Below are 72,089 nucleotides of genomic sequence, written 5' to 3'. Positions count from 1 at the left end.
TATGTGAGGAACTACTCCGAGTCCCCCTTGCCGGAGTTCACCGACCGCGTCATTGAAGCGGTGCCGGACCTATGGTCGTATGGTCCGGTCGAGAAGGAGAGGAAGCAGATCGTTGGTCTGCTTCAGGACATCGACCACCTGAAGAAGAAAGGCCTGATCGGGGCTGGAGTTATCGGGGTGTACCACGCTCGGAGGGTGGCGCTGCTGATGCTCCGGGCTCATTCGCTTCACGACATGGTTCCCGGCATGCCGACCGAGGGCACCGTCCTTGCGATGGACGTACTTGCCGACACCGAGGTCGAGCAGCGTGTGAGGACTTCGTGCTAGATGACAAGTACACCATTTACCCTGTGCCCGGACGAGAATTTCGTTCAGCTGGTGAGGACTTCGCGCTCTCATTCTTCTTTCCTGCATTTTTTGGTTAGTCGTTCTGACGCAGAATTCTTGTATCTGCAGGGCAATATGACCCGAGTCATGGACTCACGCCCGCCGGTGCCAAACGACACAGAGCGGTGGCGGCAGAACTGCCTCCTCGCCGAGAAGCAGAAAAAACGGAAAGACAAAGAGACGGCGAGGAAGCAGAAGAGGGCGGCCAAGGAGCTCCAAAGGCGGCGGCGCGGCGCGGTCATGTCGGACGACGACGACAACGATGATGAGGATGAGGAGGAGGAGGAAGAGGAGGAGTATGTTCTAGCCCCCCGGCCGGGTGCGCTCGTCATCCGGGAGCAGCGCCCCCAACCGGCTGTGGGGGACAGGTCGAGCGGACCGCCTGCCCAGGACTCGACTCCGCAAGAATCTTGGGCCACGCCCCAGGGGTCGGTGCAGGGCGCACCTCAGGATTCGACGGAGTCGACCTTCAACCCTCTACCTGCATCGCGCGAGCAGAGGAGTAGCGGCAAGCAGCCGCTGCCGGATGCCCCGGGGCCGGCGTCGAGCTCGGAGGCAAAGCGCGCCCGTCGCCCTCGCGCTGGGGAAGGTAAGTGGAAATTCCTCGCGCACCTTATTCCTTTCCTAGCGTCGAGCCGTTTTTGATGAAGTTGTCGTTGTTTCATAGCGCCGCTCCTCGGGACTTCGTCCCGCTGTTGGCGCCGAAGAAGGCGCTCTAGGTGTCGACCACCTCCGTGGGGCGGGCCATGACTCCGCCAGCGGCGAGCGGCAGTGTCATCGGAGAGGCCGCGGGGCCTCCCGCAGAGACGGCCTTTGTGGCGGCGACCAGAGGGGGGTGCCACAGTCGGGCACGGGGTAGGAACCGACCCCTGTTCCACCTTCTGCCTCTGCAACCGACCCTGCGGGACAAGGTGCTGCCCCTGGGGTTCCTCTGCCCAGCGAGGTGATAGACATCGACGACGAGGCGGAGGAGGAGCCCGCGGGGGAAGCGTCGGCGTCCAGGGTGTCGGCCACGGAGGGGGCTCCGACGGTGATGGTGGAGATGGCGGCGGTGGAGATGGGGGCACTTTCCCTAGTGGCCGTGACGGAGATGGCGACAGCGGCAGAGATAGGAACGCCCGCCCCAGCAGCCGCGATGGAGACAGCGGCGACAACGGAGAGAGCGGGATGCGCGACGGCGGCGATGACGGCTGCGGTGACGACAACGGAGACAACGGCGAGTGTGCTGGGGTCATCGACGGAGCCGACGGCGTCAGAGGCAGTGGCGCCTGCCCTGGCGGCGACGTCGGGGACGACGGCGCCGGGGTCGGCCAGAACGGCCTCCGCCCTTGTCTCAGTTAATCCCGACCCCAATGCGTGGGGTGGGTCGACCCTGCACTGGAGATCCCGTGAGGACCCGCAGAGGCCCCTCTTCGCGCTGGATGATGCCGAGGAGTGGGGTAAGTGGCAGGCGGTGTAGGGCAGGCTTGCAAATATCCGTGCTGCCCTGTCTTCCGTGATGGGGGAGCTGGACGGCGTTGTCATCCCCGGTGGTCAGGTATGGTGCTCTCCTTGGTAGTTATTTTCCTCTTGTTTCTCCGTCCCTCCTTTCTCTTGACAGTTCTTGAACATAAATTTTTTTGCAGGCCCTCCAGGAATGCAGCCTGGGGAAGTCCGAGTTCCTCCGGCACGAACGGGGGCTCTGGGATCGTTTCTCCGTGGAGAGGCAGTGGACCGGGGAGCTAACCGGGCAGCTCGCCGCCGCCCAGCAGATCATCGCCGACCTGCGGATGCACGAGCAGGAGGTGCGGGAGGGCACGCGGCGGGCGGAGGATAAGTTCCAGGCCGTCATTGAGAAGGCTCGCCTCAATCTCGAGGAGTTCCAGGCCGTTGCCGAGAAGGCCTGCCATGATGCCGAGGAGCTCACACGGTTGAAGTAGGACCATGAGGCCCTTCAGAAAACTATCGATCGTATCCGGCACGAGCGGCACAAGGCTTGGCTGGAGCGCGACTTCGAGGCGAACCGGAAGGCTGAGGCCAAGAAGATGGTAGCCAACCTTGGGGAGGAGGTCAGTCAGCTCCATGTGCAGGTGCAGGGGCTTCAGACCGCCGTGTCCTAGGGGCACGACTGGGAGCATCAGCTGAAGGCTCAATCTGAGGGTAAGGCTCTTCTCGTTCCTTTGTTCTTGCGGTGGTTTCTAACTTGGCGGACCTTTCTGGACAGGCGTTGCAGACGACCCTGCCCGGCTGAGAGACGTCCTTGATGCGAAGCGCTCCGAGCACGGCAACCTACGGGACGCGGTCCGCGAAGTTTGCGACGGTCTTGGGGTGGTCCAGGGGGAGGGGATGAGCTCATTGGCGGCTCGTGTCTTTGGGGCGTACCGGTAGGCTCGTGAGATCGCTTGGGAGGCGCTCCACGTCGGTGTGAGGCGGGATTTCGGCGTCTTCGGCTGCCACTACTTCGTCATCAACTTCGCTGAGATGAGCAGGGGGTACACCTCCGGCTACTCCGAGGTCGAGCTAGATGAGATCAACGCGTCGGTGCTCAATCCAGCAGAGGCCTTGGCAAAGCTTCTGGAGGATGAGGCTGTCCCGCCAGAGGACCCAGGAACGAGTTAGCTGTATTGGGCTCGAACGCCCAAGAGTGTGTAAATATGTTAGTTAACTTTGAACTCGCTTTTGTGATGGCCGCAGAGGCCTTTTCTATAATTTGTCGAAAAAAGTTTTCGATCCTCTTTCTATTTTTTGGGTTTGGAAAGATTAGAGTGCGGGTTGGACGCGTCAGTTAGCACCGATGAGCGAAGGCACCATAGCCGCTGGGGCGTAGGTATTTCGCGGTCCGATCAGTCTTGCCTGAGCATCATTCGTGCATTCTTTCCTTTTCACGCCCAAACATTTAGGAAGAGGGTCGGTTCGGAAAAATGGTGTTTTGAGAAGACGCCAAGTGACTTGGGCCGGAGCCCCTGATAGCCCCCGAGGGATGTGTGACCCTGGGGCAGAGCCAGGGTTGGATATCCCTAAGCTCGGGACGAAACTCAAACGGAATCGACTCAAAACTATCCTTTTCCGTGAATTAAAAGGTGACAGAAGTATGTATGTACAAACTTGGAAACAACAACTAGGGGTAGAAACATCTTAGCTGCTCTATGTTCCAATCGTTGGTGAAGATCTACCCGTCAGGGGTCGCCAGCTTGTACATGCCTGGCCACAGTACTTGCGCGACAATGAAGGGACCTTCCCACGGAGGGGTCAGCTTGTGCCGGCCTCTATTGTCTTGGACGAGGCGAAGCACTAGGTCGCCGACATTGAAGGTTCAGCCTCGTACCCTGCGGTTGTGGTACCGTCGTAAGGCTTGCTGGTACTTGGCCTAGTGCAGCAGGGCCACATCGTGTGCTTCGTTGAGCTGGTCTTGCGCGTCCTCGAGTGATGCCTGGTTCCCCTGTTCGTCGTATGCCCTGACCCTTGGCGACCCGTACTCCAGGTCGATAGGGAGGATCGCCTCGGACCCATAGACCATGAAGAACGGGGTGAAGCCAGTTGCCCTACTGGGGGTCGTCCTCAGACTCCATAGGATTGTGGGGAGCTCCGCAACCCATCGGCCACTGAACTTTTTGAGGCGGTCGAAAATCCTCGGCTTGAGACCCTGGAGTATCATGCTGTTGGCCTGCTCAACCTGCCCGTTCGTGCGGGGATGCACCACGGCCGACCAGTCCACTCGGATGTGGTGGTCGTCGCAGAACTTGAGGAACTTCTTCCCGGTGAACTGCGTGCCATTGTCCGTGATGATGGAGTTGAGGACTCCGAAGTGATGGATGATGTCGGTGAAGAATTGTACTGCCTGCTCGGACTTGATCTGTGCGACCGGTTGTGCCTCGATCAACATGAAGAACTTGTCTACGATGACAAGCAAGTGGGTGAAGCCCCCGAGCGCCATCTTGAAGGGCCTGACGAGGTCCAGGCCCCAGACCGCGAAGGGCCACATGATGGGGATGGTCTGGAGCGCTTGGGTGGGCAGATGGGTTTGGCGCGCGAAGAACTGGCACCCTTCGCAAGTGCACACCACGCGAGTGGCGTCGATGACCGCCATCGGCCAGTAGAAGCCCTGTCGGAAGGCATTCCCGACGAGGGTTCTTGGTGCGGTGTGGTGGCCGCAGGCCCCGACGTGGATGTCCTGTATCAACGCCTTTCCCTGCTCGATTAGGATGCAGCGCCCACTTCGCGATCCATCTTATGGCGTCCTGATTCCGAATCACCTCACCGAGGGGGAACGATGAGATGATCGTCACCGGGTGGGAGGTGAAGTAGTGGCGCAACTTCCTCTTCGTGATGAGGACTACGTAGATGAGCTTCTGGATCTGAGAGTAGCAGGCCTTGGACTCGGACAAGACCTCACTGACAAAGTACACCGGGCGCTGCACCTTAAGGGCGTGTCCTTCCTCTTCTCGCTCCACCACTAGAGCCGCGCTAACCACCTGGGTGGTCGCTGCGATGTAGAGCAGGAGTGGCTCCCCGTCGAATGGCGGGAACAAGATCGGGGCCTTCGTCAGGAGGTTCTTGAGTCGGTCAAGCACCTCCTGGGCCTCAGCGGTCCACACAAAGCGGTCAGTTTTCTTCAAGAGTCGGTAGAGAGGGAGCCCCCGTTCGCCGAGGCGCGAGATGAAGCAGCTCAGGGCTGCAAGACATCCCATGATGCACTAAACTCCCTTTATGTTTTGGATCAGCCCCATATCGCTGATGGCCGCTATTTTCTCCGGATTGGCTTCGATGCCGCGCACGGAGATGATGAAGCCAAGCAGCATGCCCCTCGGAACCCCAAAAACACACTTTTCGAGGTTGAGTTTGATGCGCTTGTCTCTCAGCCTTTCGAAGGCTAGCTCAAGGTCGGGGATGAGTTGGTCGCCCTTCTTGGACTTGACTATGATGTCGTCTACGTAAGCCTCAACGGTTCGCCCGATGAGGTCCCCGAAACACTTAAGCATGCATCGCTGGAACATAGCCCCTGCATTTTTGAGGCCGAACGGCATCTTAACGTAGCAATAGGGGCCGAAAGGGGTGATGAAAGAGGTTGCGACCTGGTCGGACTCTTTCATCGCGATTTGATGGTAGCCGTAATACGCGTCAAGGAAGCTAAGTGTTTCGCACCCTGCGGTTGAGTCGACTATCTAATCTATACGTGGCAAAGGAAATGGGTCCTTTGGACACGCCTTGTTGAGACCTGTATAATCAACACACATCCTCCATTTCCCATTCTTCTTTCGTACAAGATCAGGATTAGCTAACCACTTGGGGTGGTACACTTCCTTGATGGATCCGGCCGCCAAAAGCTTCTGGAGCTCCTCGCCGATGGCCTTGCGCCTCTCCTCGTCGAAGCGACGCAAGCCTTGTTTTACCGGTTTGGAGCTAGCCTTGATGTTCAAGGAGTGCTCAGCGACTTCCCTCGGGATGCCTAGCATGTCCGAGGGTTTCCACGCGAAAATGTCGTTGTTCGTGCGGAGGAAGTCGACGAGCGCGCTTTCCTATTTGGGAGATAGTGTGGCGGATCCACTTCGGATTAGCTTGATTAGACAGGGTTAGGCCGCCTAACATGCGACACCCATGCTTAAGCCAAGTTAACACGAAGTGCCGTCGGATTTCATCCGATTTAACCACTTGAACAGGATCGAGTTTAGCAGACTCACGTGAAGGTGAGTGGTTCCAGAGAATACAACGAGTCCACTGAGTTATCCGATTTAACCTTTTAGTTCGGCCATAAAAGCAACATCAGAGTTTTTACAAGGTTCAAAGGAAAACAACAAAAGTAAAACCACTAGCGGAAGCAATCGTCAGGGTCGGACGTCCCTGGTGAGGCCAACCGGGACATCACTGGTTCCTTTCCTCGCCGTCTGAGAAAGGATCCCACTCGACCGTCCAGCCTGGCGGAAGCTGGGGCGGCCAAGCGCCAGCAAGAGAGGGGTCGGGAGCAGCAACTTCACCTGAAAAACAGGAGCCACAACAAGGCTGAGCTACTAAGCTCAACAAGACTTAACCGATAGGAGTAAAAACTACTCATCCTTCTAGACATGCATGGCCTTTTGGCTGAGGGGTTTGTTTGCCAAAAGCACTAAGTAACCCTATTTTCAAGTTTTAGCTCCGGTTCTAGGTTCATTTACCAGTCTAGGTCTTGCAACCTATTCTAAGCAATCATAGAACCAAACAAGATGTATGGATATATCCACAAACATGTCATCATCAGATTCCTCATTTACTCAGGGTGACATAGCGATCAAGCAATCTCAAAACTGTGAGAGGCAGACGAATCGATTCGAGTTCTTAACCATGAATGGTGAACCTAGCCTCACAACATCCGCGCACCCGGAGGTCGCTTCCTATGTCGGCCTTCCCCATCAATCCCCTAACCCGTGTCGGGCCCATTTCCTTTGGTGTAAGGTTCCACAGACCCAGCCTCTGTCGTCCTGTGACCACGCTTACCACCATGTGCGACAACCAGCAGGGGAAACTCCGTTCCAAGAACAATGGGGCGATCACTCACGTCTAGGTTCAATCCGGTACTAGGCTTCCTCATCCCATACTAAGTATGAGGCTAGTACTTTCAAACACTTGATCACGAACACCACCACTGTCGGGCCTTAACAAGATTTCATAGACAGACGGGGCAACCATCCATCCACCAAAGAGTTACCAACCCTGCCCCGCCCATTATCCTTATAGCTGTAACAGAAAGATAGACATCCAACTCCTAACACTCGCGAGTGACAGGAGATCACTCGACTTTTACCGTCTCCTAGTTAAGCAAGGCGACTACTCGGTCCAACAGCTAGTGCTCAGATCATGGGGATAACTAAGTCATGCATCTAGGGTTTCACACAACTCCTATACGTAAATGCACAAGCATGTTACAGAAGGCATGCGCAAGTCTGGTAAAACATGCAAGGTTTTCATGCAACCGGGGCTTGCCTTCAAGCAAGGAGGAAGAAAACTGCTCGACTTCGGGGGCGACTTCAGCTTCGGAGGGCAGGAGCTCGGCTACAGCTTGTTCTTCTGGCGCCGGGTGTAGCTCGTAGAAGCCGTCGGCGAGGTGCAGTTCTACACGAATGCAATGCAAGGGTTAGCTTAGACAGTTATCTCAACAGCAACACTGGCTCGCCTGAGCCCAGAAACTTGCGACAAAGAGCAGGGGGTGTAGGGAGGTTCAAGAGAGCTGGTGATGATCGAAAGGCAAGGGTCGGATAGGAACTTATGCTCTGATCCTTGAACTAGAGGATGTGGTATACTAGGGGTCCTTAGACGCAAGCGCTGAAGGGTTCCCAAGTTTTACACATACACCCTCGGGTTGAAGAAAAAGATCACAGCCAAGCCCTCGGGCGAGACGGATAAGGGTTGGCAGAACAGATAGGGTCGGGCGAGACGGAACCAGGGTCGGGCGGATAGGAGGGGTCGGGCGAAGCGGACTGGGGTCGGCAACTTACCTTCTTCCTGAAAGGAAAGCTTGGGATCGGGAAGAAGCAGACTTGGGCGTAGGGACTAAGGCTTGAACAACGGCTAAGACCGGGAAAACTACGGCGGCGGCGGCGCTTCTTGCTGATCACAAGAGAGCTTTTACGCAGCACGGAGGAGCAAGCTGCTGGGTGACTTGGAGAAAACTGAGAGAAATCTGAGAGCAGAGCTCCTCAGGACTTGGTGTGCGGCGCTAGGAGCTTGAGCAGGGAGCGAGAGAATGGCTGAAGGTAACAATGGCGGAGGGAGCTCCGGCGGCTGGTGCATTCCTTTTATAGCTGCGGGAACAGAGGAAAGGAAGCGGCGCGGGAGAGAGAGAAGGGAAGCGGCGCGAAGGCCGGGGAGAAATAATGGAGTGCTCTGCCGGGGCGGCGATTGAGCGAAGAGGGCGGTGGTGCAGGGCTCCGGGGGTGACGCCAGCGATCATTGCGTTCTGCCGTCAGGGCGGCGTAGGAGAGGGTAGACCGGTGGTTGAGATTTGGTGGAGGCGGGCCTCGCCGTGCGGAAGATTTGATAGAAGCGACCGGTTTAACAGCGCTAGAATCGAGGGCGCACAGGTGAGAAGACAGGCAGCTGCGGGCGCGCGGGCGAGCGTGGAGCAACAGATTGTTGAGCGGCTTCTGACAGGGCGGGGAAAGGAGCTGTCACTGCCGCGGTCGGGTTGGCGATGGAGGAATCGTCGTGTAGCGGAGACCAGGCGGTGCGACTCTGGTCGAAGTGACGGAAATGACGAGCGACATCGGGTTCTGGGGCCGGGATCTGGCGGCGTGATGATGGGCGCGGGAGGCGAGGCTCTGCAGAAAGGTTGCAGGGGGCTTCCGCTGCCATTGGGGAAGGGGGCGCGAGAACCCACTTGGTCGCTCGCCAAAGACAAAACTGAGCGGCGGGCGTCGGAGAAGACGAGCCACGCGGCAGGAAGACTCTGAAGCAGGCATGCAACTCGAGTGCGCCTGTCGCGGAGGATCTGGGAAAAAGATCTCGCGGGTCCACCGGGCGGATAGAACGGTGTTTGAGGAAGATTTAGAAGGATCCGACGGTGGGCTGTGTTGCCGGGGTCGGGAGCGGGGCGAAACGGGAAGGGGTCGGGTCTCCAGGGGTCGGAACCGGGCGGAAGGCTGAGCACTCAGGCACGGTAAACAAGACGGATGACTTGGATCCAAGGTTCCGGTTAAGATTAACTCAGGAGATTTAGGGGTCGGTTGTCACAACCTACCCCTCTTAAAAAGAATCTCGTCCCGAGATTCAGGCATCAAAAGCAGGATGACGTTTTTACCTCCTTGACGAGATAGAAAACCTGGAAAGCGCTTGTTCAGATATTCGTCCGTTTCCCATGTTGCTTCCTCTTCGGTGTGGTTTCTCCAGAGGATCTTGTACATCTTTACCACTTGGCGTCGGGTGTGCCTTTCCTTCTGGTCAAGAACTCGAGCTGGGTACTCGGCGTAGGTCAGGTCGAGTTCTACTTGAAGCTGTCCTTGCTCTAAGATTTCTGCTGGAACTCGGACACATTTCTTCAGTTGAGACATATGGAAAACATCGTGTATGGCCGATAGCTGTTCTGGGAGTTGGATCCGGTAAGCAACGGGTCCACATATCTCCACAATCTCATAAGGGCCAATATAGCGGGGAGCTAACTTGCCTTTTATTCCAAACCGTTGCACTCCTTTGGTCGAGGAGACTATAAGGTACACATGATCACCAAGGTCGAACTGCAGGGGTCTTCTCCGCCGGTTGGAGTAACTCTTCTGTCGAGATTGGGCAGCCCTGAGATTAGCTTGAATTACCGTTACTTGCTCTTCGGCTTCTGCCACTAAGTCAGGGCCATAGACCTGTCTTTCTCCTGGTTGGGACCAGTTCAAGAGGGTCCGGCATCTCCGGCCATACAGGGCTTCGAACGGTGCCATCTTCAAACTGGCCTGGTAGCTGTTATTGTAGGAGAATTCTGCTAAGGGCAGACACTTGTCCCAATTCTTGTCATAGTGGATAACACAAGCTCTTAACATGTCTTCAAGAATCTGGTTGACTCTCTCGGTTTGGCCATCGGTTTGAGGATGATAGGTTGAGCTTCGGATGAGCTTGGTGCCCATAGATGCTTGTAGTTGCTCCCAAAAACGTGCCACAAACTGAACTCCTCGATCAGAGACGATAGTCTTGGGTACACCATGTAGGGAAACTATACGGTCGAGGTACAACTCTGCATACTGCTTGACGGTGTAGGTGGTACGAACAGGAAGGAAGTGGGCGGTCTTGGTCAAACGGTCCACTATAACCCAGATGGAATCATATCGTTGCGTTGTAAGGGGTAATCCAACTATGAAATCCATGCTGATGTCTTCCCATTTCCAAGAGGGAATAGGTAGCGGTTGCAGGGTACCTGCTACCTTTAAATGACTGGCTTTGACATGTTGACAGGTGTCACATTCTGAAACATACCGAGCTATCTCTGGTTTCATTCCACTCCACCAAAAGGTTTGACGGAGATCATGATACATCTTATTGCTGCCAGGATGGATTGAAAACTTGGAGAGATGAGCTTCATCTAGGATTTGATTCCTAAGGTTGGGGTCAGCTGGTACTACTAGTCGGTTTCCATAACGCACACCTCCCGTTTTGTCCTGCCGAAATTGCTTATATCCCTCATCCTTTACTGAGATCTTACTGATGATCCGTTGTATTTCCTTATCTTTTACTTGTGCTGACCGAATTTGGTCTTCCAAAACTGAGTCAAGGATGATGTGACCAAGGGTTCCATGAGGAATAATCTCCAGACTGAGTTTTCCCATCTCGTGACACAGAGTCTTGGTAGAGGCTGTTGACAACAAGCAGTTGCAATGGTGTTTGCGACTGAGGGCATCGGCTACCACATTGGCTTTGCCGGGATGATAGTGTACTTCCAATTCATAATCCTTTATCAACTCCAGCCATCTTCTCTGGCGCATGTTGAGGTCGGCTTGAGTGAAGATGTACTTGAGGCTCTTGTGGTCGGTGTAGATGTTGTAGTGAGCTCCCATTAGGTAGTGCCTCCATATCTTCAAGGCATGTATCACTGCTGCCAACTCGAGGGTCATGGGTCGGGTAGCTTAGCTCATGAGGTCGTAACGCCCGTGAGGCATAGGCAATGACTCGGTTGTCTTGCATAAGAACACACCCAAGTCCAGTGCCAGAGGCGTCACAGTATACATCATACGGCCTAGAGGGTCGGGCTGAGCCAAAACTGGGGCTGTGGTCAGCAAGTGCTTCAGGGTCTTGAAGGCTTCTTCACACTTGCTGTCCCACACAAATTTGACCTCTTTCTTCAACAACTCGGTCATCGGCTTAGCTATCTTGGAGAAATCCGGTATGAAACACCGATAGTAGCCGGCCAGTCCAAGGAAACTTCTGATCTGGTGTACTGAGGCAGGAGGCTTCCATTCCATGACTTCCTGCACCTTACTGGGATCAACGGCGATACCATCCTTGGAGATAGTGTGTCCCAAAAACTTGACACTATCTAACCAAAACTCACACTTGGAGAACTTTTCATAGAGTTGGTGATCTCTTAGCCGTTGGAGAACTACACGAAGATGGTCGGCATGCTCTTCTTTGCTCTTCGAGTACACTAGGATATCATCAATGAACACCACTACAAACTTGTCCAGCTCGGGCATGAACACCGAGTTCATGAGGTACATGAAATAGGCGGGTGCATTGGTGAGTCCAAAGGAAATGACTAGGTACTCGTACACTCCATATCTGGTAGAGAAAGCTGTCTTGGGTATGTCGCAGGGTCGAATCTTTATTTGGTGATAACCAGAACGAAGATCAATCTTGGAGAACACCTTTGCTCCGGCTAACTGATCAAACAAGACATCAATGCGTGGCAGTGGGTACTTGTTCTTGACTGTCACAGCATTGAGGGGTCGGTAATCCACACACATACGTAGACTGCCATCCTTCTTCTTCACAAACAGGGCAGGGTAACCCCAAGATGAGGTGCTGGGTCGAATGAACCCTTTTTCCAACAGATCATGCAACTGGGTCTTCAACTCGGCTAACTCAGCGGGTGGCATCCGATAGGGTCTCTTAGATATTGGGGCTGTACCAGGAATCAACTCTATGGAAAACTCCACTTCTCTATCAGGTGGCATACCCGGCAGGTCTTCTGGAAACACGTCAGGGTACTTACAGATAACAGGGAGGTCTCCTAGACGGGCTCCTGATAGAGGGTAGGCACAAGGAAGTGTAGACTCAGGATGGGTCAAGGATATGGTAGAACTACCATGGAAGGGTGAGCTGATGTAGAGGGATCGGGCTGCTGTATCTAGAACCACATGATGTCGGGCCATCCAGTCCATACCAAGGATGACATCTATGCCTTCTAGGTCAAGGATGATAAGGTTTTCCTTGAAGAGGGTGGGGCCTAGCTGGAGGGGTACAAGAGTAACAATCTGATCCGACGTTATCCTTCCTCCAGGAGTGGCGATCACATAAGGTTCCTTAGTGTGACCGACATCTAGCCCACATCTTTCCCTAGCCTTACTCCCGATAAAGCTATGAGAGGCTCCCGAATCAAACAACACAACAACAGCTTGATTTAAAACAAGGAAAGTACCCGTCATTACTGGCGCACCTTCGGGGAGCTCGGTCAAGCTGGTGTAGTTGAGTCGGCCTTGTCGGACTTGCACCTTGGGCCTTCTGCCTCTAGCTGCCATGGGGTTTGGACCTTGCTGTTGATTCTTGCTCCTGGGGCAGTCCTTTGCAAAATGCCCTTCGTTGCCGCAAGTAAAACAACGGTTACTAGCTGCCGGGCGAGGTGGCGTTGGCAGGGTCGGCCGGGGCACTTGCGGTTGGAAGCCTGGAAAACGAGGCGCTGTTACTGGCGGGGGTCGGGCGATCCATTTCCCTAACTGCTGGGGTCGGCCAGGGAATTGTGGAGGAACCATCCGGAACCTTCGAGTCGGCGGACTCGGAAATGCCACAGAGGCTTTCCTCTTCTGGTCGGCGTTGAGGGCTTGCATGCAGTCCTCCTGAGAGATGGCCAGGTTGACCAACTCATAGTAGGTGTCCACCTTGATGGGGTTCAACCTTTCCCTGAGCTCCAAGCTCAGCCCTCGGCAGAATCGGTCCCGCTTCTTCTCGTCTGTGTCCGCATGATAGCCGGCATAACGGCATAGGTCGTTGAAAGCTTGAGCGTAATGCAGCACATCTCAGGTTCCTTGGGTAAGGGCCAGAAACTCGTTGAGCTTGCGCTCCAAGAGACCTTCTGGAATGTGATGCGCCTTGAACGCCGTCTTGAACTCATTCCAACTGACCACGTGGCCAGCCAGCAGCATGGCATGGTAGTGATCCCACCAAAGCCGCGCGGAGCCACGCAGCTGCTGAGCTGCAAACCGAGCCTTGTTGTTGTCGGGTCATGGAGCGGTGAGAAGCTCGAACTTGGATTCGATCGTACGAACCCAGGCGTCAGCATCGAGCGGTTCTTGTGTCTTTTGGAACAAAGGGGGTTGTGTCCCCAGAAAGTCCTCATACTGTGCGATATGCGGCTGCTGCTGAGCTCTTCTACCATGTGGCTGTTGCTGTTGCCCTTGCACCAGATGCCTTAGCAGCTCAGTTTGAGTTGCTAGGATTGCCTCCAGTGGAGATGAAGGCGGGGGCGGGGGAAGATCCTGTCACTGTTCGCTACCGCTGGGCACAGAACCAGACCTGGTGCGATGCGCCATCTGCAAGAGTTAACGCTCCATTAAATTCATAATCCTAGGAGTACTCCGGCAAATGGAACGTATAAATTAAATCCTTTAATGTGACTCTTGCCAATGGTGCAACACACGTCCTCATAGGGAAAACACACTTTTCCCATTCTCAGAGTAGATAACACTTATCTTGACCTGGTACTCAACTTTGGGCAAAACATGTCATATACAACTCGAGCCAAGGGGTCGGGCAACGGTCCATTCTTAAAAAGGGTCGGACGAGGCGGAAACTGCCTCAAAGGGTCGGCGCACTCGGTCTCACAAGCTAGGGTCGGCCAATTGAACAGGCTCTCAGAACACATCATACGGTCATGGCACAACTTACTTAGCCTAGCATCCATACCATGCACAGATGAAAAAAAAGCTAGGCACCAGAATTAACTTTATATACAACGGTGTTCCAAACACAGGGAGTACTCAACTCCAGGCTAACCTATTACAATTCTTCCAAAATTTAGGCTGCCGAGGAGTACAACAAAAGAAGGATCCCCTGAGAACCCGCAATCTACCAATGGACACTATGAGTAGGAGAAGGGGCGCCATCTTCCTCAATATCCATGCTGGACGCTCCTTCGTCTTCCTCAGGGTCCTCTTGAGCTTCGAGCTGCAGGTTGAGGGCATGCATATCATCGAGCTCAGCTTGATGCTCCTCCAGATGGGCATTGGCAACTGCCAATTCCATTTCCACCTCCATCTTCTCCTCCGATAGCTCTATCATGCCGTCCACGAGGTCGGCGACTTCTCCTTCAAGCTCGGAGATCCGGTCTTGCATGTTGTGGATCTGGATACCCCGTTGAATAAGCTGGTAGGTTTGGCCTAGCATATCTCTTCTCGCTGCCTGGAGGTACCCGTGAGCATCTGCTGCCGTCCGGGCGAAGAGGGTCATGGCTCTCCCCTGAAGCTCTATCAGCCAGTAAAGAGCTGCCATGCACCTGATATTGGTGGAGATGGTGACCATGGCGCATGTGGTGGCTAGCACCTCAATGTTCCCGACGCGGTCGAGCCATGCCGGGTCCAGCCGGTTCCTGACGGGGAAAAGGCCGATCGGGTCGAGCGTGATCTCCACGGGGTGCAGCTGACAGAACTGGGTGAGCAGCTGGAGGGCGGCAGACTCCCATGTATCTTCAGGAGCAAGGCCATAGGCTATTATGCCGAAAGAGGGCTAGTCGGGCCGCACAGGGGGAGGAGGTACCAACGCCTGTACTTGGCATGTCTGGATACCCTGATCCAGATATAACCGTCCGGCATACAAGGGTGGGGACTGGTACCCAAACCACTTCAACGTATCCCACAGAATCACAGGGAATCCCTCGAAATGTAGGCACGTCGACTGGAAAGCACCGTCCGCTCCAAAAAGAACATGCCCGGGAACAGCCATCTGGAACCAAGAAACCGAAACCACGTGAGATAGACTCCAAGGGTCAGGGGTCGGATAGAAAAGCAGTCGGTTTTTTGGACCGAGAGCAACTAAAAGAAACTAGGAATCCTTAGATCCAAAATAACTCTTCCGAACAAGATTGCTGTTGAGAAGGAAACCTTACAGCTTTTTAAGTATGACGCATGCACGGCCTACCTTACACTTAACCAGAAACAACTGCCCGAAACTTTGGGCCTTACGTGGTCAGTGCCGGTGACAAGGCAACAATTACGTCTCTCCCTATAATAACTAGTCGGTTCTACAACGTGTCTTAAACGAACGCGGTTAGCGTACCTGCAGAAAAACACCAACACACGAACCTTTCGTGCCAGCACCCACGAAAGCGTTCCCAAACATTACCGCTCACTATAGGAACGGCACCCATGCGTTTAAGGCTGCATGGACAGCACTCAACCGTGGAAATAGTGATGAGGACACCACGAGTACATCTACACCAGCAGCACCTCAGGCGCCTCCAGTTGCTCCTCCACCTCAGGCGCCTACAGTTGCTCATCCAGTTGGGCCAATCACTCGAGCCCGTGCGAGAGAATTAAACTTCATCATGCTGTTAAGGAACGAAGGCCCATCGGAATAAGAAGATGGCCCAACAGGGCAGCCCAGGTGGGGCGCCTAGGGTTGGGCGCCGTGACCCCTTCGGACTCCAGGGGCTGCGCCCCCTTTATTTAGTCCGAGTCCTTTTTGTTTACGACTTGAGTTTTGTTTTACATATAGCTTTAGCTACTCTTGAACACGCGCAAATACGCGCTGTCCTTGTGATTCAGAACTCCACCTTCGAGTGATATTTAGATTGCTCGCCTCTCTTTCTTGTTCGTTCTTCGATTGCGGACAGGAATCGATCTTCGTGATCAGGCTGATCTCGCACCAGCGAGGTTGGTAACCATCGGGAGTTGGTTCAGCGATTGCATTGGCGCTTCGGGTTCGCTCGTCGTAGTCGGATCGTGAGGGTCTACTTCCACCAAGTCGAATTTATCTCCACTCACCGAAAGATCGGGCACTCCGACTCTATCAAGTGGTATCAGCTTTCCAGGTTGATCGGTGAGTTTTACCGAGTGTTTTTCCCTTCCTACAGTCCACAAAAACCAAAACAAATTTTTTCAGGTTAGATCCTTTGTCCCAGCAACCGTTTAGCCTCGCACATTCTTTCAATAAGTGTCTTTGTTGAATTTGTGTGCCTACTCGTTCAATTGTTGCTGGTTACTTGTGTTTAATCTTTTGTTTCTCGTTTTTCATCTAACCCTAGTTTTCGCCGCCGCCGCCGTTCCGCTACTTGCCAACCCTACCAGCCGCGCCCACCGCACCTCCCCCCGCGACAACCGCGCCGCGCCATCCCACTACTCCGATCGCCCCTCCCCTGTCAAAAAAAAAAGATCGAAAGCAATCAAAAAAAAAAGGAAAGTGCAAAAAAAAAAAAGAAGGAAAGAAGCAAAAACAAAAAAAAGACGAAGAAGAATCCAACAGGGAGAAGGAAGGTGATTCGGATTTGTTTCGGTGGAACCTCCCTTTGCGCGCGCCGTGACTCCTCCTGGGTCACGACTCTCTGGTGTTAATTCCCCCCTCCCCCACGCATTCCGTGCCAGCCTTTCACATCCGTATCTCTCTTTCTTGGTCCTTTATTATTCTGAGGTCCGCCTTACTCTAGAGAGAGAGAGAGAGAGAATACCCCTGTACTTTCGGAAAAAGTGTGTGCCGCCATTTGATATTTGAGATCCTCTGTGTTCATATTATCAGTTTTGGGGCACCCTCTGTGAAAAAAAAAAACAGAAATAAAAAAAAAAAGAGGTGCGCCCTCTCCACCTTGCCTCTGTTCTTTCGATTTTTCCTTGTTACCAGCAACTCTTGTTACGTGTTTGGCACTATCTTTCAACTTTGCATTATTGTTTGATTGTGCTAATCCTTCATTTGAGTGCAGCCTTCCCAGAACTCCACATAGTTCTACGACGAGCATATTTTGTTTCTCCAGGCAATCGCTCCTCCAATCTTTCGTGAGTTCCACCGGTTGGTTGCAGTTCGCCCCTGTGTGCGTGGTAAGAACGGATAAGAATTTGATAACAGCACTAGTGTGAGCGCCTTGTGAGCTGTTACACCCCTATTTTGTCGTCGCTTGTGTTCTTGTCTTTGCGCTAACCATGGCAGATGATGTCGACGCGGGGGCTAACCAGCTGCAGGGCATACGGGCGCAAGTTGAAGGGCTTGTCACCGACATTCAGACGATTCATGAACGGCTGGACTCGACGATCTCCTCGACGACCGAGCGGTGTGATCAGCTCGACCTTGCACAGACGGCCGCTAAGGCCACACTCGACTCAGTTGTGGCAAGACTCGATGCATTGCACACTACAGTCGCAGAGTTGCAGCAGGGTTATGGTGGTGACTCGGACCAGGACGATGGCGACCGCCGAGGCCGTGCCCGCCGCGTGCCACGCCGTTCCGGTGGTAATGATTCCTTTTCCAAGATTAAATTTAAAATCCCACCTTTTAATGGCAAATATGATCCTGCTGCATATCTTGATTGGGAATTAGAAGTTGAACAGAAATTTTCATGCCATGATATTCTTGCTAATTCTCAAGTTAAAGCTGCTATTAGTGAATTTACTGATTTTGCTTTAATTTGGTGGCGTGAATATAAACACAAACATCCCAATACCATTCCAACCACTTGGGAGCAATTAAAAACTGCTATGCGCCACAGATTTGTGCCTTCTTATTATGCTCGCGATTTGCTTAATAAAATGCAACGTTTTCAGCAAGGTTCCAAATCTGTTGAGGAATATTTCCAGGAATTACAAATAGGCATGATTCGTTGTGGGTTATTGGAGGAAACTGATGCTGCTATGGCACGTTTTCGTGGTGGTTTGAACCGCGAAATTCAGGATATACTTGATTATAAGGACTACACAGATATGACAACATTATTTGAATATGCTTGCAAAGCTGAACGTGAAGTGCAGGGACGCCGCTCGAAGACATATTCTAACTCTTTTGCAGGAAGAAGCTCGACATCCAACTCCGCACCCGCTCTCCCTGCGCCACCCACGCCCACCACTACACCGCGCGAGCGAACGGCCAAACCTGCAAGCGCTGCCCCTTCCACAGGCGCCGCCCCTCCCACAGGCCGTACACGGGATATTCAGTGTCATCGTTGCAAAGGATTTGGCCATGTGATTCGGGACTGTCCGAACAAGCGCACTTTGCTTCTTCGTGATGATGGTGAGTACTCTTCCGCTAGTGATTCTGAAGATACTCGACATGCGATGCTTGCCACTGACCATGCAGCTATGGAGGTACATGTCAACCCGGGTGACGCCGATAGGTATGAAAGTCTTGTTGTGCAGCGTGTTCTTAGTACACAGGTCGCACCGTCCGAGAAGAATCAGCGACACACTCTTTTCCATACCAAGGGCGTTGTGCAGGAGCGGTCGATTCGCATCATCATCGACAGCGGCAGCTGCAACAATTTGGCGAGTACCACGCTGGTTGAAAAGTTGTCTTTACCCACTCGTAAGCATCCACATCCATATCACATTCAATGGCTTAATGATGGTGGGAAAATTAGAATTACTCGATCAGTCCGTGTTCCTTTCTCCATGGGTGCTTATTCTGATTTTGTCGATTGTGATGTTATTCCCATGGAAGCATGCTCTCTGTTACTTGGGCGACCTTGGCAATATGATACTGATAGCTTGCATCATGGTCGTTCAAATCACTATTCTTTCATGTTTAAGGGTCAGAAAATAATTATACATCCAATGACACCTGAACAAATTCTTAAAGATGATCTTGCTAGAGCTGCGAAAACTGCTAAACAACTTGAACCATCGACATCTCTTAATTCTGAAATCAAGTTGAATGCTCCTGTTTTGCTTGCCACACGTGCTGATTTTGATGAGTTACGCGATGCTCCTTTGCCATGCTATGTCCTTATATGCTCTAGTGTGCTCGTTTCACTTGATGATGCACCATCTTTGGATATTCCCCCTGCGGTTGCTAACATTTTGCAGGAGTACGCTGATGTCTTTCCAAAAGATTTGCCACCGGGACTTCCACCACTTCGTGGCATTGAGCACCAGATCGACCTCATTCCCGGCGCACAGCTTCCGAACCGCGCACCGTACCGTACAAATCCGGATGAGACGAAGGAAATCCAGCGCCAGGTACAGGCGTTGCTTGACAAGGGTTATATTCGTGAGTCTCTTAGCCCTTGCTCCGTTCCTGTGTTACTTGTTCCAAAGAAAGATGGCTCATGGCGTATGTGTGTAGACTGTCGTGCTATTAATAACATTACCATTCGCTACCGATACCCTATACCACGCCTTGATGATATGCTAGATGAGCTTAGTGGTGCCATTATTTTCACTAAGATTGATTTGCGTAGTGGCTACCATCAGATTCGCATGAAATTAGGTGATGAATGGAAAACGGCTTTTAAAACGAAATTTGGGTTATATGAATGGTTGGTTATGCCGTTTGGTTTGACAAATGCTCCCAGCACATTTATGCGTTTGATGAATGAAGTTCTGAGGCCCTTCATCGGATTGTTTGTAGTTGTCTATTTTGATGATATCCTCATTTACAGCAAGTCTATGGAAGAGCATTTAGAACATTTGCGTGCTGTTTTTGATGCATTGCGTGCGGCCCATTTATTTGCTAACCTCGAAAAATGCATGTTTTGCACACAACGTGTCTCGTTTCTTGGCTATGTTGTTACTCCACAGGGCATTGAGGTGGATAGCAGCAAGATTGATGCCATTCGGGAGTGGCCTACACCGACGACGGTCACACAAATTCGAAGCTTTCTTGGCCTTGCAGGTTTCTACCGCCGGTTTGTTCGTGATTTTAGCTCCATTGCAGCGCCTCTACATGAGCTTACAAAGAAGGATGTTCCCTTTGCTTGGAGTGATTCGCAAGAGGTTGCGTTCAGCACCTTGAAAGATAAGTTAACCAATGCTCCTCTCTTGCAGTTGCCTGATTTTACTAAAGTGTTTGAGCTTGAATGCGATGCTAGCGGTATTGGGCTAGGTGCTGTTTTGTTACAAGAAGGAAAACCGGTTGCTTACTTTAGTGAGAAATTAAGTGGTGCTAGCTTGAATTATTCTACTTATGATAAGGAGCTTTATGCTTTAGTGCGCACTTTGCATACTTGGCAGCACTACCTTTGGCATCGCGAGTTTATAATTCATTCTGATCATGAGGCTTTAAAACATATTCGTACCCAAACAAACCTGAACCGTCGTCATGCTAAATGGGTAGAATTCATTGAGTCTTTCCCTTACATTATTAAACACAAGAGCGGGAAGGAAAATGTCATTGCTGATGCTTTGTCTCGTCGCTATACCATGCTGTCACAGTTAGATTTTAAAATCTTTGGCTTGCAAACTGTGAAGGATCAATATGTGGATGATGCTGATTTTAAAGATGCTTTCGCCCACTGTATTCATGGCAAACCATGGGGCAAATTTCACATACAGGACGGGTTCCTGTTTCGCGCTCACAAGCTGTGTGTTCCAGCTAGCTCGGTTCGTCGTTTGTTGTTACAGGAAGCGCATGGAGGCGGTCTCATGGGGCACTTTGGCGTCTACAAGACGCATGAAGTGCTGGCTGCCCACTTCTTTTGGCCCCGGATGCGCGCTGATGTTGAGCGCCTTGTTGCCCGCTGCACTACTTGCCAGAAAGCTAAGTCACGATTAAACAACCATGGTTTGTACATGCCTTTGCCTGTTCCTACTTTCCCTTGGCTTGATATTTCTATGGACTTTGTTTTGGGATTGCCTAGAACTAAGAAGGGGAGGGACAGTATTTTTGTGGTTGTTGATCGTTTCTCCAAAATGGCTCATTTTATACCTTGTCATAAGACTGATGATGCTAGCAATGTTGCTGAATTGTTCTTTCGCGAGATTATTCGTTTGCATGGTATTCCAAATACAATAGTCTCTGATCGTGATGCTAAGTTTCTCAGTCATTTTTGGAGATCACTATGGAATAAAATGGGAACTAAATTGCTGTTTAGCACCACTTGTCACCCTCAGACTGATGGACAAACTGAGGTGGTTAATCGAACCTTGTCCACTATGCTTAGGGCTGTTTTAGATAAACACTTGAAACGTTGGGAAGATTGCTTGCCTCATGTTGAGTTTGCTTATAATCATGCAACGCATTCTTCTACAAAGATGTGTCCTTTTCAAGTTGTTTATGGTTATATTCCTCGGGCGCCTATTGATTTGTTTGCACTTGATGCCGAGGACACCCCACACATAGATGCCGCTGCACATGTTGATCAAATGATTAGCTTGCATGAGCAAACTCAACAAAACATTGCTGCTGCTAATGCTAAATATCAGGTTGCGGGTAGTAAAGGGAGAAAACATGTTACTTTTGCACCGGGTGATCTGGTTTGGTTGCATTTGAGGAAGGATCGTTTTCCTACATTACGTCGTTCTAAATTGATGCCACGTGCTGCTGGTCCTTTTAAAGTGCTAACCAAGATTAATGATAATGCTTATATCCTTGACCTGCCTGCGGAGTTTGGTGTTTCCACGAGTTTTAATGTTGCAGATTTGAAACCGTATGTGGGCGAAGATGAGGAGTTGCCGTCGAGGACGACTTCAGTTCAAGAAGGGGAGGATGATGAGGACACCACGAGTACATCTACACCAGCAGCACCTCAGGCGCCTCCAGTTGCTCCTCCACCTCAGGCGCCTACAGTTGCTCATCCAGTTGGGCCAATCACTCGAGCCCGTGCGAGAGAATTAAACTTCATCATGCTGTTAAGGAACGAAGGCCCATCGGAATAAGAAGATGGCCCAACAGGGCAGCCCAGGTGGGGCGCCTAGGGTTGGGCGCCGTGACCCCTTCGGACTCCAGGGGCTGCGCCCCCTTTATTTAGTCCGAGTCCTTTTTGTTTACGACTTGAGTTTTGTTTTACATATAGCTTTAGCTACTCTTGAACACGCGCAAATACGCGCTGTCCTTGTGATTCAGAACTCCACCTTCGAGTGATATTTAGATTGCTCGCCTCTCTTTCTTGTTCGTTCTTCGATTGCGGACAGGAATCGATCTTCGTGATCAGGCTGATCTCGCACCAGCGAGGTTGGTAACCATCGGGAGTTGGTTCAGCGATTGCATTGGCGCTTCGGGTTCGCTCGTCGTAGTCGGATCGTGAGGGTCTACTTCCACCAAGTCGAATTTATCTCCACTCACCGAAAGATTGGGCACTCCGACTCTATCAAATAGGTTCCCTTTGAATGGAACCATATAACCCTTCGCATACTCGTGATGCGGAATCGGCACACGTATGACAAACGTGGCGAACCAACCGTGCTGATAGATTCGTTGGAATCGAACCGTACCAACCTTCATATAGAGCACATACGGAATCTGCGCACGTGTGATAGACGTGGGCGAAAACAACCACGAAGATAGGGTCCTTTGAATAGAACTCCCTATCAACCTTCGCATGCTCGCGATGCGGAACTCGGCACACGTATGATAGACGTGGCGAAGTGCTGGAAGGGTTAGCAAAATAACCAAGTAATTATTAGTCACCTAAAACAACCCCAAAATCCCCTAGGGCCTCTCGCACTAAAGCCATTCCTTAACGATCGTACGAGATTTTTCAAAAGTTTCTTGCAACTTTTATCTTTTCAAAGAAGTGTTTAGGGCTTGTTGTGTTCTCTGCACTGCTAAACCTCGCTCTGATACCAGCTGTGGCGGATCCACTTCAGATTAGCTTGATTAGACAGGATTAAGCCGCCTAACATGCGACACCCATGCTTAAGCCAAGTTAACATGAAGTGCCGTCGGATTTCATTCGATTTAACCACTTGAACAGGATCGAGTTTAGAAGACTCACACGAAGGTGAGTGGTTCCAGAGAATACAACGAGTCCATTGAGTTATCCGATTTAACCTTTTAGTTCGGCCATAAAAGCAACATCAGAGTTTTTACAAGGTTCAAAGGAAAATAACAAAAGTAAAACCACTAGCGGAAGCAATCGTCAGGGTCGGACATCCCTGGTGAGGCCAACCGGGACATCACTGGTTCCTTTCCTCGCCGTTCGAGGAAGGATCCCACTCGACCGTCCAGCCTGGCGGAAGCTGGGACGGCCAAGCGCCAGCAAGAGAGGGGTCGGGAGCAGCAACTTCACCTGAAAAACAGGAGCCACAATAAGGTTGAGCTACTAAGCTCAACAAGACTTAACCGATAGGAGTAAAAACTACTCCTCCTTCTAGACATGCATGGCCTTTTGGCTGAGAGGTTTGTTTGCCAAAAGCACTAAGTAACCCTATTTTCAAGTTTTAGCTCCGGTTCTAGGTTCATTTACCAGTCTAGGTCTTGCAACCTATTCTAAGCAATCATAGAACCAAACAAGATGTATGGATATATCAACAAACATGTCATCATCAGATTCCTCATTTACTCAGGGTGACATAGCGATCAAGCAATCTCAAAACTGTGAGAGGCAGACGAATCGATTCGAGTTCTTAACCATGCATGGTGAACCTAGCCTCACGACATCCGCGCACCCGGAGGTCGCTTCCTATGTCGGCCTTCCCCATCAATCCCCTAACCCGTGTCGGGCCCATTTCCTTTGGTGTAAGGTTCCACAGACCCGGCCTCTGCCGTCCTGTGACCACGCTTACCACCACGTGCGACAACCAGCAGGGGAAACTCTGTTCCAAGAACAATGGGACGACTGCTCACGTCTAGGTTCAATCCGGTACTAGGCTTCCTCATCCCATACTAAGTATGAGGCTAGTACTTTCAAACACTTGATCACGAACACCACCACTGTCGGGCCTTAACAAGATTTCATAGACAGACGGGGCAACCATCCATCCACCAAAGAGTTACCAACCCTGCCCCGCCCATCGTCCTTATAGCTGTAACAGAAAGATAGACATCCAACTCCTACAACTCGCGAGTGACAGGAGATCACTCGACTTTTACCGTCTCCTAGTTAAGCAAGGCGACTACTCGGTCCAACAGCTAGTGCTCAGATCATGGGGATAACTAAGTCATGCATCTAGGGTTTCACACAACTCCTATACGTAAATGCACAAGCATGGTACAGAAGGCATGCGCAAGTCTGGTAAAACATGCAAGGTTTTCATGCAACCGGGGCTTGCCTTCAAGCAAGGAGGAAGAAAACTGCTCGACTTCGGGGGCGACTTCGGCTTCGGAGGGCAGGAGCTCGGCTACAGCTTCTTCTTCTGGCGTCGAGTGTAGCTCGTAGAAGCTGTCGGCGAGGTGCAGCTCTACACGAATGCAATGCAAGGGTTAGCTTAGACAATTATCTCAACAGCAACACTGGCTCGCCTGAGCCCAGAAACTTGCGACAAAGAGCAGGGGGTGTAGGGAGGTTCAAGAGAGCTGGTGATGATCGAAAGGCAAGGGTCGGAGAGGAACTTATGCTCTAATCCTTGAACTAGAGGATGTGGTATACTAGGGGTCCTTAGACGCAAGCGCTGAAGGGTTCCCAAGTTTTACACATACACCCTCGGGTTGAAGAAAAAGATCACAGCCAAGCCCTCGGGTGAGACGGATAAGGGTCGGCGGAGCAGATAGGGTCGGGCGAGACGGAACCGGGGTCGGGCGGATAGGAGGGGTCAGGCGAAGCGGACTGGGGTCGGCAACTTACCTTCTTCCTGAAAGGAAAGCTTGGGGTCGGGAAGAAGCAGACTTGGGTATAGGGACTAAGGCTTGAACAACGGCTAAGACCGGGAAAACTACGGTGGTGGCGGCGCTTCTTGCTGATCACAAGAGAGCTTTTACGCAGCACGGAGGAGCAAGCTGCTGGGTGACTTGGAGAAAACTGAGAGAAATCTGAGAGCAGAGCTCCTCAGGACTTGGTGTGCGGCGCTAGGAGCTTGAGCAGGGAGCGAGAGAATGGCTGAAGGTAACAATGGCGGAGGGAGCTCCGGCGGCTGGTGCATTCCTTTTATAGCTGCGGGAACAGAGGAAAGGAAGCGGCGCGGGAGAGAGAGAAGGGAAGCGGCGCGAAGGCCGGGGAGAAACAATGGAGTGCTCTGCCGGGGCGGCGATTGAGCGAAGAGGGCGGTGGTGCAGGGCTCCGGGGGTGACGCCAGCGATCATTGCGTTCTGCCGTCAGGGCGGCGTAGGAGCGGGTAGACCGGTGGTTGAGATTTGGCGGAGGCGGGCATCGCCGTGCGGAAGATTTGATAGAAGCGACCGGTTTAACGGCGCTAGAATCGAGGGCGCACAGGTGAGAAGACAGGCAGCTGCGGGCGCGCGGGCGAGCGCGGAGCAACAGATTGTCGGGCGGCTTCTGACAGGGCGGGGAAAGGAGCTGTCGCTGCCGAGGTCGGGTTGGCGATGGAGCAATCGTCGTGTAGCGGAGACCAGGCGGCGCGACTGTGGTCGAAGTGACGGAAAAGACGGGCGACATCGGGCTCTGGGGCCGGGATCTGGCGGCGTGATGATGGGTGCGGGAGGCGAGGCTCTGCAGAAAGGTTGCAGGGGGCTTCTGCTGCCATTGGGGAAGGGGGCGCGAGAACCCACTTGGTCGCTCGCCAAAGACAAAACTGAGCGGCGGGCGTCGGAGAAGACGAGCCACGCGGCAGGAAGACTCTGAAGCAGGCATGCAACTCGAGTGCGCCTGTCGCGAAGGATCTGGGAAAAAGATCTTGCGGGTCCACCGGGCGGATAGAACGGTGTTTGAGGAAGATTTAGAAGGATCCGACGGTGGGCTGTGTTGCCGGGGTCGGGAGCGGGGCGAAACGGGAAGGGGTCGGGTCTCCAGGGGTTGGAACCGGGCGGAAGGCTGAGCACTCAGGCACGGTAAACAAGACGGATGACTCGGATCCAGGGTTCCGGTTAAGATTAACTCGGGAGATTTAGGAGTCGGTCGTCACAGATAGGGTAGCGCCTATCCGTATGGTCCTGCCGTCGGAACTGCTGGGGTCGAGGGGGACCTCCTTGACACCTTCAGTGGCCTTGAAGGAGGTGGCAAACTGCTTGGAGTTGGGCGGGTCCTCGGCACTCTCCGCGAGCCGGACCGCGGGATCCTCCGCGCAAGTGATGGCTGCGGCGTACTCGCAGCACTCTACATCGCACTAGTACACCTTCTAGAAAGATGTGCCGATGGTGATGACCCTGTTCGGCCTCGGCAGCTTGAGCTTGAGGTAGGTGTAGTTGGGGATGGCCATGAACTTGGCATAGCATGGCCACCCCAAGATGGTGTGGTAGGTTCCACGGAAACCCACCACCTCGAAGGTGAGGGTCTCTTTCCTGTAGTTGGACTTCTTCAGGATGCACTGTCTTTCCACTCTTTTCTCCTTTGAGAAACTCTTTCTCTAGGAAAACCCCTTTCCGAGCAACAAACACTTTGCCCTCTGACCGGTTGTAGAAATAATATCCCAAAGTTTCCTTTGGATATCCCACGAAAATGCACTTATCCGACTTGGGTGTGATCTTGTCCGACTGAAGTCGCTTGACAAACACTTCACATCCCCAAATCTTTAGAAAAGACAAACTAGGAACCTTTCCAGTCCACATCTCATATGGTGTCTTAACTATGGATTTAGATGGTACCCTATTAAGTGTGAAAGCTGCTGTTTCTAGAGCGTATCCCCAAAATGACAACGGTAGGTCCAACTGGCTCATCATTGATCGAACCATGTCTACCAAAGTTCAATTACGTCGCTCGGATACACCATTTCTCTGAGATGTTCCAGGCGGCGTAAGTTGTGGAACAATTCCGCAACTCTTTAGATGATTGCTAAACTCGTGGCTCAAATACTCGCCTCCACGATCAGATTGTAAGGCCTTAATTTTCTTGCCACGCTGATTTTCAACTTCATTCTGAAATTCCTTGAACTTTTCAAAGGTTTCAGACTTGTGCCTCATCAAGTAGACATAGCCATATCTACTAAAATCATCAGTGAAAGTTATGAAGTATTGGAATCCTCCTCTAGCCGTCGTGCTCATTGGTCCGCATACATGACTATCTACAAGTTCCAACAAGTCTACTGCTCGCTCAGGAAATCCTATGAAAGGTGTCTTGGTCATCTTGCCTAGCAAGCAAGCCTCACATGTCTCGTATGATTCAAAATCAAATGAAGTTAGAAGTCCATCAGAATAGAGCTTCTTCATGCGCTGTTCACTTATATGACCCAAATGACAATGCCACAAGTAGGTAGGACTCAAATCATTAGGCCGAGGCCTTTTAGCACTTACATTACAGACAGGTGAACCATCAAGATTTAAAACAAATAATCCATTCACAATGGGTGCAAAAGCTATAAACATATCATTCTTAGAGATCATACAACCATTTTTTTCACTCGCAAATGAATAACCATCCTTCATCAAGCATGAAGGAGATAAAATGTTTCGACTTAAACTAGGAACGAAATAACAATTATTCAACTCCATAATAAATCCTGATGGGAGGTGGAGTTGCTTCGTCCCGACAGTCAACGCAGCAACTCTTGCATTATTGCCCACACGGAAATCAACTTCTCCTCTTTCCACGCTTCTACTTCTTATCATTCCCTGCATCAAATTGCAAATATGAGCAACCGATCCGGTATCAAATACCCAAGAATTAATAATTGTATCAGCGAGAAATATGTTGTCTATAACATTAACAATAAGCGTACCTGAGGTAGAAGTACTCTTACTTCCGCCATTCTTCAAGGAAGCTAGGTACTGCTTGCAGTTTCTCTTCCAGTGACCAAGTTCATGACAGAAAAAGCACTCTTTGTCTGGAGCAGGTACAGGTCCAGCTTTAACCTTGGGCGCTGGGTTTGGCTTGGACGTTCTAGCCTTGCCCTTCTTCTTCCAAGAATTGCCCTTCTTCTTAAAGCTAGGCTTGTTCTGTATAGCCATCACATGGCTGGTACTAGTGCTTTTCTTGATGTCAGCCTCTGCTGTTTTAAGCATGCCACACAACTCATTCAGACCCTTCTCCGTCCCATGCATATGGTAGTTCGAGATGAAGTTCCCATAGCTAGGCGGAAGAGATGAAAGAATGAAATCAGTGGCCAACTCTTGGCCCAGTGGGAAGCCCAGCTTCTCCAACTGTTGAGTGTAACCAACCATCTTGATTACGTGTGGTCCTACTGCTGCGCCTTCTGCTAGCTTGCTCTCCATAAAGGCCTTAGACACATTTAACCTTTCAATCCTGACCTGTGTTTGGAATATGTCTCTAATCGCCACGATCATATCGTGCGCCTCATAGTTTGTTTCAAACTGCATCTGCAGATCAGGTTCCATGCAAGCAAGCATAAGGCAGCTTACTTCGAGGTTAGCATCACATCCTTTCTTGTAAGCATTCTTACCAGCAGCAGGTGCATCATCAGCAGGTTCTTCTGGTAGAGGGTTGTCTAGAACATCTTCCTTTTTTCTCAGCTCTGAGAACAATTCTCAGGTTATGGATCCAATCCGAGTAGTTTGTTCCATTCAACTTGTCCTTCTCAAGGACCAAATGCAAAGCAAATGGTGTAGTGCTGCTAGGTGCCATTTAATCTACAACAAAAGTAAAGCAAAAATACACTAAGACAAACGTATCCATGATAGAGCAAATCACATTAAACTATTTTAACAGAATCTACTCCCACTAAAATCAATATCCCTCTATTGATACTTAGTTATTCAGGATCCACAACTAACAAGTCTACTAGTTAGCTTTAGCATCACCGCTAGCAAACAAGGTAGATCGATAAGCAACTTCTTGCTAATCATATCACATATGACTCCTGTTGTTGGGTGACATCTCCATGTCTCGGCGCCCAACCTTTATGCCCCAAGATCCTTAACCGTTAAGATAACCTTGTTAAGCAAACCAACCCTTATGCGTGTAAGTGTCCGACACAAACCCGTCTAGTCAAGGAAAACTATTGGCGCCCTAATATCATAGACCCACCACTAATTGTACAAGACATGGGACGGTGCAAGTTTTAGTTGGGAGGGTATACTAACTTAAACCTTGTGAGGGATCATTCTACTTCTAACATCACAGCATGCAAAAAGTAAAACATAAACAGAATAGCATTCACACAGTTGTGACACAGTATGACCCGTTTTCTTATGGTGATCTCCATCTCCACAGAACCTGTTCACCATGGTGATCTCCATCTCCATGTTCCATGTGTGCCGTCCTCCTGGTGATGAGTCCTCCAAGAACTAGAACATGCTATTACGCCTAATAGCTAGTAAAGAAGCTAGTAATGAAGATTAAATAGTTGCTTGGATCATCACAGATTGGTACGCAGACCATTAGATACATTAAAGTGACAACACATATGGCTCCAGCTATGTTGCCGTACGCACGACACGCAGGTCACGAATGAGTTACACACATGCATCACATACACAAAGGGCCATACTAATCACAAGATACATACATCCTGCAAAACAGAGTTAGGCGTTCTAACGTTCCAAACTTCGGAGGCCCGGAACTCCATCTTCCAAGCCGAATTTGGGAAATCTAATTTCGCCAAAAATGGCAAAGCAGTTGAATTTCATGTGTAACTTTTTCTGTAGATCAATTTTCATATAATATTTGTCCCGATCCGAGATCGTACCGAAAAGTTACGGTTGATTTACCGAAGCACACGCATACGGCAAAATCCCGACCCGGTAGTAGATTCAGTCTACTATTGCACACCTCATGTGCCATGCGTATGAACCTGGATCTCAATTCGACCAATCACATTGATCTTCGCTCGCTACAACTGGCATTATGTGTATCACTTAACTCCGATGGCGGAAACCCGACCGGTAGGAGTACGTCGTTACACAACCATTGCAGCAAGAACACAAAACCAGGACATAGATCAAACTGAAAACTCGCATATCTCCATATGCACACATCCTGAATCCAAAACTAAATAGCTACGGCTCTAATACCACTGTAGGGATACGAGGTAGGCTACACTAGCGCAAATCAAAACTTTCTATCACGTAAACCACGAAAACTATCGTATAAGGATCACGGGATTACCACTCGACGCACTGATATGGAAGATGTAGATTCACGTCGATGCAGCGAACTCGATCAGCGTAGTCAAACGTAGTCGATCACGTCGATGTCCAGCAGCTCCTCAGCAGCTCGTCCACGTGCAGCAAGATCGTCTTCGTGCCGCGGCTCGTCGTGGCTCATCAGCGGCTCATCGGCGGCTCGTCGTAGCTCATCGGTGGCTCCTCCAAGCGCTGCAAGCGCAACACCTCCAAGGTATCCACACGTGCAGGGAGGAAGCGTCGCAAGCCGAACTGCTAGATCCACGAGTTGCAATAGGCAAGGGCGTGGGAGGCGCGACAGATGTGTTTCACCAAAAAGATGTAAACCCTAGGGCGCCCCCACCCCTCTATTTATAGAGGTTCCTAACGGGCCTCTGGGTCAGAGGCCCATTAGTACTTCTAAACCTAATCCAACTCAGATCGCATTCGAATTGGGCTTCCAGCCCCTTAAGTGTGTGATCCTATGGGTTCGGATACGTATAGACATGGCCCGAGTACTCCTACTCGGCCCAATAGTCGGTAGCGACCTCTAGCGAGACGTGCCAACTCCTATACGCACACGAAGATCATATCAGATGAACCATCACAACATTATGTACATGCTATTCCCTTTGCCTCACGATATTTGGTCTAGCTTCAAGCCGACCGCTCTTTCTCAATCTTGTGATTCGGAATCCCTTTGTAGGTTAACTCTTAACCGTACGTAGCATGGCCATGCATTTTTGAATCCGATCACTCGAGGGGCCCAGAGATATCACGCTCAATCAGAGAAGGGTGAATTCCATCTTGATTGACCACGTCTCACAGCATGCTCGTTGACAAACCCGAAAGCTACCTTTTTAACTACCCTGTCACGGTGTAGCGTTTGATAGCCCCTAAGTAAGTCGATCCACATCTTGAGTACATGCGACAATCTCAGGTCTAAGGATAAAGCGTACTTGTTGTGTAAAGCGAGAACTACTTCTCGTGTTGGGTCAATCCTAGCACTTAAGTAATACATCTCACATTATTAGTTCAACATCTCCATGTCCATGACTCGTGAAACATAGTCATCAACTAATACATGTGCTAGTCTAATATTCATGTGTGTCATCACATGAACTCCGACTAGGAACAACTTTAGAATAACCATACAAGTAAAGAGTTTCACATACAATTCACATAATTGCAAATCAATTCAAGTAGCCTTTAATGGATATTCAATGAACACAATATATAAATCATGGATACAAATGTAATATCATCATCTCTATGATTGCCTCTAGGGCATACCTCCAACACCTTCCTCTTATGAACGTCCCTTGGTTGTGATCGCGACTTAAGTATGGAGCGTCCTCTTTAGCTAACAGGATGCTTGGGTCAACCTCGACTGAAAATGGAGGAAGATCATCGAACTATAATCTTCTGAAATGTAAGTCTTGTCCTCAACTCCAACGATTTTTCTTTTCCCTGGAAGAACTATGTGCCGCTTTGGCTGGTCATCTAACTTATTAGCACCCTTCCTTATTATTTTGCTTGACATGTCCTTCACGTAGAAAACTTGAGTCACATCATTGGCTAGGATGAATGGTTCATCTCTGTATCCAATCTTGTTGAGATCCACTATTGTCATCCCATAGTTGTCTGTCGTTATGCCTCCTCCAATAAATTTCACCTATTGGCACCGAAACAGAGGGATTTTCAAAGGTCCACAGTCCAGTTCCCATAACTCCTCAATGACACCATAGTATCTGTCTTTTTTTCCATTATTGTCTATTGCATCTATATGGATACCATTATTTTGGTTTGTGCTCTTTTGGTCTTAGGCTCTTGTGTAAAATGTGTACCTATTTATCTTGCATCCTTGGAATATTGATACTGAGATAGATGGACCCCTAGCCAACCATGCTAGTTGTTCTTCAATCATGTCATCACCCATCAGTCATCGCTGCAACTAAGAGGCAAAAGTGTCAATGTGATGACGTGTAATCCAGGTCTCAGTCTTCCCTTGATTTGAGGATCGTACAATAGCCCTGTGCTCCTCCATATATGGAGCGACCAGGGATGATTGTTGCAGGACCATGAAGTGTGCTTTACGAAATGTGTCGTCATCGATGTCCATTCGAGCTTTCCTCCCTAGTGTGCCTTTTCCCTTCAGTCTCCCCTCATGGTGTGCTACAGGGACTCCAATCGAACTCAAGTCGTCAATAAAGTCACCACAAAACTCAATGACCTCCTCTGTTCCATATCCCTTTGCGATGCTTCCTTCTGGACGGGCACGATTATGAACATACTTTTTCAGAATTGTCATAAACCTCTCGAAAGGGAACATATTGTGTGGAAATACAGGACAAGAACAAAAATTTCTTTAACAAGGTGGACTAGAAGGTAGGTCATGATATTAAAGAATGAGACCATCTCAAAGCTGATAAGGCATTGCACCATGTCATTCTGCAGCTTTAGTAGATTGTTTGGATGGATTGCCTTTTGAGAAATCATGTCGAGGAATGCACATAGCTTCACAATTGCTATTCTCACATTCTCTTGTAGAATACCCCTCAGTGCAATAAGTATAGGACGTGGCAGTCATGGGCCTTTAGATTTATGAATTTCTTCTTTTTAAAATTTATTATTGCCTGTATATTCAAGGAGTAGCCCGACGGGACCTTGATACATTCAAGCACTCAAAAATGTTTTCGTTCTCTTCCTTGCTGAGAGTGTAACTAGTAGGATGCAAGTAATGTCCATCATCTCTCTTTTTCGAATGTAGGCCATCTCATTGTTTCATACATTTCACATCCCGACGTGCTTCAATTGTATCCTTTGCCTTTCTATATGTACCCAGGAAGCCAAGCACGTTCACACAAAGATTTTTCATCAGGTGCATCACATCGATTGCATTATGAACCTCAAGGACTTCCCAATAAGGTAACCCCCAAAATATAGACTTCTTCTTCCACATGTGTGCATGTCCGTCCTTGTTGTTCGGAACAGGTTGCATCCCCTACTCAGTTAGATGTACTGTGTAGGTGAGATGGTAAGGAAGTTACACGTGAGGCTTGAGATCATGGGTTCGAATCCCACGCACCATGCACACGCATAGTTCGTATGAAAAATCGTGTGACTTTGTGACTTGCGCGAGCCTCCCAAAAATTTCTAATTTTTTTAATCAAAACCTAGGACTGAAGATGTGACTTTAGTCAACCTTTAGTCCCGAATGATTAGTCCCAGTTATGAAAATCAAGGTCTATAAGATTTTCCAACTGGAATTACTGCTCGTTTCTCTACCGGTGTAAAGTTGGACAAGCCGGAAACGCATATGGGCGAGAGGATAACGAGTGCAGCTACGCGCGGAGGTTCCAAGCGAGCGTAACCTAGCGTGTGGAGGCTCCGGGTGGGTTAGCTTTGATCGATGTTGGTGCTGCAGTACTGGCTGATATCTTTGTTATGTTGACAATCGGAGGTAACATAGTGATGGTGAGAGTCGTTACCAACTTCCTTGGCACCCTCGATCTTGTTTGTCTTGTGCGCATGTTCTGCTACTTGCTTTGCGTGGAGTGGCTCTCCTGATAGTCTGATCAATCCATCGGAGGTGATGTGGTACAAGTGACCAAGCACATGCTTGACACCTTCAATTCGTGACCTTGCTAAGCTTGAGTTTGATTAGACCCCATGGTCTGTGATCCTGTTTTGTGGTGACGATGATGGCCGGCACTTTTTTGGATTGCATGGAGAAACTAACCAGAAGCTCCCATTATTCCAAGGCTAGCTGGAAATCCTCGATTGGATCAATAGCTTAATCTCATTAAATATTGGGTTGTTGTGTAGTAAGCTTGGTTCTCTTTTTCTTTTCCTTTTTTTAATCGCGAGTTTTTTCATACGCGCGATAACCGCGATGGGCACTGTTAGGATCCTAGATCCTGAACAGGAGATTGAGAAAGGAAAAGAGAGACCATAAAACCATAAGTGAGAGAGAAACATACATGCAAATGATCAAAAGTCCTCTTCTTCGAGCCCTTGGACTCTATTTATAGGGAGAAGGAGGTGGTTATTTATAATTATTCCATTAATGGAGTCAAATATTATAAATAGATCCTTAAACTTTAGAACTATGTCTCTAAACCTCACAAACGAGCCCTTAGATCCTATTTCGAGCCTCTTTAATATACAAGGGATCCCTAACCTTAGATTTTCCAAGGCGCACACCCAACACCATATTAATTTTTCAATGAAATAAAATTATCTCTCAGGTCATTCAAAATTTCATATTTATATTTCCAAAAGTGCTATTCTTAATGTAAAGTTTCATATTTATATTTTCAAGAGTGCGAAGGTATTTAGTTCATAGATGAAATAACTCACACAATGCATAGTTTCATCTCTTGTTGTTTCCAAGGCTACATGCAAGACACAAAGATCTTGAAAAACAGTGTACACATGGTTTCATTCCCATGAAACCACTTTTTTTCTCACCTCATAAATAGTATAACATGTCATCAAACTTGCCTATGTGACAGCTCATTTATTATCCATGAAACTCACATTAAGAATAACCTCAGTGCACCGGTTTCATTGCACAGTTTCATAAAAACCCTTCTACATTTAGTTCTTTATAGTGTTATGATCAAACGTGTCATACGATAAAACAATAACATTCTCGATGCAAGTTTCATTAGGTTTATAGAACTTGAAAACTGTGCTAGCTAGCTTTCATGGGGATAGGGGATGTTTGGATACGAGGTAAACTTTAGAAGGGTCGTATCGAATGTTCGAACGCTAATTAGGAGGACTAAATATAAGCTAATTATAAAACTAACTGCAGAACCCCTATAATAATTCACGAAACGAATCTATTAAACCTAATTAATCCATCATTAGCAAATGGTCAAATCATGGACTAATTAGGCTTAATAGATTCGTCTCGCGAATTAGACTCTATCTGTGCAATTAGTTTTGTAATTAGACTATATTTAATACTCCTAATTAGTATCCAAATATCCGATATGACAGGTACTAAAGTTTAGGAGTAGGTTGCCAAACAGGCTCTAAAACTCCCATCTCCTCTCTCAAGTAAGCAAAAATGTGGGTTGCCAAACAGGCTCTGAAACTCCCATCTCCTCTCTCAAGTAAGCAAAAATGCTAATATAGCGTATAATTTAATGCCTATGAAACTCCCACAACACCTCTACCGGGTGTCACCGAAAATCTTGCCTACACAGGTCCCACGCTCTCTCCTTGCTAGGCGAGGCAACACAGTGCTCAACAAAACATCCAGCACGCCCTTACTCTTATCTTTCCTTTTTCTGCCAGCAAGGAATTTTCTGACGTGTGCATGCATACTGCCCGCCTCGTTGGCTCTATAATATTGTAAGAACTATCAAACTTTTTCCACACAATTTTTTTGAATACGCACGAAAGCAGCATATAAGGCTCTGTTCATTGACACCACATTCAACACCTGAGTACTTGCTAAGGATCAGTCCACATCAATGAACATATGTTGGATCTTACACAAGTCATCGGGTTCATGCATTTCCATCGCGTAGGGGAGACTATAGAAGGCCGATATGTTCATTCCTCTTCATCATGCGGCTCCAAGAAGTGTGTGGACTTGTGTACAGGAAGGCTAGGCATCGTAGGGGATGAGGTGTTTATCTTTCTTTCCGTTTAAGGTATATTCAGGTTTCACTGGTCCCGTTCTCGATCACGGTAGATTGGCTGTGGCGTCCACTTAAAGTGCAAGTTCAGCCTTCCAGATTTGGCACCTTGCAAGAAAAAGGTATCTTGGAACTCACCTTCCAGTAGAACTCTTGTGAGTGTCAAGATGCACCTCCCTATGTAATCCTGGAACATAAACAGGTAATATTAGCGTATGAGAATTACAGGACCAGACAATTTCAAGTACCTCCCTATGTCAAGTATGAAGTCCAACAAGCAATTATTTCCACACAGGAGAGGTAAAGTAACAGCAATTTCACATTCAACGGTACAATGAGCACCACGGAATTCAGTTGAAACAGCAAATGTAATGAGAAACCAGCAGCAATAGTATATAGGTCACTCTTTATCTAAAAAAGTATAATCGTTCAGTAAGCAGTAACCTGGCCATTTGTTGCATATTTGACATAATATTTGAAGGCTTAATCAAGGAAAAAATAAACAAGATTAACAAGACAGAATATGCATAAACAGCAATAAACACATCAAGCAGTCTCTCCTGCATTGTTTTTTACTTGGAAAACTAGAATATTTATCTGGTCTAGAACACCAAAAACAAACACCATTATGCTTAGTAAAGGCAAAATAGCCGAATGCCTCCCTCAACTTTGCTCCGAGGGCCACTTTGATCCCTGAACTAACAAATTTATCTTTTGGATATAACTGGTCCCTATGCTGACTTGGCATGCCATGTGGTATTGCCATGTCAGCGGTGGGCAACCTTTGGATGAGTCAAGTTGTCTTTTTTACTCCTTCAATTCACCAAGTCCATTGTAATGATTGCGTATAAGATTGTTGCAACGAGGCAACAAAATCATCACATCATCTTTTATCCTTCGTTCATGCATCTAGGTTTAGTTTTTTGTTGAACCTTAGGCATGATGTCTAACATATGACATTGTTTAGGCTCTGGTCAGAACATTTTGATCAATTTCATTTTGAAAAAAAAAACTATTGAAGACATGGCACAACATACTATGTCGTCACTATATTTATTTGGTCACTATATTTATTTGGTCCTGCTTGAGAAGACGGAGTATGACAAATTTCTTGTATTATGTAAAATCCACATCAGGTTTCATTTATATTTATAATTAGATGAAACAAGGGGTAAATGTGACAATTATAACATGTTGACTCATCCAAGGGCAATGAAAGGTGACATGGCATGAACACGTGGCATTCCACATCAGTCCAAAGACTAATTGAGCCAAAATGAAAAGTTGAAGGACTAAAATGTACTATTTGATACTTCTGGGACCAAAGCGACCCTCAGACTAAAGTTGAGGCACATATTTGAGTATTTTGCCAAATGTAAAACAAAGATGAACACAGGGCAAATTGGCGGAAATATATCAAAGCATAAAGAATCAAGGTAGGGACTTCAAATGATACAAACAATATGCAAGACGAGATGGAATGCACCTTTCCAAATGTATCATGGTCCCATACTTCCACCATGAGCAAATCATGCAGCGCATCTTCTACCACAAAATCAAATGTCTGGTTCCATATTGGATTTAGCGTGTCTGTCACAACCTGCAATGATATTACATCATGTCAGGGTGGAAAAGTATATGACCAAACAGAACTCTCAGATGGAGAAAGATAACAACCCTTGTCTTCTTTTTCGATTCTCCCTTCTTTAAGTACAGGACGACAAATGGGTCAGCCTTGCCACCAATGTCCATTGGTGGCAAGTCCTCTGCCGATACAACCGTTACAGAAAGAACTCCTCTCATAATAACATTTTTTCTCTGGTTAATATCATATCCATTAGATTCAGTCTTTAGAACTTTCTCCAAAGAAGTCAGTTGAATCTGATTAGCAAAAGGATTGGAAACCCCTTCATGCTTAGAGTAAGGGTAGTAGAGAAGCTCCAGGTGAACCTGAGGAATATGCAAACATGCAAAATCATTAGCTTCCCTGCTAGAAAAATTGAGAACACCACTGTTATATCTTATCTTAAGTTTTATTTTTAAAGTTCAATAATTACATAAAGAAAGAACATATATTACTGAAACTATCACACTTGGTATACAATGCGGGGCTATATATACAGCTTGGACAGGCACGCACTGCATGTATAGGAGCCAGTGACAGGCACCAAGGGTGTTAAGAGATAAGTTTTGCCACTGTTAGATGCTTGAGATACATGTCATTAGCCCCATACTTAGATTCTATTATTTTTCATTTATCACAGCTATATCCAAACCATGTTGCTTCCATTCCATGATCTCACAACACTGTGACCTAAGCTAGTCTGAGTATTTTTAGCACACAGTACTAATATCTCCATCATGTTAGAGAAAAAAATTGGAGTTTTAAAGGCCACTTGCACTTTGTAGTGTGCTAGGACTGTTAGTATGAATTGCCCTTAGCCCATCGCCTGACTGCTTTTGGCATTTTGATGGGCTTGTTCACCGGGGGGCGGGGGGGGGGGGGGGGGGGGGGGGGGGGGGGGGGGGGGCGGCGGGGCAGCGCCGCAGGGGCCTACCCCAATACTTCTGTAACAGTACAGAGAATCTCCTAATTATTTCGCTAATTACCCTGATTAGCCTTGTGTGAGCGACTCACAAAGTTGTAATAGGCCAACATTAGCCCACCGGCCCATGACCACCAAGCGACCAAGCCAACGTCCTCTGCTGCTACTGCAAGTCTGCAGCCCACGACACGCCAACAATTAAGCCTCGTATCCAATTGCTTTGCAACTTATCTTGTGGGGGAGGCTAGGACAGTAGAGCTTAACTAAAATTGACAATTGTTTTGTTTTGAGTTTAGATTAAATAACCTGCTAGCTGCTCCCTTCTTTTTATTCTCAAATTGCATGACGTTTTTTTCAATCTTTGAGCTATAGCAGATTGTGTTAGCTAAGATGAAGAGGATAAGGACCCTTAGCTGGTATAGGTTGGTTGTTTCTGCTGAAAATCCTAATGTCAAAAGATAATCAACCTGCCGAGCCGGTTCAAATATGTTTTTCACATGCTGGCGCCCCCCCCCCCCCCCGGGGTAAAATCCTGGCTACGCCCCTGCTTGTTCACTTGGTTATTTAGGTCCCTAAACCATTAAAATGCAAGTCTAGGTCCCTAAACTTGTAAATTGTGCCACTCCACCTAATTATCATTATGTATCTGCCTATTTTGGCATGTCAGTGGAGTCTAGAAATCTTCCTGGTGATAAAGGTTAGGTTGGCATCATGGCATAAAGGCTAGCTGGACCCCAATGGAGTTCCACGCTAGTGTGCCAATAGGTATACTAAGGTAGGTTTGGACCTTAGATAGCACACACATGATTAGGGACACCGAAATCCTCATTTTAGATGATATATGCCTGTTCGTTTCAGCTTATAAGCCGGCTGAAAAGCTGAAACGGCTGATTTGTTGTGAGAGGAAAATACTGTTTGGTGGCTGATAAGCCGGCTGAATAAGCTGAAGCGAACAGGTGGTTAGGGACCTAGGGTAGATGAGAATAGTCACAGAAAACGTGGTCAACTGCAGCGTTCCTCAACCCAGGAACGTCGACCATGTCCCAGGAATGCGGGGTCATATTCGTCACCACCTTATAAAGACCTCTCCTTGTCCCCGTTTCTCGACCCCATCAACCCATAGCTCCGTGATGAGATAGCAGGAAGAACGGGCTCGTCGCCCTCCCTTTGGAGGCTCTAACTAGTGCTTTTTGGTTCTTCTTGCTTTCCTTCATATAGGTGATAGTGCCGTGAATATGGACCTGTTTGGCATAACAGCTCTGGATCCCATCTATGCCACCAGCTGTGACGCGGAGCTGAGGGGGCACCATGCTGTGCACGGAGGGCATTGGTGCTGATTACGCTGCATGCATGGCAGGCAATCACACTGCCAAAAACTTGGGGGGGGGGGGGGGGGGGCGATGCTGGTGGAGCAGGCCGTGCTAGTAGCATTAACAGCACAGGTGGCAGCAACCTCATCCATGGTGCTGGAGTAACGGCTAGCAGTGGTGTTGATACTTGCATGGTAGTGGTCTGCGCCATCACGACCTGCTCCACCAGCGTCAGTGTACTGGGTGTAGTGGTCTACTGGTCTGCGCCATCATGACTGTAGGTGATGTCAAGGCAGGTGTGTGGCGGAAAAAATCTAAGGTGAAGACATTGTTGCTATCGCTGGGAAGGATGTCGTAGGTGCTGCTGGTGCGATCAAATGCGTGGCTAAAGATGCAGACACAACCGATGTTGTCTTCATAGTCAGTGGGGTGCCGATGCTGCGAACGAGAACAGCAGTGACATCAGAGGTAAAGATGATGCCACCAATGCTATTTGGCGAAGCCACCTGTGGAGAAGATCCAGCAGGCATTGAGCCTGCTGGTATACACAACACCATCATTTTGGTACACAATGCAGGGTTGCCAACGCTACCATCCCCTGCCGAAGCCCCTTCACTGCAGCAAAGGCCAAGGGCGGACCCACGGCCCGGCGACCCTGGCCACCTGCCCGGGCTCTGCGAGCGGAAGTGCACATGCACAGTTTGCAGAGTGCACACAGAGTAAAGACAGAGTCCCCTATTCCTTGCACAGCTTTCAGCAAACACTGCTACTTAGTAGTTTGCAGGTGGCAGCAGGCTTGCGATTGGTCCAGCTGTGTTCATGCTGGCTCCATGCACTGTTTGGTACTTTGATTGCCTATGAAGTTATGGTCCGCGGTCACGATCATGCCCATGAGTGCCTTAATCAAACATCCATCTGGTTTCCACTTTCCAATAACTCAATCTGTATAGGATGGGGAACTCAGCCAAGCGCATAACTGAAAAATTGATTTTTGCTCTTGATTTTTACTTAGCTATACTTGTTTGATGGATCATCACTTCATCAGTGCCATATTTACTTATCCACAGGAAGTACAAGATCATCCAGAGACAACCAAATTTGGGTAATACCGTCAACCTTGCTTATATTAGTGGTCGATATGTTTGTGTGGACTTGTTATCACTTTGATGTTCACCCAGGCTCTACAAAATACACACTCTCTGGATCCGCCACTAGCAAAGACAGCATCCAACTTGGCCATGAATGCCTTGACATCAGCTGAAGAGATGAAGTCACCCGTTTGGAACAAAGCTGACTGTTGCTGGATGAGATGCGATCTGTGCATGGTGGAAGGGGGAAAAGATCCTTAGGGAACAGGGGGTGAGATGGATCCAATCTGGGTGCAAGGGAAAAAAATGGTGATGAGAATGGTCTCAGGATCAATTGGCTCTGAATAACAAATGATATGGGTTTGGCAATGGTACATGAGATGAGATAGCACTATAGCAGGAAGAACTGGCTAGTCACCCTCACTCTGGAGGCTCTGATTACTTATTTTTGGTTCTTGTTTGCCATCAAACAGATTATAGCCCCGTGGATATATAGCCAGAAACCTACGAGATAACTCAAGCAACAAACTAGCTAATAATAAGATACTTATCCCAACCATCTAACTAATCCACGCATGCATGCTGCCAACTCCTTTAATCAGTCAGCCCTACGATACTGCGGTTGTCCTCCTTATTGGGCTGCACACCATCCTCCTTGCTGGGGCCACTCTACCCATAACATCAGTAGTTTAGGGACCCAAATCTTCATTTTAGTAGTTTATGGACCCAAACTCCTTACTACCTTTGATAATATGCGCAAATACATATGTGAAACCAACAAAAACAGCCTAGTATTGCTGAGAACAGGTGTGTAAGATCACGTGGTAGGTTTGGCCCTCAAGCCCTCGAGGGAAGTGGGCCATGGGACTAGGTCTAGGGCTGCGCCATGCCACCTCCATTGCACCCCTAATGGTCATTGGTATTTAAAACAAGTTTCCAATTACATTTAGAGTAAATTACACTAATGATTCTTCGAACTTGTTAGAATGTTCAGTATGTTTAGTTGGCTCCCCCCACATGAAAATTAGGACCTGTTTGGTAGAGCTCCACCTGCTCTTGATTCTTTGAGATAAGTGATTCTGTAGTTAAAAGTGATTCTTTATGATTAACTTTATGGAGAAAGGTTTTCTGTGCGAGAAGTGAATCAGAAGTTAATGTCTTCAGCTCCTAGCCCCTTAGTTCATTTCAGAGAATCACCTCACACAAACAGCAGAGAATCATTTCGAAGCCAATCTGAGAGCTCTGCAAAACAGGCCCTTACTCTAATTCTACTGCCTCCCAAAATTTACTGCTGCTTTCATCAATACTCACTTGCACATTTTTTCCCCTAACAGAGCCTGCTATAGTGGTTAGTCTAAACTGTGCATCAGATATTACTAGGTTGTTAGAGTTAATATTTTTGTTTAGCGTAACTGTATGCTCATGCAGTGTGAACCAATTTACATTCATGCATCTAGTTACTAGTAAGTCTGTGATTCAAGAATCAAGGGAGTTACCTATGTTAGTCGAAAGAGTCAACAGCAAAATCAACAAGTCACTACTTATGCATAGTTAGTAGACTCAGGTGTCAATGTGAACTTAACTGGGAGTTACACATATGTTATGGGGGAAAGGGACTGGAAATGGTGCTAGTTGTGCCGTGCCACAAAATTCTAGAGTTCTTGTTTGAAGCCAGCACAGGTATCATCTCTGTTTCTTCCTCTTCTTTCTTTCCTTGCAGACAGAGACTCATGCCTCATCACTACATGATGTGCTGTGCTTTCTTTCCCCTACTCTCGCCTCTCACAAATTCTCTGTTCCACTGCCCGCAACAGCACACTCCATCATGACCATAAGACATCAGCCACTGCATCTTGCTACCGTTGGAGTTGTCGAACTCGTGGCCATTGTCGCACTGAACTCCTTTGACGATGATGCCAAACTGCGTCGTTGTTGTGGCTAGATGTATTTGGAGCAGGCAAAGCTCTCGGGAGGGCAAGGCTCTCACCTTGCCTCCCCGGAGCAGCAGATGGATACAAGATGCAAATAGGCACAACTAACTTCTTTCTTGCTCTCCCTGATGACCAGCCCTTCATATATATAGAGCTGATCCAATTACAACTCACGCAAGCTACCGAAACATAGGGTGATAAAAACCAATGTTCGTAGACACGGCCCCACATAACAGTAGTCTTGCGCCGACGTTCTCAAATCAAATCAAATATCTAATCAACGTTCTCAAATCAAATCAAATATCTAATAATAATACTATAGATAATATCTGTGCGCCTAACTTGCTCATGCTGCTGCCTTCTTGTGCCGACGTTCGTAGACACGGCCCCACATAACAGTAGTCAAGCGCAACGGACGTCCAAATAAAATGCGAGAAGTCATCTAGAATAACCAGGTAATATTTATAACCAGAGACACTAGTAACAGGTGATGTATATAGGTCACAATGTATCAACTGAAAAATATGTGCAGCTCTAGATGATGAAGTATGAAAGGGGAGACGTGTGACGCCCTAACTCACACGCATGACATAGATGTTCACTAGCACTTTTATTAGAATAAATAACTGATGACTGCACTAGCTTAGACAGGACTTCATGACAGGGGTGCCCAAGATGCTGATGCCACAAGGATGAAGGAGCGGCAAGGAAGGCGGAGGCTGGGAACCGCAATGGATAGAGGAGTCTGGACCTGTTACACCTGACGATCTATCCGAGAGTGAAGATCCTTCACAGAACAACCAGAGGGCAGCAGTGGGGGAGGAGCAGGTGGCACTGGCCATGGGGAGAGGCAGTGATGGTTAGGGAGACCGGTGTGAGGGGAGGGCGCAGCGCGAAGGAATCGTGCGCGCAGGCGGTGGTGCTGTGAAGAAGATGACATGCTCAAGCAGCGGAAGGAGATGAATCAGGGAAATCCTGTATTCGTGATACCATGAGGCAAATAGAATTGCATGGGATAATAGATTGATTAAATTGAGATAGAGAGGTTACAAATATATAGGGTGAGGAGATCTTGAGGTTTATAGAAACACAACCAAATCAAGCGGCCTGTTCGCTTCAACTTATTCAGTCGGCTTATCAGCCACCAAACAGTGTTTTCCTCTCACAACAAATCAGCCGTTTCAGCTTTTCAGCCGGCTTATAAGCTGAAGCGAACAGGCCCAAGATCTCCTCATATCTCTAACTAACCAAAGGGAGGGCCGGCCATGCAAGCCCCTATAGGTGCACAGGCTCAGGCAGGTTCCATACACACGCATACATGGCTTATATAACACTTCTGGTTTATTGCGGATGATCACTATCAATAGCATGTCTCGGTTCTGCTTCGTCTCCCAATACATGTTAGGAGTGTTTCAAGTCAAGGTTAATACTTGCCAGACTCATGTGCTATGTTTGGGCTTGCCTAGGTGCGTGTTGTTTGTGAAGAGAGTGTCTTTGCTTGGTTGCTTGGTTGCTGTTCTACCCGAAAATCGACTGGAGCTCGCCTTTGAAGCATGTATTGCTCGGCCCCATTATGCTCTAATCTCTTGGATGTGGTTCTTTTGGTGTGTATTTGTGCTGTGATGTAATCCCTTGTGGCTCCCTACCCCACTTTCTTTCAATATGTATCCTGACTCTTCAAAAACAAAATGAGGGGTTCATAAGTGTGAAGGAAAGTACAACCCAGCACCACGCCTAAAGTCCAACCAGCACTGCTGTTCGCATCTGCTCATCATCATCGACCTTCCATCCAAAGATAGCTGCCAAGGCTGTCACATGAGCACGGCTGTTCTCCTGAAGCGTTTGCTGTAATTGTCTTGCACCTTTTGATCAATCCTCTGACTGGGTCTGGTACTAAAACCCAGGCTGCGTATCACCCTCCGTTGAGCGACAGTGACGACAGCCCCGGACAAGCAAAGGTTTAGCCCCTGCCACACTTCTGCTTCTGCGAGGCAGTGAACCTGGCGGGGACGCCTTGGCACTTCTCCTGAATGACGGGTTGGGGTAGCAGTTTGTCAATGGGTTTGCACACCCTATCGACCAATCGCTAAGGTGTGGACACCTGAGTACTGGTCGCTAGGGGTGAGTTCCTTGCACGGCGTCGCCTTCGTGAGTACACTTGCAGGGACCCTAGGTATACCGCAGCTTGCGATGGCGTGTGAGGATCCGCAGCATTCACCAGCGTCGTGATGGCAGGAGAAACTGATTCCTCCACCGCCACCAGAGCCGGTCTTAGTAGAAACAGGCCCAACGTCCTGCGTCGAGGCCTCAGGGAGGGCATGTTCCCCTATGTAGGAAGACGGTGTTCCCTCAAGTACTGGCGCGGAGAACCTCGGTGCAGGAGAGAGAGAGAACGGGTGGGGTCATTGCCTCATCGGCGCAGGAGAGAGAGAACAGGTGGGGTCAACAATGATCCAAGCGGTCAAAGCATCAAAATTGTGGAAAGCATTCGAGTACAGGCTCGTGCACACAATTCAAAACAGAAAGAGGCCCATCAGGGGTGGTAGATGGATTGGCAGAACAGGAGACCACTGGCCCAAGAGGAGGTCCTGTAGGAGAATGTCCGCTCAACGGTTCCTTTTGGACTGGAGACTAACTCCCCAGGTCCACCACCCCGGAACCGGCAGAACTGTTCGCTGTCGCCCCTGTGTTACTCCTGTTCATGGGCATGGAGCACTGCGGGGCACCCGAGATGGCCTCTGGGGTGACGAGCAAGCCTTAAACTCGTCTGCTGCCGCGTGCATGGCTGTCCCAGGCCTCGAAGCAGTCACTTGGTCCAGCAACGGTACACCAAGAGGCTCCACCATGTTGGAAGATGTAGATGCCGCCGAGGGATTTATGTCAGCTGGGGCAGCCGAGCTGTCGTCTGGGAAAACGGGGATCTTTTCTTTCCTCCACGGCAACATGTTCGTGTTGGAGGTATGCCCTAGAGGCAATCATAGAGATTATCATATTCCATTTGTATCCATGATTTGTATATTATGTTCATTGAATATCCATTAAAGGCTACTTGAATTGATTTGCAATTATGTGAATTGTATGTGAAACTCTTTACTTGTATGGTTATTCTAAAGTTATCCCTAGTCGGAGTTCATGTGAGGACACACATGAATATTAGACTAGCACATGTATTAGTTGATGACTATGTTTCACAAGTCATGGACATAGAGATGTTGAACTAATAATGTGGACACATGTGGAGACATGTGCTAGGACTGACCCAACACGAGAAGTAGTTCTCTCTTTAAACAACATATACGCTTTGTCCTTAGACATGAGATTGTCGCATGTATTCAAGATGTAGATCGACCTACTTAGGGGCTATCAAACGCTACGCCGTAACAGGGTAGTTATAAAGGTAGCTTTCGGGTTTGTCAAGAAGCATGCTATGAGACATGGTCAATCAAGATGGGATTTGCCCCTCTCTGATTGAGAGTGATATCTCTGGGCCCCTCGAGTGATCGGATCCGAAAATGCATGGCCATGCTACGTACGGTTAAGAGTTAACCAACAAATGGATTCTGAATCACAGGATCGAGAAAGAGCGGTCGACTTGAAGCTAGACCAAATATCGTGAGGCAAAGGGAATAGCATGTATATTATGTTGTGATGGTTCGTCTGATATGATCTTCGTATGCGTATAGGAGTTGGCACGTCTTGCTAGAGGCCGCTACCGACTATTGGGCCGAGTAGGAGTAGACGTATCCGAACCCATAGGGTCACACACTTAAGGGGCTGGAAGCCCAATTCAGATCTGATCCAAGTTGGATTAGGTTTAGAAGTACTAATGGGCCTCGGACCCAGAGGCCCGTTAGGAACCTCTATAAATAGAGGGGTGGGGGCGCCCTAGGGTTTACACCTTTTTGGCGAAACACATTTGCCGCGCCTCCCACGCCCTCGCCTGTTGCAACTCTCGGATCTAGCAGTCCGGCTTGCGACGCTTCCTCCCTGCACGTGTGGATATCTTGGAGGTGTTGCGCCTGCAGCACTTGGACGAGCCGCCGACGAGCCACGACGAGCCGCCGACGAGCCGACGACGAGCCGCGGCACGAGGGCGATCTTGCTGCACGTGGACGAGCTGCTGAGGAGCTGCTGGACGTTGACGTATCAACTACGTACGACTACGTTGATCGTCTTCACTGCATCGACGCAAATCTACATCTTCCGCACCAGTAGTGCGTCAAGTGGTAATCCCATGATCCTTATACGGCAGTTCTTCTTGGTTTTACACGGTAGAAATTTTGATTTGCGCTAGTGTAGCCTACCTCGTAACCCAACAGTTCGGGCACCACGTGGCAGGTCCCTGTTGCACCAATACATCGTCGTCCGCCACCGAACAACTAGCCTGCACCGCGTGCGCCGGAGTGGTAGCTGCCGGAGAACACCGTCGCCACCTCTTCGACAGCCCTAGCCAGCCAGAGGCGAGAAAAGGGTACCCGAACCATGATCAAACGTGGCAACTGAGATTTCGTTAGGGTACCAAGGGTGCGCTTCGCCGGACGTAGCTCCTCCATGGCCAATGGAGGCTCGATGGTCTCAAGATCCATCACAAAGGGGATGTGGCTAGGACTCAAACACTATGCCGCGAGTCGGAACGTCGGGCCGCCGAATCAAGGTGAACCCCACTCATCCAACAGACGTCAGCCTAAGTGAACACAATGTTTTAGCGTATGTAACAGTCATAACACTTAGCCTAGTTTGAAGGTGGCCTTGCAAGGAGATACTCCCTCCGTCCAAATTACTATTCATTTTGGCTTTTTTAGGTACATAGAGCATGCACCTAGATATACACTATGTTTACATATATAGCAAAAGTTATGTATCTAGAAAAGTGAAAACGATTAGTAATTTGGGACGGGGGTTAGTAAACAAAGCTGGTGGTGGCCTTGACAATCTTAGCCTGTCTGCCCATCTAAGAAGGTTTCAGGTAAGTGGCTAGCCAAAACATGGTTTGACTGGATTCATGAGTAGTATCATCATTTCTCCAGTTTTGAATAGGAAAGGTAATATACCAAGTAGGAGCAGCGTTGTTCTGTAAATCTTATGGTAAATCATGATTGTGTCCAGTATATCAATTCATTCATAACTCACATATTAGTAACCTGTATCAAAACCAGGAAAAGATATTCTAAATGCATCAACTGACCTGACCACGAGGTTTTTTGTCCCGTTCAATTTCCAAGTCCTTCACAAGATCTAACCATAAATCCTTCACTTTTCCTGGCAGTAGATCGGCTAAGTCTACCCGAGCACAACCAATGATCTCTGATGATTGGAGCCCTTCATCATCATAAATTTTTATAGTCAGGTGCTGTGTAGATATGTCCTCGACCACAAATTCATAGTGCTCATTCCAGATGGGGTTCAAATCATTGTTCTGCAGAAGAATAAAGTCAGGATGCCATTCATATGCCTTCAATAAGATAAAGCAATCTACTTACAATTGTTTTGCTTTTCTTTGTTTTCTCACGCAATGGACGTATGTATAGCACAGCAAAAGGGTCCGACTTTCCTACAAGATCCTTGTTCTTCAGTTCCCTAGCTTCCACAAGTTTTACTTCTAATACCCCAACAGGTTTCAGCTCCAAGTCACTGAAAGAATGGGCATACTCTGAATAATTCCGAAGGCAAACATACAAACTTCCAGATTATTTCTGATGTGAATTACCTATAGTCTCCAGGTACAATGGGAACAATTACACGATTTGGCCATGTCAGTGTATCCTCAATAGTATCACGTATTGTCCCCTGAATTATTCATCAAATGTAATTGGCAATGTCAGTGTATCCTCGATAGTGTCACGTGTTGTCCCTTGAATTGTTCAATGAATGTAATTTGTGTGGAATTATATACTAAAATGATAGCTGATGATGTGTTAAAACAACCTCAATTGCATCAGAAATTCCTGGAATAGCAGTCATTTCGCCGCCAATAACCTTGAGGGTAAATTCCACCTTGCTCTGCAGTCAAACTAATCCAATCATGCAATGTACTAGAGTCATCTCGAAGAGGTTTACATCTGAAAGAAATGGCAGTACCTTCTCCCTTAATGAACAGCAAACAGCTCCAAAACAAGGGAATTCAGACACCAGAGGTTTGAATACGAGGCGAAGTACTCCTGTGAATCCAATGTTTTTCACCTAAACACGGAAAAATTCACAAAGATATACTTGGTGCTCTATATAATTACACCATGATAAAATGTTTCTCTACAGAACGTCAAGCATAGCCAACTACACATCTCAGACAATTGTCACTAACATTTTTCCTTCCATGATCTGCAAATGGACACCAAGTAATATGCGGATCAATTACAACAACAACCGCAAAGTGTTTTTAGTCCCAAGCATGTAGGGGTGTAGACTAGAGACGAAACTGAACAAGAGACACCAATAAAACAAAACACTATTTCTGATCAATTTGAGCACCAAATATGTTTTTAGTTTTCAGATAACGTTTGCGTGAGCACAACTGATTCATGCTTTTTTTTTCACAGGAACTGCTGGTCCGTGGCCAAAAAGAAAAAAAAAACTGAAACATGAAGGAGAGCATGTCATTGCATTAAGAAGAAAGAAGTTTGTTACAAAGGACTTCAGTGTTCTGTTTCACATTCGCACCCGTTACATAAATGAGTACCACTACTCCTAAGCAGCTAACTTCTTGATGAGGACATCACTTCTACAGATACAACCACACAACCTACAGCTACAGCACTACCTATTCTACAATTTGAAGCTAGACCAGCAATTCACAAATTTTACACAAAAAAATATCACAATGTGCTCGTAATCAGGAACCTTAGCGTTGAAGATAAAGATATTTTAGCTGATATTTTGTGCTGTCTTTGTGGCTGTTCACAGGCAGTCACCACTTGGAGCCAGCTAGAGTTATAGTAGGCTAAGCTATTTTTTTGTTAACTGTCCAGATTCATGGAACAGCCTCCATTTCAACAGTAGTAATAGTCTGCCTTGCGAACAGCTGGAGTTCCTTTGCAAATACCTTGGACTTCCTCTATCTTTGAAGAAATTAACGAATGCTCAGTTACAGCCATACATCAACCGGTTGGCTGCACGGCTACCTGGGTGGAAGGCTGAGTTACTGAGTACTGACTAAGGAAGCTCACAAGATTCTGGTACAGCATGTGCTAACTTCAATGTTGATTTATTTGGCGATGGCCATTGATCTCCCACCCTGGGCCATTAAGGCTTTTGACAAGATCAGAAGAGGGTTTCTGCGGAGAGGAAGGAAAGATGCAAATGGTGGCCACTGCCTGGTAGCATGGCCCAAAGTATGTCTTCCCAAAGAATTGGGGGGTCTTGGGATCTCCAATCTCCAAAATCTGAATTGGGCATTGAGAATGAGGTGGTTATGGCTGAAAAAAACAGTTCCAAATATCCCCTGGGCGTCCTTTAATTTATCTGTACACGAGTGTGCACAAGCCTTTTTCTCCATAGCTGTGGTCTCTGAGGTGGGTAATGGTGCAGCAACTCTTTTTTTGGTCGGATAGATGGATTCATGATCAGAGAATTGCTGATCTTGCACCACAAGTCTTTGGGACAGTATCCAAGAGGAGAATTAACAAGAGGACAGTACAGGAAGCTCTAACTGATAATGCTTGGGCAAGGGATATACAGGGTGCTCTAACTGTTGGAGTAATCAATGAATACCTCTGTTGACCAAAATTGACACGGTGTAGGTTTTTCTAGGCAGTCTGGGAAAACCGGCATTGGAAACTTTGTCAAATCCCAATTTGGACTCCACCATTGAGTAGAGCTCGTCGAGATGATCGAAATGCATATGTAGAACGTTCGATTTGGAGCCCAGACGAGGGAGATATGGTTCTAGAAAGATCCTCACCATAGGAGCATGTAGCAGCATTTGGAAAGATCTGACTATCCGCTAAAGGGTACACGCCAACAGGCCTGTAAGGCCAAAGGTCAAGGCCCATAGGGCCGGCCAAGTATAACTCGCTAACACAAACTACTTCTGATGGCAAATATACTTGAGTAATTTTTATGTCACAGATGAAATATTTTTACAATTATTTGTAGTCATTATGAATACATATGATCAGACATATATCACCATCTATCATGTGAACTAATCTCAGAGAAACAATACTAAACATCCAAATTTTGGAGAATTACTATGTATCCTTCTCTGTTTAAATTCACGCTAAAATTGCTGCAAATACCTGTACAGGAAGAGAAATTCCAAGTGTTGTTTGGATATCAAGTACTATATTGGGATTGCCATCCCATTGCAACTCAAGCTCCATGGTGATGGCAGAATCATCACTCTCCAAGATTTCAACTCCTGCAAAATATCATCTGTCAGTAATCGAAAAAGAAAAATGAGGATTCTCTCCTGCTGCATAAATGGTAATACAGACTACAGAGAAATATACAGACTGACATGCAAAACTAATTATCTAACATAACCAGACTGTTAGTGGGATCACAGAAAAAACATTTAAGTTATAAAACTTTTCAATATGGATATGTTCCTGAAACAATCATCTCAGAAGTATCAAAATAGCTGTCGAGAATATAACTGTCATATGCACGGATACAAAAAAAAATTCGAAGGGGGGGGGGGGGGGAGGGGAGGTCCACCCCTACAGCTTTGCACTTTGCACTAAGAAGAAGCTCTTCCTGGACTGGTTGAGAAAAAGGCCCGATGGCCGGCTGCCTGGGCACGCCACAGGGAGCTTCCAGGACATGTGGGCCACGAGCATCCATAGTGGTTACATGTATAACTCGGAACAGCCGAGAATATAACTGTCATATGCACGTGAGAGCTGCAGCAGGTCGCGGCTGCCCTCGAAGTGGGGAGGCTCCGCCTGTAGCGAGCTCCCGCGAATGATGCGGGTGCATCACAGCGGCTGCATCAGGAAACGGGAAATAAAAAGGCTCATCGGAGCTCTGTCCGCGCACGCAGTTGCGATGCCACCTGCCCAGCATGGAGCTGGGAAGCTCGCTGCCCCGCCCGGAGCTCTGCACGCGCGCCAGTGCTCCTTGGTGCAATAGGAGAGACCGAGAGGTCACCCGGGTTTGGCCACTGGGAGGGGCCGCCGCCAGAGTTGGGTGGCAGCTCTCCTGCTCGACGGGACGAGAGGAGAGAGGCTTCCAGTCGGGGGTGCTAGCAGGGGAAGGCTGCCGCCAAGCATCGCTGCCGCTGCGGAGGGGCCACGCCAGTAGAAGAATCGACCTGCCGCCGCCTGGTTAGCGACGTGAGGCCGTGCGACCGGTTCTGCAGGAGGGAGACGATAAGATTTGGCCTGCAGTAGAGGATAAGGTAGCAGGGTCAAACTTGTCATTTCACGTCGCTTTCCAATTAACAAGAGGAAAATTGCTTGCTTAGTGAAGGATTAAAGAATTACTGGATTAAGTTGTATGCCTGGAAATCTCTGCCATTACAATGTGGATATATATTAAAAGAGCTGCCATGCTATTATCAATTTGTTCAGATATAATCAATCCCTCGTGATAACGCCTGATGCATTTTCTGCTCCTCAAACATTTGAGCTAAAAGTCGGTGCAAATTGACTTGCTGACTGACGCACCCTGATTTAAACCTGCCCAGTGTCCAGTGCCTGGGATAATCGATCGTCATTAAATACTGAGTCCACAATCCAAAATAGAGTAGCTCTACAATTCTGCAATATTATATCTCACAAACTGCCTTTTTTGTTAGCTCCTCTGAATTGTATGCTTCCTTCTTAAAAATACCTCTCAACACCAGCATGATATGACGTCAATTTTGTCTATCCTGCTGCTGATCACATAAGTACTTGTTTATACTTAGTACTAAGAATGCGTTTATTTGTTCACAATATAAAAAAGGGTAAATATATCATGAGTTCCTACTATATTATGTTTCCGGAAAACTTAGAATTCAGTATATTATATTATATAGGTCTCATGCAATTTTTCTGAAATTGGAACTCCAGTTATTTGAAATTAATAGTTCAGTTCAAATGTAAAAGTGGCTTGGTTTTTCTATTTTTTAGATGCTTCTGTTCTGCTATCTATACTCTGATGAGATAAATAAAGAAAATAGTAGATTAGTGTTTGCATTGGCTACATATTGCCCACCTTTGATTTGGCACTGTTGAGATGGTTCACATGTGAGCAGCATCTAAAGGGTTTGTGTGGTTCCTTGCTTGAGTAGATAGCCTGTGAGCTTACTTGTACTGTTTACTGATTTTACATTATTAAATGGAGTGCGCTGAACTGCTTTATGTGCCAGTGACAAGTGGCTTGAGCCTCCACTTATATTTTACTTGAACATCCAAAGGAAAGTATACCATAATTCTTGAACTGAAGTCGTCGTTTGCTCCCAAAGATGCTGAAAAATCTTAATTTGGCCTGTAGACATATACCATAATCTGTGTACATGTGTTTTAATTTGCATGTCATTTGTTTGGAAGAACTTTTGTCTCCGGCAATTTTTTGTGCCCGTTGCAACGCACAGGCCATTATCTAGCCATGAAGAAAAACAGTAAACATGATTGAATATAAGGAGTCTGAACTAAGTACCGAGTGTATTACTTTCCATTAATTGCTTCATCTGTTTCTTTCTTCCATCTTGGAAGCTATTTGCACAGGTTCGTGTGGGAAAATGCCCATATATGTGGTGATGTGAGGGAAGTCGCGGCGTGGCTCAAGAGCTAGGGCAGTGGAAGAAGTAGGGTAAAACCCAGATTCATGATACCATGTAGAGTAGAGAGATAGAAAGAGAAAAAAGACACAACCTTAGGGTTGGGTCACCTTTCATATATATAGCCATACAAGGCCTGGGTTACAGGTCAAGTCATGTACAATATCTATACATCCCTAATATATATGAAAAAAATACTTGGCCTAACTGATTGACCACCATCTCCAAGTCTGATTGACAAATAATACTTGACCTAAAGCATTCTTATATATTTGTAAAAAAGTAGAGTATGACAATATATATTTACTATTGATTAAGAAAATAGAGGTCAATCTATCTGCTCCAGCTAACTGCTCACAGTTCAAAAATAATTAATAATAGGATTCAGGATAAAGAAGATAGTTTGTACCATAGTAAATACAAGAAGCACCACAACCACGAGAGTACTAAAAAGAAGGCCACTGATAAAAATTTAAAACAAACAATGAAAAAAATCCAGAGTTCTGTAAAGACTGAAGAGGCCGTACCAGTAAACTGAGGGGCAACAGTACCAAGCGTCAACTTTGAGAAATGGAGAGAGGCCAAAATGAATGACTTGTACTGCTCAAAAACAGGCTCCACAGAAGTTTTAATCAGCTCTGATGCAGCCTACAACAACCACATTTGTCTTCATTATTACCAATAACCAAATTCATTCAAGAGTAAAAGAATTCAGTTAACATCAAAAGCGAGTACTGAAAGATCCTGTAAAAGTTAGTACCTCATTGACAAATGGCCAGATTTTTACTAACTCTTGATTCAGCCATTTCAGCTGTACAGATTAAAAAACCAGAGTATCAGTATCAATAGTATTGAAGAACATTAAGGTTGGTGGCAAGAATTAGCAAAAACTCAACTTCTGCTTTTGTGTGAATGATACCCATGATGGATAGAACTCAGGAGGGATGAGTTTCCTCAAATCCTGTACAGTCAACTTTGAGAAAGATGCAATTATAGCAGCCTGTGGAAATAAATAAAATCAGGCATAAAAAAGAGATGGCAGGTTCTAAAACATGGATGGTAAGAATAAGTGGATAGCAGTACTCTGTTCATCGCTAAACCTACATTAGCATTTTCTAGGAAGATGTCTCTGTAAAGAAACAACTGTTATTCTAGGATTCCAATATAAAATTCCTACATCATTGGTGTTAATTAAGTAGGAGTAATGGCTAAAAAGTCCCAAAAGGCAATTAATAAACAAGAAAATTGATTGCATGGCTGAAAAAGACAGCCTTTTTGAGCATTTCACCAGTACTTATGCACAAAATAAAAACTTAATGCAGGGGTAGAATCGATAATATAACTAGTTCTTAATATGTGTGCATGAGGCTTTAGCAACACTAAATTAAGAGCAATATGAAAAACAAATGGAAAAGGTCCATTTTACTACCCTCACCTATCTGCTTTGTCCATCTAACCCCCTCAACAAAACTTAGGCACAGTTTACTCCCCTAAACTATTTTAGTTGATCCAATCTACCCCCTAATGAGATTTGTCTTTTTCATTTCTCCACATACAAGTTGTATTTTATTTCTCATTAGGGAATCGATTGGACCAATAAAATAGTTGAGGGGAGCAAATCAAACCTAAATTTTGGTCAAGGGGTTAAACGGACAAAGTGGATAGGTGAGGATAGTAAAATGGACCCTTTCAAAAAATAAATATATAAAGGTAAACATAAAGTGAATGCTAGACATAATTAGCATGACCTATGCCATTAACTTCATAGGTGTCAAAAAAATCAAGGCAAGCATGAAGCCACTAAGACAGAGAGAGATATTGAAGCTTTTCTTTCAGAGGGGCAATCAAAGACCCATCTAAAACAGCTCTGTCACAATAACTTACATAAGTCACTTCTCAACATTCAAATGTCCCCACGCTTTGGCATACTTCAGATGTCCAGAATAGGAAATTACTACTAATTCTCAGTCGATGTGATTCGCTAGTTTCTTGGCCCTAACTTTTTTATTCTTCTTCTTTGGATGTTCAATTAAGTAGATAATTTATGCATCTGTTTCGCAATGAGCTAAGCAATCATATGTCTTCTACAAGTTTTGGGCCAACCAACTACTTGCAGATAGAATTTGGAACCATTTATTTGAATCCAAATACAATTTTTTTGGCATATTGCTATGTGTTCCGCTTATATAAAATGAAATTTCAGAAGGTGCATTCCGGTGATAGAAGAAACAATAGATCCAAATAAAACCAATCTCATTCTTCCTCATATGAAATTGATGTAATGGAGAAAACGTAACATTTACATTTGTTGAACAATGTTTTGACAGGGTTCATTTGCCCTCTTTAAAATCCAACTTATTCCACAGGCACTGATACATCCTACCTAATCAGGACATGCATACATATTGCAGATTAAGTCAATTATAGGATGTTGAGCCATATAGTCTACAGAGCATCCAGGAAATAGTGAAGATTAAATTCTTTATTTTACATGAGGCATTAGTTTTCTTAGGCGTCAGTGTGTAAACAGTAAACACCATCATCATTAAAATACGACATAAACCTTAAGCATGTCTATGTGCACATCTAATATCATGTGATTAGCACAATAGACTACTTGACATGCAGAATTTCCGATGCCATAACAAGCAATGTTACAGCCACTAATTATCACTTTAAGAAAGAGAACATCCAGGAGGAAATGTGCATACTTGGTTTGAAAATGAGAACAAAGGTCATGGAAACTGGTGGAATCATCAAACCTTTCAGGTCAAAACCGGCTAAACTTTTTGGGTGCTCAGAGAACACAAACTCCAGATTTTACCCAAGAAAACACTGGGGCAGTACACCGTCTACTAAGTTTAAAAGAACATTGAAGTTTTACATTAGATAACAGTTTGAACATTGCTGTTACTCTTGTTTTCTTAGTTTTTGTACCCAAAATTTTAAACCATAATGTTCAATTTTCATATGATTTTTCTTCACAATTTAAAATTTTCAGTGGTGAAGAAAAATCTTAATGTGGTCTAAAATTTTTTCATGACAAGGATATTTCAAATCCTGGCGGGGACAGGCCATGGAGGTGTCGTGCCAGGAGTCCCCATAAATTTACCACTCTATCACGTATAGGTGTTTTGCATGTGGGCGATAACACTTGATATAGGTCATGCTAATAAACAGACAAGCCAAGAAGCTACAACACTGCACCTAAAAACATAATCCATTTTGTTTTTCGAACATGCAAGCAAACCAAGCATAATTCCAGGGGGGAAAGGAGATAAACAAACGTCAAAACAAAATAACATCATATTCACCACACTTACATTCTAACTGAAGTGCAATAACATTAACCCACAGTGCAGTACAAGAGAACAAGAAAAAAAACTAATCGACTTCTCAAAGAGCAGCTGATTCCACCATGCCCGAAAATTTTATGAATGGTATCCCAATTGGAAACGACAGGCAAGGTTTTGCCAATCCTAGCAAAAATACGCACATACAGATGCCGCAGAGAGACTTCCACACCACTCAGAACCTCAACGCCTCAACTTGCAAAATTCCCGCTACTAGCAAAGCAAACCTGATTCAACTCCACGATCAGCACCGGCGTATATACTCTAAGCTAAATAGCTCCTCAATTAGGAACCTCCGTAAATCCAGGAACCACATCACCAGCCGACACCCACGAAATCGAACTGAACCAAATTAGCGCTCGCAACGAGGAATCGGAGAACAAGGGGGGAGGAATTGGCTTGTTGACTCGTACGGTCGTACCAGCTCGCGGCGCTGCTCCGCGCGGGTGTTCTCGAGGCGCGCGAACGCCATCACCACGGCCACGCCCACCATCAGGCCCAGGAAAGCGCCGAATAGAAACGCCATGGCGCGGTGCTTAGCGAAGGGGAGGGATTGCGCTTTTGGGGATGTAGGGAGAGATTAGAAGATGCGCGGAGGAAGAAGAGGGGGCGCGAGCGGTGGTGACCAGGTGGAGGCCAGCCTCGGCTCGTGGTCTTCGTTTTCCTCTTTTTGGATTTCCCGAATTATTATTTACAATATGCTTTGCGTAAGAATGGGGTGTCGGTGAAGCCGGGCCATGTGGGGACGGTATGGGGATTTCGCGTTTATTATGTCGCTTAGTTCGTTGCTTCCTTGCTCGGAAATAGGCTACTTAGGGTATGTTTGGATCAAGGATTAAATTTTAGCTCTGCACTTTTAGCTCAAAATTTAGCTCTTGGGATCCAAACAGGAGGGCTAAAAGTGACAAATAGTTAAAATTTTGGAGCTAAATTTTAGCCGCTAAAGAGGCCCTAAAAGGAGCTAAAAGTGAACCTGGACCACAAATTCCACCCCTGCCCCCTTTCCTCTCTCCTCCGCCTCCATGCCTTGCCCCTCCCGCACTTCCTCTCTCCTCCGCCTCCGTGCCTTGCCCCTCCCGCACTTCCTCTCCCCTCCACCTCCGCCCGAGCCCGCCGCCTCCGGCCGGCCGCGCCGCCTCCGGCCCCCCGCCTCCTCCGGCTAGCCGCGCCACCTCCGGCGCCGCTCGAGCTCGCACGGATGAGAGGTGGGAGGAGCTAGAGCGCGCCGGCCCTCGGATCTCGCTGCTGCTGGTGGTGGTAGTGGGAGTGAGGAGGGAGCAGCGGCGCGGCATGATGCGTGTGGTGAGGAGGGAGCAGCGGCGAAGGGGAGAGGAGAGAGGGAAAGGAGGAGGAGGGAGGGCAAATCAGTCGTTGTTTGATGAGGACTAAAATTTAGCCCATGGATCCAAACACCCCAGCAAAACTAAATTTTAGGGGCTAAATTTTAGGAGCTAAATTTTAGTCCGTGAACTTTGGATTCAAACACCACCTTAGGTCACGGCAGTTCTCAGCGTAAAAAGGCAGAAACTCAAACAAATAACGAACTTCTCGTATAGCTTAGAAAAAATTTATAAAGCTGAGTTTATATGAAAAGCTTAAAAGTTTAATTTATAAGCTTTTCGTAACTTTTTGAGCTCAAAAAGCTCAACACATCTTCTAAAAGTTAGTGTTGGTATTTTAAAAGAAAAAGGCAGCAACAACTTTTTAGAAAAGCTCAAAAGCTACTCAACCAAATAAGCCCTCATCAGAATATGTGAGAACATGCAAAGTGGTGCGAACCTTATCACTAGAGCTGCATCACCACCTTCCACCATCGCTAGGCTTGCACGTGGGCACGTTCTCATACGATCCCGCAAACCCCAAACCAACCAACCCTCCGTTTGGATCACTACTGTTCATGTTGCCAAGTCCACTGGACAAAGAGGACAAACCCGTGAAAACCCACAAATTTTCATGAACTCTGTCGCTAGAACCACACCGCTGCCCTTTCTCATCACACTCCATGGCTATTCCGACTGTCTTCTCCTCCTCACGTAGCGAAGTGCGAAAAAGCTCGACAACTCGCTCTACCTCCACAGTCGAGAGAGCGACCGCCCTCCCACAGCTCTCCATCCTCCGGACATTCACTAACTGGAATCAATGCATTCAGGTAGTGAAACGCACTCGATTCACATCATTTTTCATGCAGTAGCGAAATGCTCCAAAACACTCCCACACATGGTCTAAGGTCCAATGGAGTAGATTGGATGCATTCGTAGAGAAAAACTCCATCGGAAGTTCGCTACCTTGAAATAGTGCATTCGGCTACCGAAATGTCTCCATTTTGCATCATTTTTCGTGCAGTAGCGAAATACTCCAAAACAATCCTAAACATGGTTTAGGGTCTAATGGAGTAGATTAGATGCATTCGTAGCAGAAAACTACGTTCGAAGTTCACTACCCTAAAACAGTGCATTCGGAATCGAAACGGACCCGTTTCGCATCATTTTTCGTGTAGTAGCAAAACGCTCCAAATACTCTCAAACATGATTAAGGATCAAATGGACTATATTGGATGCATTCATTGCAAAAAAATCCATCGAAAGTTCACTACCTAGAAAAAGTGCTTTCAAGTAGCGAAACTCACCCGTTTCGCATCATTTTTCACACAGTAGTGAAATGCTTCAAAACACACCCAAACATGTTTTAGGGTCCAATGGAGTAGATTGGATGTGTTCATAGTGAAAAACTCCATCGGAAGTTTACTACCCTAAAACAGTGTAGTCGGGTACCGAAATGTCCCCGTTCCGGATCGTTTTCATGAAGTAGCGAAATGCTCCAAAACACTCACAAACATGGTCTAGGGTCTAATGGAGTAGATTGGATGCGTTCGTTGTGAAAAACTTCGTCGGAAGTTCGCTACCCTGAAAAAGTGCATTCGGGTACCAAAATGATCCTATTTTGCATCATTTTTTCGTGCAGCAGCGAAATGCTTCAAAACACTCCCAAACATGGTCTAGGTTGTAATGGAGTAGATTGGATGCGTTCGTTGCGATAAACAACGTTGGAAGTTTGCTACCCTGAAACAGTGCATTCGGGTACCGAAAAGCCCCCGTTTTGCATCATTTTTCGTGCAGTAGTGAAACACTCCCAATCATGGTGTAGGGTCCAATGGAGTAGATTGGATGCGTTCATTGAAAAAACTCCACCAAAAGTTCACTACCCTAAAATAGTGCATTCGGGTACCGAAATGCAACAAAACACTCCAAATCTTGGTCTAGGGTCTTGTTGACGCCAGATTTTGACACATATTTTGGATCGGCGTCAAGAGAGGAAAGGATTGACTGATACGGCAGATTAAAAGGTTACAATTGGGAATCGGCCGATTGACGCTACAGTTGGGAATCGATCGATTGGCACTACAGTGTTTCGAGCGATTGGCAGACGGAGTTGGTGGGGGTCGGCCAATTGGAAGGCTGGACCGATTGGGCCAATATGGACTTAAGGTGGGCCAGAAAAAGAAGATAGAGAAAGATTAGCCCGTGGGAGTATGATAACCAACTCCGGCACGAGTTGTGTTTGTAAATATTCGTTTTCGTTTAAAGTTAGAGATAGATTCTAGTCGGTTAGGAAATCAGTTGTAACAGGCTATATAAATAGCCATATTTAGATATTTGTAAAAAAACACATCAATCAATACAAACAACTTACTTTTTCATGTACTTTACTTTCAAGTCGGCGACTTCGCCCGTACATCTTTTGTTTCACGACATCGTACGGGTTGGCAGGGCTGCATCGAAACAATCTCCGGCCGATTCTGTAAGTTCGACTTGTCGAATAATATATAAGCTTTAATTTCGGGCGCATTACTGTTGTTTCGTTTAGATTTATTCACAAGTTATCGATATAGCGAAACTCGGATGGATTTTTTCGCAACGAACGCATTCAATCTTCCTAATTATACCCTAGAACATGTTTGGGAGTGTTTTTGAGCATTCGGTTCCGGCACGAAAAACGATGCAAAACGGGTGCATTTTGGCACCTGAATGCACTATTTCCGTGTAGCGAAACTCGGGTGGATTTTTTCGCAACGAACGCATGCAATCTTCCTAACTATACACTAGAACATGTTTGGGAGTGTTTTTGAGCATTCGATTCCGGCACGAAAAACGATGCAAAACGGGTGCATTTCGGCACCCGAATGCACTATTTCCGTGTAGCGAAACTCGGGTAGATTTTTTTGCAACGAACGCATGCAATCTTCCTAACTATACCCTAGAACATGTTTGGGAGTGTTTTTGAGCATACGGTTCCGGCACGAAAAACGATGCAAAACGGGTGCATTTCAGCACCCGAATGCACTATTTCCGTGTAGCGAAACTCGGGTGGATTTTTTCGCAACGAACGCATGCAATCTTCCTAACTATACACTAGAACATGTTTGGGAGTGTTTTTTAGCATTCGGTTCCGGCACGAAAAACGATGCAAAACGGGTGCATTTCAGCACCCGAATGCACTATTTCCGTGTAGCGAAACTCGGGTGGATTTTTTCGCAACGAACGCATGCAATCTTCCTAACTATACACTAGAACATGTTTGGGAATGTTTTTGAGCATTCGGTTCCGGCACGAAAAACGATGCAAAATGGGTGCATTTCGGCACCCGAATGCACTATTTCCGGGTAGCGAAACTCGGGTGGATTTTCTCGGAACGACCGCATCCAATCTTCCTAAGTATACACCAGAACATGTTTGGGAGTGTATTTGAGCATTCGGTTCCGGCACGAAAAATGATGCAAAACGGGTGCATTTCGGCACCCGAATGCCCTATTTCCGCGTAGCGAAACTCGGGTGGATTTTTTCGCAACGAACGCATCTAATCTTCCTAACTAGACCTTAGAACATGTTTGGGAGTGTTTTTGAGCATTCGGTTCCGGCACGAAAAACGATGCAAAACGGGTGCATTTCGGCACCCGAATGCACTATTTCCGGGTAGCGAAACTCGGGTGAATTTTTTCGCAACGAACGCATGCAATCTTCATAATTATACCCTAGAACATGTTTGGGAGTGTTTTTGAGCATTCGGTTCCGGAACGAAAAATGATGCAAAACGGGTACATTTCGGCACCCGAATGCATATTGCCGGGTAGCGAAACTCGGGTGGATATTTTCGCAACGAACGCATGCAATCTTCCTAATTATACCCTAGAACATGTTTGGGAGTGTTTTTGAGCATTCGGTTCCGGAACGAAAAATGATGCAAAACGGGTGCATTTCGGCACCCGAATGCATATTGCCGGGTAGCGAAACTCGGGTGGATTTTTTCGCAACGAACGCATGCAATATTCCTAATTATACCCTAGAACATGTTTGGGAGTGTTTTTGAGCATTCGGTTCCGGAACGAAAAATGATGCAAAATGGGTGCATTTCGGCACCCGAATGCACTATTTCCGGGTAGCGAAACTCGGGTGGATTTTCTCGCAACGAACGCATCCAATCTTCCTAACTATACACTAGAACATGTTTGGGAGTTTGTTTTTGAGTATTCGGTTCCGGAACGAAAAATGATGCAAAACGGGTGCATTTCGGCACCCGAATGCATATTGCCGGGTAGCGAAACTCGGGTGGATTTTTTCGCAACGAACGCATGCAATCTTCATAATTATACCCTAGAACATGTTTGGGAGTGTTTTTTAGCATTCGGTTCCGGAACGAAAAATGATGCAAAACGGGTGCATTTCGGTACCCGAATGCATATTGCCGGGTAGCGAAACTCGGGTGGATTTTTTCGCAACGAACGCATGCAATCTTCATAATTATACCCTAGAACATGTTTGGGAGTGTTTTTGAGCATTCGGTTCCGGAATGAAAAATGATGCAAAACGGGTGCATTTCGGCACCCGAATGCATATTGCCGGGTAGCGAAACTCGAGTGGATTTTTTCGCAACGAACGCATGCAATCTTCCTAATTATACCCTAAAACATGTTTGGGAGTGTTTTTGAGCATTCGGTTCCGGAACGAAAAATGATGCAAAACGGGTGCATTTCGGCACCCGAATGCACTTTTTCCGTGTAGCGAAACTCGGGTGGATTTTTTCGCAACGAACGCATGCAATCTTCATAATTATACCCTAGAACATGTTTGGGAGTGTTTTTGAGCATTCGGTTCCGGAACGAAAAATGATGCAAAACGGGTGCATTTCGGCACCCGAATGCACTTTTTCCGTGTAGCGAAACTCGATTAGATTTTTTCGCAACGAACGCATGCAATCTTCATAATTATACCCTAGAACATGTTTGGTAGTGTTTTTGAGCATTCGGTTCCGGAACGAAAAATGATGCAATACGGGTGCATTTCGGTACCCGAATGCATATTGCCGGGTAGCGAAACTCGGGTGGATTTTTTCGCAACGAACGCATGCAATCTTCATAATTATACCCTAGAACATGTTTGGGAGTGTTTTTTAGCATTCGGTTCCGGAACGAAAAATGATGCAAAACGGGTGCATTTCGGCACCCGATTGCATATTGCCGGGTAGCGAAACTCGGGTGGATTTTTTCGCAACGAACGCATGCAATCTTCCTAATTATACCCTAGAACATGTTTGGGAGTGTTTTTGAGCATTCGGTTCCGGAACGAAAAATGATGCAAAACGGGTGCATTTCGGCACCCGATTGCATATTGCCGGGTAGCGAAACTCGAGTGGATTTTTTCGCAACGAACGCATGCAATCTTCCTAATTATACCCTAAAACATGTTTGGGAGTGTTTTTGAGCATTCGGTTCCGGAACGAAAAATGATGCAAAACGGGTGCATTTCGGCACCCGAATGCATATTGCCAGGTAGCGAAACTCGGGTGGATTTTTTCGCAACGAACGCATGCAATATTCCTAATTATACCCTAGAACATGTTTGGGAGTGTTTTTGAGCATTCGGTTCCGGAACGAAAAATGATGCAAAATGGGTGCATTTCGGCACCCGAATGCACTATTTCCGGGTAGCGAAACTCGGGTGGATTTTCTCGCAACGAACGCATCCAATCTTCCTAACTATACACTAGAACATGTTTGGGAGTTTGTTTTTGAGTATTCGGTTCCGGAACGAAAAATGATGCAAAACGGGTGCATTTCGGCACCCGAATGCATATTGCCGGGTAGCGAAACTCGGGTGGATTTTTTCGCAACGAACGCATGCAATCTTCATAATTATACCCTAGAACATGTTTGGGAGTGTTTTTTAGCATTCGGTTCCGGAACGAAAAATGATGCAAAACGGGTGCATTTCGGTACCCGAATGCATATTGCCGGGTAGCGAAACTCGGGTGGATTTTTTCGCAACGAACGCATGCAATCTTCATAATTATACCCTAGAACATGTTTGGGAGTGTTTTTGAGCATTCGGTTCCGGAATGAAAAATGATGCAAAACGGGTGCATTTCGGCACCCGAATGCATATTGCCGGGTAGCGAAACTCGAGTGGATTTTTTCGCAACGAACGCATGCAATCTTCCTAATTATACCCTAAAACATGTTTGGGAGTGTTTTTGAGCATTCGGTTCCGGAACGAAAAATGATGCAAAACGGGTGCATTTCGGCACCCGAATGCACTTTTTCCGTGTAGCGAAACTCGGGTGGATTTTTTCGCAACGAACGCATGCAATCTTCATAATTATACCCTAGAACATGTTTGGGAGTGTTTTTGAGCATTCGGTTCCGGAACGAAAAATGATGCAAAACGGGTGCATTTCGGCACCCGAATGCACTTTTTCCGTGTAGCGAAACTCGATTAGATTTTTTCGCAACGAACGCATGCAATCTTCATAATTATACCCTAGAACATGTTTGGTAGTGTTTTTGAGCATTCGGTTCCGGAACGAAAAATGATGCAATACGGGTGCATTTCGGTACCCGAATGCATATTGCCGGGTAGCGAAACTCGGGTGGATTTTTTCGCAACGAACGCATGCAATCTTCATAATTATACCCTAGAACATGTTTGGGAGTGTTTTTTAGCATTCGGTTCCGGAACGAAAAATGATGCAAAACGGGTGCATTTCGGCACCCGATTGCATATTGCCGGGTAGCGAAACTCGGGTGGATTTTTTCGCAACGAACGCATGCAATCTTCCTAATTATACCCTAGAACATGTTTGGGAGTGTTTTTGAGCATTCGGTTCCGGAACGAAAAATGATGCAAAACGGGTGCATTTCGGCACCCGATTGCATATTGCCGGGTAGCGAAACTCGAGTGGATTTTTTCGCAACGAACGCATGCAATCTTCCTAATTATACCCTAAAACATGTTTGGGAGTGTTTTTGAGCATTCGGTTCCGGAACGAAAAATGATGCAAAACGGGTGCATTTCGGCACCCGAATGCACTTTTTCCGTGTAGCGAAACTCGGGTGGATTTTTTCGCAACGAACGCATGCAATCTTCATAATTATACCCTAGAACATGTTTGGGAGTGTTTTTGAGCATTCGGTTCCGGAACGAAAAATGATGCAAAACGGGTGCATTTCGGCACCCGAATGCACTTTTTCCGTGTAGCGAAACTCGATTGGATTTTTTCGCAACGAACGCATGCAATCTTCATAATTATACCCTAGAACATGTTTGGTAGTGTTTTTGAGCATTCGGTTCCGGAACGAAAAATGATGCAAAACGGGTGCATTTCGGCACCCGAATGCACTATTTCCGGGTAGCGAAACTCGGGTGGATTTTCTCGCAACGAACGCATGCAATCTTCCTAACTATACACTAGAACATGTTTGGGAATGTTTTTGAGCATTCGATCTGGCACGAAAAACGATGCAAAATGGGTGCATTTCGGCACCCGAATGCACTATTTCCGGGTAGCGAAACTCGGGTGGATTTTCTCGGAACGAACGCATCCAATCTTCCTAAGTATACACCAGAACATGTTTGGGAGTGTATTTGAGCATTCGGTTCCGGCACGAAAAATGATGCAAAACGGGTGCATTTCGGCACCCGAATGCCCTATTTCCGCGTAGCGAAACTCGGGTGGATTTTTTCGCAACGAACGCATCTAATCTTCCTAACTAGACCTTAGAACATGTTTGGGAGTGTTTTTGAGCATTCGGTTCCGGCACGAAAAACGATGCAAAACGGGTGCATTTCGGCACCCGAATGCACTATTTCCGGGTAGCGAAACTCGGGTGGATTTTTTCGCAACGAACGCATGCAATCTTCATAATTATACCCTAGAACATGTTTGGGAGTGTTTTTGAGCATTCGGTTCCGTAACGAAAAATGATGCAAAACGGGTGCATTTCGGCACCCGAATGCATATTGCCGGGTAGCGAAACTCGGGTGGATTTTTTCGCAACGAACGCATGCAATCTTCCTAATTATACCCTAGAACATGTTTGGGAGTGTTTTTGAGCATTCGGTTCCGGAACGAAAAATGATGCAAAACGGGTGCATTTCGGCACCCGAATGCATATTGCCGGGTAGCGAAACTCGGGTGGATTTTTTCGCAACGAACGCATGCAATCTTCCTAATTATACCCTAGAACATGTTTGGGAGTGTTTTTGAGCATTCGGTTCCGGAACGAAAAATGATGCAATACGGGTGCATTTCGGTACCCGAATGCATATTGCCGGGTAGCGAAACTCGGGTGGATTTTTTCGCAACGAACGCATGCAATCTTCATAATTATACCCTAGAACATGTTTGGGAGTGTTTTTGAGCATTCGGTTCCGGAACGAAAAATGATGCAAAACGGGTGCATTTCGGCACCCGATTGCATATTGCCGGGTAGCGAAACTCGGGTGGATTTTTTCGCAACGAACGCATGCAATCTTCCTAATTATACCCTAAAACATGTTTGGGAGTCTTTTTGAGCATTCGGTTCCGGAACGAAAAATGATGCAAAACGGGTGCATTTCGGCACCCGAATGCACTTTTTCCGTGTAGCGAAACTCGATTGGATTTTTTCGCAACGAACGCATGCAATCTTCATAATTATACCCTAGAACATGTTTGGGAGTGTTTTTGAGCATTCGGTTCCGGAACGAAAAATGATGCAAAACGGGTGCATTTCGGCACCCGATTGCATATTGCCGGGTAGCGAAACTCGGGTGGATTTTTTCGCAACGAACGCATGCAATCTTCCTAATTATACCCTAAAACATGTTTGGGAGTGTTTTTGAGCATTCGGTTCCGGAACGAAAAATGATGCAAAACGGGTGCATTTCGGCACCCGAATGCACTTTTTCCGTGTAGCGAAACTCGATTGGATTTTTTCGCAACGAACGCATGCAATCTTCATAATTATACCCTAGAACATGTTTGGGAGTGTTTTTGAGCATTCGGTTCCGGAACGAAAAATGATGCAAAACGGGTGCATTTCGGCACCCGATTGCATATTGCCGGGTAGCGAAACTCGGGTGGATTTTTTCGCAACGAACGCATGCAATCTTCCTAATTATACCCTAAAACATGTTTGGGAGTGTTTTTGAGCATTCGGTTCCGGAACGAAAAATGATGCAAAACGGGTGCATTTCGGCACCCGAATGCACTATTTCCGGGTAGCGAAACTCAGGTGGATTTTTTCGCAACGAACGCATGCAATATTCCTAATTATACCCTAGAACATGTTTGGGAGTGTTTTTGAGCATTCGGTTCCGGAACGAAAAATGATGCAATACGGGTGCATTTCGGTACCCGAATGCATATTGCCGGGTAGCGAAACTCGGGTGGATTTTTTCGCAACGAACGCATGCAATCTTCATAATTATACCCTAGAACATGTTTGGGAGTGTTTTTGAGCATTCGGTTCCGGAATGAAAAATGATGCAAAACGGGTGCATTTCGGCACCCGAATGCATATTGCCGGGTAGCGAAACTCGGGTGGATTTTTTCGCAACGAACGCATGCAATCTTCCTAATTATACCCTAAAACATGTTTGGGAGTGTTTTTGAGCATTCGGTTCCGGAACGAAAAATGATGCAAAACGGGTGCATTTCGGCACCCGAATGCACTTTTTCCGTGTAGCGAAACTCGATTGGATTTTTTCGCAACGAACGCATGCAATCTTCATAATTATACCCTAGAACATGTTTGGGAGTGTTTTTGAGCATTCGGTTCCGGAACGAAAAATGATGCAATACGGTTGCATTTCGGTACCCGAATGCATATTGCCGGGTAGCGAAACTCGGGTGGATTTTTTCGCAACGAACGCATGCAATCTTCATAATTATACCCTAGAACATGTTTGGGAGTGTTTTTGAGCATTCGGTTCCAGAACGAAAAATGATGCAAAACGGGTGCATTTCGGCACCCGAATGCACTTTTTCCGTGTAGCGAAACTCGATTGGATTTTTTCGCAACGAACGCATGCAATCTTCATAATTATACCCTAGAACATGTTTGGTAGTGTTTTTGAGCATTCGGTTCCGGAACGAAAAATGATGCAATACGGGTGCATTTCGGTACCCGAATGCATATTACCGGGTAGCGAAACTCGGGTGGATTTTTTCGCAACGAACGCATGCAATCTTCATAATTATACCCTAGAACATGTTTGGGAGTGTTTTTGAGCATTCGGTTCCGGAACGAAAAATGATGCAAAACGGGTGCATTTCGGCACCCGAATGCACTTTTTCCGTGTAGCGAAACTCGATTGGATTTTTTCGCAACGAACGCATGCAATCTTCATAATTATACCCTAGAACATGTTTGGGAGTGTTTTTGAGCATTCGGTTCCGGAACGAAAAATGATGCAATACGGGTGCATTTCGGTACCCGAATGCATATTGCCGGGTAGCGAAACTCGGGTGGATTTTTTCGCAACGAACGCATGCAATCTTCATAATTATACCCTAGAACATGTTTGGGAGTGTTTTTGAGCATTCGGTTCCGGAACGAAAAATGATGCAAAACGGGTGCATTTCGGCACCCGAATGCATATTGCCGGGTAGCGAAACTCGAGTGGATTTTTTCGCAACGAACGCATGCAATCTTCCTAATTATACCCTAAAACATGTTTGGGAGTGTTTTTGAGCATTCGGTTCCGGAACGAAAAATGATGCAAAACGGGTGCATTTCGGCACCCGAATGCACTTTTTCCGTGTAGCGAAACTCGGGTGGATTTTTTCGCAACGAACGCATGCAATCTTCATAATTATACCCTAGAACATGTTTGGGAGTGTTTTTGAGCATTCGGTTCCGGAACGAAAAATGATGCAAAACGGGTGCATTTCGGCACCCGAATTTGCACTTTTTCCGTGTAGCGAAACTCGATTGGATTTTTTCGCAACGAACGCATGCAATCTTCATAATTATACCCTAGAACATGTTTGGGAGTGTTTTTGAGCATTCGGTTCCGGAACGAAAAATGATGCAATACGGGTGCATTTCGGTACCCGAATGCATATTGCCGGGTAGCGAAACTCGGGTGGATTTTTTCGCAACGAACGCATGCAATCTTCATAATTATACCCTAGAACATGTTTGGGAGTGTTTTTGAGCATTCGGTTCCGGAACGAAAAATGATGCAAAACGGGTGCATTTCGGCACCCGATTGCATATTGCCGGGTAGCGAAACTCGGGTGGATTTTTTCGCAACGAACGCATGCAATCTTCCTAATTATACCCTAGAACATGTTTGGGAGTGTTTTTGAGCATTCGGTTCCGGAACGAAAAATGATGCAAAACGGGTGCATTTCGGCACCCGATTGCATATTGCCGGGTAGCGAAACTCGGGTGGATTTTTTCGCAACGAACGCATGCAATCTTCCTAATTATACCCTAAAACATGTTTGGGAGTGTTTTTGAGCATTCGGTTCCGGAACGAAAAATGATGCAAAACGGGTGCATTTCGGCACCCGAATGCACTTTTTCCGTGTAGCGAAACTCGGGTGGATTTTTTCGCAACGAACGCATGCAATCTTCATAATTATACCCTAGAACATGTTTGGGAGTGTTTTTGAGCATTCGGTTCCGGAACGAAAAATGATGCAATACGGGTGCATTTCGGTACCCGAATGCATATTGCCGGGTAGCGAAACTCGGGTGGATTTTTTCGCAACGAACGCATGCAATCTTCATAATTATACCCTAGAACATGTTTGGGAGTGTTTTTGAGCATTCGGTTCCGGAACGAAAAATGATGCAAAACGGGTGCATTTCGGCACCCGATTGCATATTGCCGGGTAGCGAAACTCGGGTGGATTTTTTCGCAACGAACGCATGCAATCTTCTAATTATACCCTAGAACATGTTTGGGAGTGTTTTTGAGCATTCGGTTACGGAACGAAAAACGATGCAAAACGGGTGCATTTCGGTAGCCGAATGCACTATTTACGGGTAGCGAAACTCGGGTTGATTTTTTCGCAACGAACGCATGCAATCTTCATAATTATACCCTAGAACATGTTTGGGAGTGTTTTTGAGCATTCGGTTCCGGAACGAAAAATGATGCAATACGGGTGCATTTCGGCACCCGAATGCATATTGCCGGGTAGCGAAACTCGGGTGGATTTTTTCGCAACGAACGCATGCAATCTTCGTAATTATACCCTAAAACATGTTTGGGAGTGTTTTTGAGCATTCGGTTCCGGAACGAAAAACGATGCAAAACGGGTGCATTTCGGTAGCCGAATGCACTATTTACGGGTAGCGAAACTCGGGTTGATTTTTTCGCAACGAACGCATGCAATCTTCATAATTATACCCTAGAACATGTTTGGGAGTGTTTTTGAGCATTCGGTTCCGGAACGAAAAATGATGCAAAACGGGTGCATTTCGGCACCCGAATGCATATTGCCGGGTAGCGAAACTCGGGTGGATTTTTTCGCAACGAACGCATGCAATCTTCGTAATTATACCCTAAAACATGTTTGGGAGTGTTTTTGAGCATTCGGTTCCGGAACGAAAAACGATGCAAAACGGGTGCATTTCGGTACCCGAATGCACTATTTACGGGTAGCGAAACTCGGGTTGATTTTTTCGCAACGAACGCATGCAATCTTCATAATTATACCCTAGAACATGTTTGGGAGTGTTTTTGAGCATTCGGTTCCGGAACGAAAAATGATGCAATACGGGTGCATTTCGGTACCCGAATGCATATTGCCGGGTAGCGAAACTCGGGTGGATTTTTTCGCAACGAACGCATGCAATCTTCATAATTATACCCTAGAACATGTTTGGGAGTGTTTTTGAGCATTCGGTTCCGGAACGAAAAATGATGCAAAACGGGTGCATTTCGGCACCCGAATGCATATTGCCGGGTAGCGAAACTCGGGTGGATTTTTTCGCAACGAACGCATGCAATCTTCCTAATTATACCCTAAAACATGTTTGGGAGTGTTTTTGAGCATTCGGTTCCGGAACGAAAAATGATGCAAAACGGGTGCATTTCGGCACCCGAATGCACTTTTTCCGGGTAGCGAAACTCGGGTGGATTTTTTCGCAACGAACGCATGCAATCTTCATAATTATACCCTAGAACATGTTTGGGAGTGTTTTTGAGCATTCGGTTCCGGAACGAAAAATGATGCAAAACGGGTGCATTTCGGCACCCGAATGCACTTTTTCCGTGTAGCGAAACTCGATTGGATTTTTTCGCAACGAACGCATGCAATCTTCATAATTATACCCTAGAACATGTTTGGGAGTGTTTTTGAGCATTCGGTTCCGGAACGAAAAATGATGCAAAACGGGTGCATTTCGGCACCCGAATGCATATTGCCGGGTAGCGAAACTCGGGTGGATTTTTTCGCAACGAACGCATGCAATCTTCATAATTATACCCTAGAACATGTTTGGGAGTGTTTTTGAGCATTCGGTTCCGGAACGAAAAATGATGCAAAACGGGTGCATTTCGGCACCCGAATGCACTATTTCCGGGTAGCGAAACTCGGGTGGATTTTTTCGCAACGAACGCATGCAATCTTCTAATTATACCCTAGAACATGTTTGGGAGTGTTTTTGAGCATTCGGTTCCGGAACGAAAAATGATGCAAAACGGGTGCATTTCGGCACCCGATTGCATATTGCCGGGTAGCGAAACTCGGGTGGATTTTTTCGCAACGAACGCATGCAATCTTCCTAATTATACCCTAAAACATGTTTGGGAGTGTTTTTGAGCATTCGGTTCCGGAACGAAAAATGATGCAAAACGGGTGCATTTCGGCACCCGAATGCACTTTTTCCGTGTAGCGAAACTCGGGTGGATTTTTTCGCAACGAACGCATGCAATCTTCATAATTATACCCTAGAACATGTTTGGGAGTGTTTTTGAGCATTCGGTTCCGGAACGAAAAATGATGCAATACGGGTGCATTTCGGTACCCGAATGCATATTGCCGGGTAGCGAAACTCGGGTGGATTTTTTCGCAACGAACGCATGCAATCTTCATAATTATACCCTAGAACATGTTTGGGAGTGTTTTTGAGCATTCGGTTCCGGAACGAAAAATGATGCAAAACGGGTGCATTTCGGCACCCGATTGCATATTGCCGGGTAGCGAAACTCGGGTGGATTTTTTCGCAACGAACGCATGCAATCTT

The 72,089-nt window shown here is 47.0% G+C and overlaps 1 protein-coding gene across 1 annotated transcript; it reads right to left on the bottom strand.

Annotated features, from left to right (window-relative positions):
* Window positions 1-35,399: 35,399 nt before the first annotated feature.
* LOC117860575 (synaptotagmin-5) lies at window positions 35,400-57,241 on the bottom strand. Its single transcript, XM_072294359.1, has 13 exons — window positions 56,991-57,241; window positions 54,114-54,216; window positions 53,977-54,029; window positions 53,744-53,864; window positions 50,749-50,870; window positions 48,593-48,694; window positions 48,440-48,514; window positions 48,222-48,301; window positions 47,995-48,145; window positions 47,700-47,930; window positions 37,317-37,589; window positions 37,126-37,239; window positions 35,400-35,826 (listed from the first exon to the last, which is right to left on the bottom strand). The coding sequence occupies exons 1-13, from the start codon at window positions 57,093-57,095 to the stop codon at window positions 35,668-35,670; spliced, it is 1,689 nt and encodes a 562-aa protein (XP_072150460.1). The 5' UTR covers window positions 57,096-57,241; the 3' UTR covers window positions 35,400-35,667.
* Window positions 57,242-72,089: the final 14,848 nt, after the last annotated feature.

The sequence above is a fragment of the Setaria viridis genome, chromosome 6 (genome assembly GCF_005286985.2).
Source record: "Setaria viridis chromosome 6, Setaria_viridis_v4.0, whole genome shotgun sequence".
In the NCBI taxonomy this organism is placed as follows: domain Eukaryota; kingdom Viridiplantae; phylum Streptophyta; class Magnoliopsida; order Poales; family Poaceae; genus Setaria; species Setaria viridis.
This window is presented reverse-complemented; position numbering and strand designations above follow the sequence as displayed.

Bases quoted from the DNA above. Each gene is read 5' to 3' on its own strand.
- LOC117860575 (XM_072294359.1), bottom strand. From the start codon at position 57,095: ATGGCGTTTCTATTCGGCGCTTTCCTGGGCCTGATGGTGGGCGTGGCC. The intron at 54,217-56,990 runs GTACGACCGTAC...TTATTTCCACAG, and splicing joins CGGAGCAGCGCCGCGAGCTG to GCTGCTATAATTGCATCTTT. The intron at 48,695-50,748 runs GTATTTGCAGCA...TTCCGTGTTTAG, and splicing joins GAATTTCTCTTCCTGTACAG to GTGAAAAACATTGGATTCAC.